At 34.2% G+C, this 72,089-nt stretch overlaps 2 protein-coding genes and 1 pseudogene across 2 annotated transcripts; 1 reads left to right on the forward strand and 2 right to left on the reverse strand.

Moving 5' to 3' along the window:
• Window positions 1-18,228: 18,228 nt before the first annotated feature.
• Window positions 18,229-20,156, reverse strand: LOC142620370 (uncharacterized). Its single transcript, XM_075793746.1, has 3 exons — window positions 19,789-20,156; window positions 18,539-18,643; window positions 18,229-18,400 (listed from the first exon to the last, which is right to left on the reverse strand). Exons 1-3 carry the CDS (start codon window positions 20,154-20,156, stop codon window positions 18,229-18,231), a joined length of 645 nt encoding a protein of 214 aa, XP_075649861.1.
• An 11,164-nt stretch (window positions 20,157-31,320) lies between these two features.
• On the forward strand, window positions 31,321-33,870 carry LOC142621332 (myrcene synthase, chloroplastic-like; annotated as a pseudogene).
• Window positions 33,871-63,783: 29,913 nt separating this feature from the next.
• LOC142620371 (myrcene synthase, chloroplastic-like) lies at window positions 63,784-64,322 on the reverse strand. The gene is made up of 2 exons (XM_075793747.1): window positions 64,226-64,322; window positions 63,784-64,043 (listed from the first exon to the last, which is right to left on the reverse strand). The coding sequence occupies exons 1-2, from the start codon at window positions 64,320-64,322 to the stop codon at window positions 63,784-63,786; spliced, it is 357 nt and encodes a 118-aa protein (XP_075649862.1).
• Between the last annotated feature and the right edge of the window lie 7,767 nt (window positions 64,323-72,089).

Here is a 72,089-nt window from a genome sequence, read left to right on the forward strand (position 1 = left end):
TCCAAAAGTCAGCTTTTAGCTTTTTTCTATATACTTTCAATAAAAAATTTTCAATTTCAACAAAATAAGTGGTTCCCAAATGGACTCTAATTATACTTTCTTTGAGCTTTACCTATTAATTAATAATTATATATATATATATATATATATATATATTATTCAGCTATATAAGTTATACTATTTGTAGGAAATGTCATTGTAGACCACACATGTACAGTCTACAGATGAGCACAAGAGAGGTCTTAATATTATAAATATTCTTCTATTATTTTCAATATTGCGACCAAAATAATGCCCGTGCCAATAAAATAAATGATTTTAGGTTTTATAAAAAATTAGCAATTTTTTATCATTTGAATTTTATATATATATATAACTGAAACCTTTAACTTTTTATTGACCTCTCTAGAACTTGCTACATCATTATCATTTTTTTCAAACAAAATTATATTTGTTTAGTCCAAACTCAACAAGGAGTAAAACTCTATCTTTCTAACAAGTCCAACTTATATTTGTTAATAATTTATCTCCAAATTTGTGAGGTTAATCATGAACACTATAAAAGCCGTGCAAACCCCAATATTTTTTTTTAAAGCCGAGTAGAGGTATGAGCTCTTCTTCTGTTATTTTCTTCTCCTCTTCTTTGTTAAAATAAAAAATTTATTTTATGGTTTTCATGTATTTTTGAAAAAAGTAATTTTCATACAGGAACCACCAAACTCTCTTTAGCTATTTTTTACAAGATAAAAAACCTTGCAACAATTGAAATTTAAGGTTGCTGCTACTGCATATGTCTTTGCTTCACCTTACGATATGAAAGTATGTTAATTTCTTGGGCCAAAAGCATATATACAATATATTAAGACGAGGTATGAATTTCATTATTTCAATGTGGCCTCTTGCTCTAACTTTTTTTAGGTTGGGCCACATGCAAATAAGGTTCATTTAAAGTTTAGACCCGTTAAAATTTAAAACTTATTGCTCTATGGGTTCGTGTACTTTTTTCTTTTTCTTATATTTCTCTTTTGAATAGTCATATATTTTTTGAATTGTTTCAATAAATTATTCTTTAATTATATAACCTTTTAGCATTTAGGAATTTTTAACATCTAAATTTGTGTAATCACATATATAAATATATATATTATCTATAATTTGTAGGCTTTGAATCTTTTGATTTCTTTCAATACTTATGACCATGGATAATTCTTTTGAATGTAACCCATCTTTCTCTTATATTACTCTATTTTTTAGTCATATATATTTTGTTTTATTTCAATAATTTTTAAGCAGTAAATTATTTAATTCTTTAAAATTTTTTGGTCTTTCAGAAGTTTTAATATTTGATTTTTTAAGTTATTTTTTTGCAGTATATTGCACATTCAAGCAATGACTTCTTCATCAAATTGTAACAAAAATTGAAGTTATACAAGAGCAATCAAGCAATGGTGTAATTTCTTAATCAATTTAAGATTTCATAAAATTATTTTACTCTACCTCACAAATAAGTAAGTTCTTGTACATAGCATGAGTTAGAGACTAGTGATTATATATATTGAAAAGAGTCATTTGTAATTTGATTACTTTAAATAAATATTCTTATATAAACACAATAAATATTCTTAAAAAAAATATTCTTATCAATTGTATGCCATTTTGCATACTTTCCATGTAATGTATATACAAGAATTTGCATATTAAGAAAAATAGCAAGTAACACATGTATACGTATAGACATATTTAAAATTAAACACAATTTTTATCATAAAAATATAAATAATTAGTCAAATTATTTTTTTTAAAAAGTAAACGTAATTAGTCACATATTAAAATTCTTATCCAAATTTAATACTACTTATGATCCTTTTTTTTCTAATTTTTTTTTAAAATTTTTAATAAGATAGAATGTATGGTAATCTTTATTGTGTAGTGATTTTTATTAAATATATGTGATTAATTTTATTTTTAATTTTATAGTTCATTAATAGTAGATTCTTAATATTTTGCACTTTTTAACTCACTTGACACAAATATTAAAAAACTTAAGAAGGCACATAGCACAAACTTAAATGGATAATAATGATGTGGTCCCCACACAAATTTCGAAACATGGTGCAAAATTGGATTCTAATTTCAAATCTAATTGAACTTTCTCTGAGGTTTGCCTATTAATATATATATATATATATATGGATTATATTAGCTTCTGATTATATATATTGAAAAGAGTCGTCTGTAATTTGATTAGTTTAAATAATTATTCTTATATAAACACAATAAATATTCTTATCAATTGTATGCCATATTGCATACTTTCCATTTAACGTATATACAACAATTTGCATATTAAAAAAATATATCATGTAGCACATGTATACTTATGAATATATTTAAAATTAAACACAATTTTATCATAAAAATATAAATAATTTGTCAATTCTTTTTTAAAGTAAACGTAATTAGTCACATATTAAAATTCTTACCCTAATTTAATACTACTTATGATCATTTTTTTTCTAATTTTTAATAAGATAAAATGTGTGGTAATCATTTTTGTGTGGTGATTTTTATTAAATCCATGTGATTAATTTTTTTATTTTAAATTTTATAGTTCATTAATAGTAGATTCTTAGTATTTTACACTCACTAACTCACTTTGCACAAATATTTAAAAATTTAAGTAGATACATAACACATGTATAGGTATGGATATATTTAAAATTAAACACAATTTTCATCATAAAAATATAAATAATTAGTCAATTTTTTTTATAAAAGTAAACGTAATTAGTCAATTTTCATGCCAATCGGATGTAATTTACCATTTGATCTATAAACTCATCTTCTACGCAGTATTTTAAACTACAAAAACTTAAATTTAAACATTTGATTGATGACGTGGATATTAGTTTTTGATCACCTTGAAATTTTGTAAGCATGAAAAATATATGTACATAATGTAATCTAACGGTAGATTTGTCAAAACTTACATCGAATTAAGAAATATAGGGATGGGTTTAAGTTACACATTATGTAACCCTAAAAAATGTTACACCACCCAATAATTTATTATTGAATTCATATTTTGAAAATTCAACCATTGGATTACATGTTCTATAAGTTCTTAACATGCATGCCAACTTTCATGCCAATCGGATGTAATTTACCATTTGATTTGTAAACTTATCTTTTATGCGTTATATTAAACTACAAAAACTTGAATTTAGACAATTGATTAATGACATCCCTATTAATCTTTAATCATCATGAAATTTTGTAAGCATGAAACATTATATGAAGATAATGTAATCTAATGGTAAATTTATCAAAATTCACATCGAATTAAGAAATATAGGGTTGGGTTCAAGTTACACCAAACGTAACTCTAAAAAACGTTCCACCATCCAATAATATATTATTAATTTCATATTTTGAAAATTCATCCGTTGGATTACATTTTCTATATGGTCATAACATGTTAGCCAATTTTCATGCCAATCGGATGTAACTTACAATTTGATCTATAAACTCATCTTCTATGCATTATTTTTAACTACAAAAATTTGAATCTGGACAATTGATTGATGACATGGTTATTAATCTTTGATCACCTTAAATTTTTCTAATCTTGAAAAATATATAAAGATAATATAATGTAACAGTAGATTTGTCAAAATTCACATTGAATTAAGAAATATAGGGTTGGGTTCAAGTTATACCTGATATAACTCTAAAAAATGTTACACCACCCAATAACTTATTATTGAATTACTATTTTGAAAATCCAACCGTTGGAGTACATGTTATATATGTTCTTAGCATGCATGCCAATTTACATGCCAATCAGATATAATTTACCATTTAATCTTTAAACTCATATTTTATGCGTTATTTTAAATTACAAAAACTTGAATTTAGACAATTCTTTGATGACATGCCTATTAATCTTTAATCACCTTAAAATTTTGTAATCATGAAAAATATATGAAGATAATATAATCTAACGGTAGATTTGTCAAAATTCATATTGAAATAAGAAATATAGGGTTGGGTTCAAGTTACACCTTATGTAACTCAAAAAAATGTTACACCACCCAGCAACTTATTATTTAATTCATATTTTGAAAATCCAATCGTTGAATTACATGTTCTATTTATTCTTAACATGCATGCCAATTTTTATGCCAATTAAGTGTAATTTATCATTTGTTCTATAAACTCGTCTTTTATGCATTATTTTAGAGTACACCTTGAAATTCACATTAATCTTTGATCTTTGATCACCTTGAAATTTTGTAACCGTGAAAAATATATGAAGATAATGTAATCTAACAGTAAATTTGTGAAAATTCAGATTGAATTAAGAAATATAGGGTTGGGTTCAAGTTACACCTGGCATAACTCTAAAAAATGTTACACAATCTAATAACATATTTTGAATTCATATTTTTGAAAATCCAATCATTGGATTACATGTTCTATAGGGTCTTAACATGCATGCCAATTTTCATGTCAATCAGATGTAATTTACCATTTGATCTATAAACTCATATTTTACGCATTATTTTAAACTACTAAAACTTGAATCTAGATAATTGATTGATGACATGACTTTTAATCTTTGATTACCTTAAAATGTTGTAAGCATGAAAAATTTATGAAGATAATGTAATCTAATAATAGATTTGTCAAAATTCATATTGAATTAAAAAATATAGAGTTGGATTCAAGTTATACCTGATGTAACTATAAAAAATGTTACACCACCTAGTAACTTATTATTGAATTTTTATTTTGAAAATCCAATCGTTGGATTACATGCTCTATATTTTCTTAAAATGCATGCCAATTTTCATACCAATCGGATGTAATTTACCATTTGATCTATAAACTCATATTTTATGCATTATTTTAAACTACTAAAACTTGAATCTAGATAATTGATTGATGACATGGCTATTAATCTTTGATCTCCTTGAAAATTTGTAAGCTGAAACATATATGAAGATAATGTAATCTCACGATAGATTTGTCAAATTCACATCGAATTAAGAAACATAAGGATAGGTTCACGTTATACCTGACATAATTCTAAAAAATATTACATAACCCAATAACTTATTATTGAACTCATATTTTGAAAATCCAACCCTTGGATTACATACTTTATATTTTCATAACATACATGCCAATTGGATGTAATTTACCATCTGGTCTATAAACTCATCTTTTATGCATTATTTTAAACTATTAAATTTTGAATTTAAACAATTGATTGATGACATGGCAATTAGTATTTGATCACTTTGAAATTTTATAAGCATGAAAAATATATGTAGATAATGTAATCTAATGATATATTTGTCAAAATTCACATCGAATTAAGAAATACAAAGTTGGGTTCAAGTTACACATGATGTAATTTTGAAAAATGTTATATCACCCAATAACTTATTATTGAATTCATATTTTGAAAATCCATCCATTGGATTGCATGTTCTATATGTTCTTAACATGCATGCGAATTTTCATGCCAATCGGATGTATTTTTCCAATTGATCTATAAACTCATCTTTTATGCATTATTTTAATGAGAACAAAATTTTTATTCACTTTTGAGAGAGAGAGAGAGAGTATGAAAGGCTGAAATTCTTGAATTTTAGGCTACCATTTTGAAGTTGAAAGTGCAATCATTTTTTTTTTTGGTACAATTGGTTAGAAAATAAAGACAAACATCTCTTATATTGGATATATATAAAAGGTTTTTTTTTTTTTTAGACTTTAAATAAAAGGTTCATCTAAATAATACAAAGTTCTATATGTTTATATTTTTTTTTTCTTTTGAATTTTAGATTAACTTTTATCTCTAAAAAAATTAATATTTTTATGATTTTTTCCAAAGGTCAATCGTGGCCCTCGCAAATAATTTAGTATTAGTTTTTTTAACAGCATATTTTAACCCACACAAAAAATAAACTTTTTGCAAGGGATTTTTATTGTCCCTTGGAAATAATTTGGTCGGAACAGCGTATGATTATAAAAATATTGAAAAGAGTCGTTTATAATTTGGTTAGTTTAAATAATTATTCCTATATAAAAACAATAAATATTCTTAAATAAACATTCTTATCAATTGTATGCCATTTTGCATACTTTCCGTGTAATGTATATACTAGAATTTGCATATTAAAAAAAAATAGCATGTAACACATGTATAAGTATAGAAATATTTAAAATTAAACACAATTTTTATCATAAAAATATAAATAATTTGTCAAATTTTTTTAAAGCAAACGTAATTAGTCACATATTAAAAATTCTTACCCAAATTTAATACTACTTATGATCATTGTTTTTCTAATTTTTAATAAGATAGAATAATATATGGTAATTTTTGTTGTGTGGTGATTTTTATGAAATATACGTGATTACTTTTTTTTTTTTTTTACAATTCACTAATAGTAGATTCTTAATATTTTGCACTCATTAACTCACATGGTACAAATATTAAAAAACTTAAGTAGACACATGGCACAAACTTAAGTGGATAATTATGATGTGGTCCCTACATAAATTTCGACACATCGCACAAAATTGGATTCTAATTTCAAATTTAATTGAACTTTCTCTGAGTTTTGCTAATTAGTGTGTGTGTGTGTGTGTGTGTTTGGATTATATTAGCTTATGATTACATATAAGTGGACAAGGGGGCCAATGGCCCTCCTTATTTTTTTGACCATTTTCTATTAAGCAACAGAGCCGGAGGCTAAAGTTGCCACACACAACCAATAGCAAGGTTGCCCTCCTAACTTCAAGTCCCGGCTCCGTCCCTAGTGGCACCCCATTAAATATCTCAACCTACCGCCACTTCTTTCTGTGCTATCCCTCTATTTCGGCATTTGCATTTCAGTTTCTTCAGATACCAATTTCAAACTTTTGAATGTTTCATACTAGTATACCACCACTTCAAGGGTGAAGGTAGATGTAGATCTAAATGGGTATTCGACGATCTCTCTTCCTCTCTCTCTCTCTGTCTCTCATTTTTTTGTTTTATTTTTTATTTGATAGTCCTTTGTCGGTGGGGTTGTGATGTATATTTTAGAGGTGAGGCGGCTCAATCTTTCCAAAAACAACTATGTTTTGACATCCTAACTAAACCATTCTAAAACCGGTTAAACCATCCTTGTTTCCGATTATTCCGGTTGAACCTACGGCTTCCGGTTTTTAATTCTTTTTGTGTAATTTCTGATTTTGTAAGATAACCGGACTAGACTGTAGTCTGGTTCCTGTTGATACTGTATTTGTTTGCCCTCAATTTGCGCGCCAAACCCCAAAAAATCCAAAAATACTATTTTTTTTCTCTCCATGGGGCCGCGAGAACATCTAGAATGACGTGATGCAACCCGTTCGGGCATCGGAGCACTCAAAGTACCTCTTTTAGCCAACATGACCAAAACACCCCTAGTCAACCCTAGATAAGATGCACATGCTCAGAGACGTTTTCAGAACTTTTTTTTTTTAAGTGTTGGAAATGTTTAGTCATCCCCTCCATCTCTTCCTTGGAACCATTCTTCATCAACGTTAGCATCTGGATCATGGTTATGATAGTAACGATCATCATGACCAATAAGAGGATTGGGCATTTCCCAATGCTAACTTCCGACAGCCATAACTTTTGATCCGACCGTTGGATTTTCAAGATCCATACCTTTTCAGAAACAAGAAGCTAAGATTTTTTCAGGGGTGTCAAGATCAACCCAATCAGAGGCCTTTTGAAGGTGGCAGCCCTTGAAGGGCCGCCGGTAGCCCTACAAGGGCTACTGCCTTAAAAATCGTGCCAAGGCTATAAAAGGCCCCAGGCACCCTTCAAACCCAAAAAAAGAGACTTCAGAGCTGCCTGCTCTCTACCTGGACGAATTCTGAGCTTTTCTCCTCTCTTCCAAACACTAAAAACACACAAAAAATACATCAAAGCCTCTTGATTCTTCTCTTCACCAAAAATACAAGGTATTGTTCATACTCTCCATCTTCCTCTCCTTGGTTCCATACCTTGGATTTGAGGTTTAAGGGGTACGGATGTAGCTTTTTAGCTACTATCCATACCCCTTTTTCTTTAAAGCTTCATCTAGCTTTTATCTTGCTCTTTTTGCCTTAATAATATGATTTATTACTTTTCTTAGCATGTTTCCTGCTTTATCTTGCTCCTAGCATGTTCTTAGTTTAGATACATGTTCTTCCATGCTTGTTTACATGTTGGGTTTTTTTTTTTTTTTTTTTTTTTTTTGTCTTGATCTACATGTTTTATGCTTTATGTCATGCTTTAGATGCTTAGATCTTCTCTTTCCCATGTGTTGATGTTTGGGCCTACATGCTCAGATGCTTGATATTATGTCTCTGGCCATGCCTTGCCTAGATCTACATGTTTGTATGCATGTTCTAGGTTCCTATGCCTATGTCTATGTTTTCACATTCCTATGTGCTTGGATTTATGTTCTCTACATGCTTCATGCCATCATCTATGTGCTTGCATGCTTCACGCCATGTTTATGTGCTTAGGCCTAGACTTTGTTTGTCATGCAATGTGCTATTGTAGCCCTTTTGTTCCTTTTATCACATCTTCTTGTGTTTTGGCCTAATGGTTAGGACGCAATCTAGACCCTATGATCTTTGTCATTCACCAAGGTCTACATCAAAGGGTTTGGATCATCCTATTTACATGTCTATGCTTGCTTGCTTCTATGCTTTATGTTATGTGTTAGCCTCTCTAGTTCTAGGCTTTGCCATGTTTGACGCCCTCCACAGGCTTGACCTTGTGTGGTTACATCCGATGCCCATGAGGCATTGTTCGGATGTAACCATTTGGGAGGCATCTCTGGATGCCGAGGTTGCTCTATGTGTATCCTTCCTTTTTTTGCTCCGTGTGATTTTATGCTTACCATGCTTGTTTGTGCCACCTGTTGGCTTTTTATGCATCTTTACATGCTTCCTTACATGTCCATGCATGAGTCTTGCTTGCTAGTATGTCATCCACGCTTCAAGACAATGAAGTTATGGACATTCAATTCAAACCTACATTTATCCCTTGCGGATGCCACCTTTTGTTTGCTTTCTTACTTGTTTGCCTTCTCGCTTGTTTGCTTGCTTTGTTGTTTCTTTACTTGCTATGTCTATCACACTTATTTGCTTTATGCCTCTTTCATATGCTCTTTGCATCTTTTCCTTCCATTGCTTGTCTGTTGATTCCTTGTCTTTGCCTTTGCATGTACACACATGAAGTGAGAACGCATGGAGCTAGGGCACGATCTCCCGTGCACAAGCAAAAAGGGCAAAGACGCAAGCATGTAGATACAAGCCAAGTGGCAATGTTTAGTAGTTTTAGGGGTTTAGCCTCTCCCATTTGGTTAGGTAATCTTTAAATCCCCTTTCCTCCCTCCCTCATTTCTCTCTTAGATAGGTTGTATTAGGTATATCATGCCATGTACCATTCGTCCACCCTTGTTTTTTTCCTGCATCTATATTTTGGGCCATGCCCTAGGGATGTAGGCAATTACTTATTTGCTCTGTGTGCTTGCATTGTACATAATGTATGTATATATATACCTACTCGCCCCTTCTAGTGTGATTGTCACAGTCCATGTCACCTAAGGCAAAGCGATGCCTAATTTTTGCTGCGAAAGTAAGATGACATGTCGCTGAATTTTCGCCGTGGAAATCTGATTCTTTGCCCGAATGCCTTAGGAAAGCATAGATTGGGACCACACCCATTCAAAAGCCAAACCTCAAAGCCCCCCATGCATGCGAAGCCCCGAAAGCAAATGCCAAAATCATGTTTTTACTGCCAATCTCCAAAAATTAAGGTTTTATCAAAACAAAGGATTGCCCTTGGACAGACGTTGTGGGGTGCCTAACACCTTTTCCGCACATAACCAAACTTCCAGACTCAAAAATCAAGTTTTTTTGCCATCCACATTAAATTAAGAAAAATGCCCTTTTTCTTAGCCTAAGATTGGTAATAACATCAACTAGAAACTGGTGACCAATCACACCTTTGATTGGTGGCGACTTCACTTACCTTTGATAATCCCTTAAAATTTGGCCAAGATTCCTGCCACACTGCCAAAGGTAGACAAATACCTTCCTCCATCGAGAAAGAGAGCACCTCAAGCTCTATGTGAACCACACCAAGCACACCAACCAATCGAGAAGGGCCTCCAACAGGCCCTACGCACGTGGGAGCGTCGCCACGATAGGTGGTCAAATGAAGTCCCGATGACGGCGATTTTTCGCTCCGATCGAGGCCGAGCGTCGACAGTTCCCAGTTGAACCAGCAGGTCTGGTCTGGTTTTTAAAACCATACTATAATGTAATAGGTACCTATACTAAATTGGATCTAATCAAGAACACCTTCTAGAGTGATCATTGTTTATTAAAAGGGTGATCTGTCACAATTATCCTATTGTTCTTAAACATGAGGGGTTTGCGTATATTTTATACTACTATTTAAGGGGTTTCCCTTGTTTGGGATCTTCATTTCTTGATTCAAAAATACCCCTACACCCCTATGTTTAAGTAGAGACAAAACTAAAGGACAATTTGGTAAAAATACAACTCTAACTTTCATTAAAACATTGCCTAAAAAATACAGCAACTCTCCTGTTGATTTTAAATTGATTTATCCATTTTATCAAAAAAAATTTACTTTATCCACTTATAAATTGAAATGAATGAGAAAACGTGTAAACCTTAAATTTGAATGAATGAAAAATTATGACACTAAAAAATAAAAATAAAAGCTTTTATTATGCATGTAACTTTGAAGATGTCAACATGTTTGCTCATTTAAAGGTTATATATGGACATGATAGGTTTTATGTATAATAAGTAAAATGTGTAAATGTTCAACAATGAATTTACCAATCTCTAAGATAGAGTTTATTCAGTTAATTTCATATTGGAGTGGGACTCAAGACAAAATCGATTGTTGACATTTTTCTAAGTTTTTTTCATATATATAATATTTATAAAGAGTTCTCGCTCAAAAATAATTTTGGAGTCCAATAAAGTTAGGGCTTACATAAGCTAGGGATGTGACATTGATATGTGTTGAAATGACAAATATATAAAATGTTAAGTACTAATATATTAATATAACTTGAGCCACCTTGCCTGTGGGGTTGTGATGTATGGACAAATTTGTAATAAAGAAACATGGTAGATCACACGATTCATTTTTTATCTAAGATTATCTTCTTATTGAGCCACCACTATTGGGACTATCGTATTTTCTTTGCCGACCTTGATATTATTGGTGGAGAGTTATAATCAACGTTTTTCCTATGTTTGGTCCACTTGTATGGCTATCCAAATTTATTTGTGATTTTTTTTTTTTGTTTTGTATCTTTATCGTTTGTGAGAGCTTAATTATTTTTGTTGGTTTATTAGATATCTAGATTTTAAAAATAAATTGTGCAAAATTTGTATATAAATTAAATAGATTGAATAAACATGGAACAAAGAAAGGGATTATATTGAGCTACATAGTGTATTAATAAAAATAATTAATTAATTTTAGAAAAATGAATCATGGAACAAAGTTTTTATAGAGGGACTATACTTTCAGTTTAAAAGTAAAAGGGATTATATTGAATTTAATTTATTTGCATGTGTCTCATTAGTCATTACTCTTTGCTCATTAAAGGCACTAAAAGGTCAAATAATGGCTTCCTTTTTTCCATAAAAATATCAAAACATGGTTGTCTTACAGGTCAGTTCTATTGTCATTGGCTCAATAATTAGATTTAGACTCATCTATGATCTACCATTGCTATTTTAATAGCTCCAATACTATCGCCTCTAAAATGTAAGCAGTCAAGTACTAATACAACTTCTTCTTAAAATTTTCAAAAAAAAACTACCATGAATAAGACATGGAAACCCAAAAAATAAAAAAATATTCATGCGTGCGATGAGGCTAGTATATAATATATTAATATTTAGTTAATATATAATTATTTAGTTATTTAATTGATAAATATAAATTTATGCCCATATTCGTGTTTTTATATTAATGAAATGAGATGATATTCTTTTAAAAAAAATGTCATGACCAATGTTTAATTACTGCCTTGCATGCCAACAATGTGGCACCACAAGGAACACACACAATGAATGGGAAAAAAAAAACAAAAAACAAAAAGACTATAACCAATAGAAAACTGAAATGTGGCACCCCATTGAAACTTTCAACATTTGCATTCCAGTTTCTTCATACACCAATTTCAAACTTTCGAGTGTTTCATACCAGTCTACCACCACTTTCTAGTTTCCTTTTATTTCAGCATTTCTCTCTTAGTTAGGGATTCATTTCCTCAAGGGTGAAGATAGATGTAGATCTAAAAGGGTATTCGACTCTCTCTCTCTCATTGTTTTGATTTATTTTTTATTTGATAGTCCTTTGTCGGTGGGGTTGTGATGTATATTTTAGAGGCGAGGTGGCTCAATCTTGCCAAAAACGACTGTGTTTTGACATCCTAACTGAACTGTTTTAAAACCGGTTAAAACATCCTAGTTTCCAATTTGTTCGATTGAACCAGCAATTTCCAGTTTTTTATCCTTTTTGTGTAATTTTTGGTTTTGTAAGATAACAAACCGAATTGTAGTCTGGTTCCCAATTGAACCGGCCGGTCTAATCCATTTTTAAAACCATATTGAAATGTGATAGGTACCTATATTAAACTATATCTTATCAAGAACACCTTCTAGAGTGATCGTTGTCAATTAAAAGGGAGTTCTGTCACAATTTTCCTATTGTTCTTGAACATGAGAGGTTTACACATATTTATTTATTATGCATGTAGCTTTGAAGACGTCAACTTTTTTTTGTTGTTGATGTGTTTGAAGATGTCAACTTGTTTGCTCATTTAAAGGTTATATATGGACATCATAGGTTTATGTATAATAAGTAAAATGTTTAAATGTTCAACAATGAATTTACCAATCTCAAAGAGAGAGAGTTTATTCAATTAATTTCATATTTGAGTGGGACTTAAGACAGAATTGATTGTTAAAATTTTTCTAAGTTGTTTCAATATATATAATATTTATAAAGAGTTCTCGCTCAAAAATAATTTTGGACTCCGATAAAGTTAAGGCTTACATAAGCTAGGGACGTGACATTGATATGCGTTGAAATGACAAATATATAAAATGTAAGTACTAATATATTAATATAACTTGAGCCACCTCGCTTGTGGGGTTGTGATGTATGGACAAATTTGTAATAAAGAAACATCGTAGACCACAAGATTCATTTTTTATCTAAGATTTATCTTCTTATTGAACCCCCCAGAAAAAAAATCCCAAAGCCACCACTGATGGGACTATCGTATTTTCTTTGGTGGTGTTGATATTATTGGTGGAGAGTTATAATCAATGCTTCTCCTTTGTTTGGTCCACTTGTATGGCTATCCAAATTTATCTGTGATTTTGTTTTTTTTTCTTTTGTATCTTTATCGTTTGTGAGTGCTTAATTATTTTTGTTGGTTTATTAGATATCTAGATTTTAAAAATAAATTGTGTAAAAGTTGTATATAAGTGAAATAGATTGAATAAAAAAAAATAATTTTAGCATACTTCTAAGCACTTTGTAGCTCTTTAGAATTTAAATCCCTATAGTGTATTACAAAAATAAAATTAATTAATTTTAGCAAAATGAATCATGGAACAAAGTTTTTATAGAGGGACTATACTTTCAGTTTAAAAATAAAAGGGATTATAATGAATTTAATTTATTTGCATGTGTCTCATTAGTTATTACCCTTTGCTCATTAAAGGCACTAAAAGGTCAAATAATGGCTTCCTTTTTTTCCATAAAAATATCAAAACATGGTTGTCTTACAGGTCAGTTCTATTGTCAATGGCTCAATAATTAGATTTAGACTCATCTATGATCTACCATTGCTATTTTAATAGCTCCAATACTATCGCCTCTAAAATGTAAATAGTCAAGTACTAATACAACTTCTTCTTAAAATAAAAAATATAATAAAACTACCATGAATAAGACATGTAAGTCCAAAAAATAAAAAAATATTCATTCGTGCGATGAGGCTAGTATATAATATATTAATATTTAGTTAATATATATGATGATGCAAAGAAAATCAGTAGATTGGATGCTTCAGGCTTCAAAGGTTTAGCGACTGTTTTGAAGGCTTGAAAAAGAAAGAGCAAATGATCAAAGGTGACCAGGGTAGATCGGTCAAGAACCCTCTGATGCCCAAGTTAGTTTCTCTTTTTAAATTCTGGAGTTCCAACTTTTCAGGAATTGTAAAAAACGTACCTTTATCTGGTCTGAATGGGTGTTTATATAGTGCGCCCCAGAAGCGGTTATTAGATTTGTAACTTCCCCTGTATTTTAGGAGGCCAGAAGGTTCAAGAATAACTTCCACAACTGTAGTAGGAGTTATACCTTTTTGCATAACTGTCATTGGAAGTTAAGTATTTAATAAGGAGTTGTTGCAATGAACCTGGATCTCCCTCATGCTTTGGAGCAATAGCATGTGGTTCCATCTCCAACTCTTGTAGGCCTTGGGAATCTCCTAAGTGTTAGGGGGGTTGTCTAGGAACCTTCCTGATGGACGACCCTCATTCCCATGGACGGCCATCCTGCTATGGACGACCTTCTTATATGGGATATCTTTTTTGCTCTGGACGCCTCTTATGAACGAATTGGAGTTAGTTCAATTTTTTTAGTTCACCATCAGTTGCCCCCGTTGTCCAAGGGTCGTTTAGAGCATTGGAGGATCTACTGTTGTTCTTTGGACGCATGTCTTCGTATTAGTAGTCAAATGTCGTACCATGTGTCACAATTTGAATGGTTAAATTTTATTGTCTCGGATTGTGCCACGTGTCATAGCTTCATTGGCAACTTGTCACATCGATTTAAGTTTTCAAGGGAAATGCCACATGGTGCTTCCTGGTTGGTCACGTCATTTCAAATTCCAATTTTCAACGCCTATAAATAGTGGAATTCCTCTCATACCTTTTACATTTCTCAAATTTTCTTCTTTGACATTCCTCATCCATTGCCTTCTCTAGAAGTGTTCCAGCATCCTTAGTATTCCTTCTTCTAGAGCCAGGAAATCTCCTCATCCCCCTTCTATGGTTTTCCTTCAAATTTCGGTATGTCTGAGGTTGTTGTTTCCTCATCTAGCAATAGTGTAGAGAAAGCTTTAGACGAGTATCATGACTCTAGTTATAATGGTTCTAGTAGCGATAGCAGTAGTAGCAATAGTGGGGATACTGAGGAATACACGTCTGGGGTCCCTGGGATTCCCTTAGAGGTCTTTCAAGAACACCTTAGGACGAGGGCAGCCTTCGGTTCTCTGGCTGGCACCTCAACAAGTGTTCCTCCGTCCGATCCTATAGATGAGGTAGAGACTATATACAGTTGTACTGTAGGTATTCTTTCCAAGGCAAATGAGAAAAGATTAGCTGCCCTTAGGAGCTGGTACCAAATCCCTGACAAGCTCAACCCTAAGTTAGTCATCGATGGGGAATGGTGCTGTCAACCTCATTTTGGGATAGGCATTTACAAGGCTTACCTTCTAGGGGGTCTTAGGTTACCTTTGAATGCCTTTGCTAGAGAGTTAGGGAACCTTTATCCTGGGCTAGATACCCTGTCGAGGTTGGCAGGGATCCTTTTGCCCCTGTACTAAAGAGTTAGGGAACCTTTATCCTGAAGGTATGCTTATTATGATTATTTTACTATCACTATTATATATCTTATTTTTTTCCTGTAATCATTTGACAATTTTTCATTCTCCTTTCTTTTCTCTCTTCTTGTTATAGGTATTAGACGACCAACCTTGAACAAGCTCTACCTTGACCTTTTTCACTCTTTGGTAAGCCTTCAGTGTCTTGCTATCTGGGGGCTTGGTTCTGAGCCATCCAAAGAAGCCCTAGATCACGCACTCACTGTCCGCAGGCGTAAGTTTTCTATCCCACCTCCCTTTTTTTTAAAGAGTTTATACTTTTATTACCTCTTGGATGACTAAGTCTTTTCCTTCAGGGATGGCAACCATGAAAGAAAAAAAAGGTAAAAAAGTGGTGGACGAGGCAACCAAGGACATTGAAAATTAGCCTCGTCCAGCCGTTGGCGATAAAATGAATTTATCAAAAGCTATTGACTTGGAGAATCTTCCAAGCCGTTGTAAGGAAAAGAGGGCAAAACATAGGGCTTCCAAGACTGGGATTGTCACTCCTGGTCTCCCTATTCCCCCTCCCTCTCAGCAGCCGTCTATTTAGATCCAGGACATAGACTCGTCTGAGCTTGCTCACATCCCCTCATCCAAGACTACCATGCCTACCTCGTCTCATCCTCCTCTGAAGGTCCTTATGAACGTTGTTGAAAATGAGGATTTGGCTTGGGAAAGATTTGAGAAGGTCGTGACTGGTGAGGATGTGGCCGCGTGCTATGACATGTCCTTAAGGGAATTTGAGCACTTAGGTGTTCACAATCTTTTCAAGGTAAGTAAAGGAACTTTTCAAGGTCAGAAGGTCCTTATGAACGTTGTTGTCACAGTATATACATATGTTTTGTTTTTTTTTTTTTTTGACAAAAATTTCTGATCACTTGTGCAAGCTATGGCGAAGTTCATCGCCATGTCCAGGTAGGCCATAGAGCTAAACAAGATGAGGATCTTGCTAGAAAAAAGGATCAAGGAAGTCGAGGGCAATTGCAAAGGCTGGGCTGAAGTAGCAGCTAAGGCTAAGGATGAAGCAAAGGAGCTGCGAAATCTCATGGAAGAGCTTAAGACTGATATTATCGAAAAGGACACTCGTCTTGATCACCTTCAGAAAAAGAATGATGAGATGAGCAGTTCTCTTGAGAAAGCCAAAAAAGGTGCAGTGGATGAGTTCAGAGCTTCCAAGCAATTGACTGATTTACTAGACGCCAACTATGCAGCTGGGTTTGAAGATTTTTGTATGAACACTAAGGAAAAGTTTCCTAAAGTCGACTTTAGCTCTATCAAACTTCAACTTGGTGGTGCTGCTAGCTCTTTCCTCTAGACGAGTTCTGAAGACATTAATATCGAGGATGACGCTACCACCCACCCAACCCAGGACAAGTCAAAGACCAGAGAGGATCCATCAGGAAAAGTATACAAATTTGAATTGTTTACTTTCTTCCTTTTCTTCTTTTTTATGAGGCCCATTGTTTAGGACTATTTAAAATTTATTTAAGTACATTTCACTCGTCCATAATAATTTGGACAAGTTTCCAAACAACTGCCTTCTTAAGCTTTTACTTTATAAGGGTTTTTGGACGGTGGTCGTCTACCCTTTTTAAACTTTGATGAATGAATGTTTATTTTTATTCATTATTGATTGTTGTTGTATGGACGAGTTTATCCCTTGCTTACACTATTCATGTTACACTGGTTTTGAAGTGGTCTATCCACTCGTTTCTTTTATGTTTAACATGTTTGCCATTCTTTAATTTTTCAAGTACAACTCGTCCTATGAATGACTAGTAGCTAGTTCTTTTCCTCGTCCATAGGCTGGACAGTTTACCTCCGTCTTTGGATAATATGCCTTTGGTATTCAACTCGTCCAAAATGTTGGATTGCCTTGGTTAGGTATGTCTATCCATGAATTTAAATATCTAAAAATATTTTCATATGAATGCATTCTTTCGTCCATTTCCTGGGCGTCAATGCTTATGGTTTAATTCCATCCCTTGGACAAGTATATATTTTCTCGTCCATTAACTAGACGAGCATGCCTCAGCATATTTTTTCTTCGTTTTATCCTCATTTCAAGGAATGCTTTTAGACGTTACATCCCCGCGTCCAAAGATTTTTGTTCATCCTAGGCATTAGCTTTCTTATAGGTGAAATTATGGAGATTAGATTCATGCATCAAATACATTGGAAATCCAAACCATATTAATGATATAAACATCATCCACAAATATGGCACATGCTTAGAAGCTAGTGCCTTAGTAAATTAAAGTACTTATACAAGTACATGACTTCGTTCTTCACAAATTTGTCTGTAGACGGTGCAAAAGTTGGGAACTAGTGCACTCATTTTTTCTTAAAAACATGACAGTAGGAGTAAAAACATGTAATAATAGTAGACCACATAGCTACAACTTTGTCCATGGTAATTTTCGTCCAAGCTCACCCTTCACTGATAGTACTTTCTCAAATGCTCAACGTTTCAAGGGTGTTCTAGCTTCCGTGCATCTAAAGCTTCCAAGTAGTATGACCCCTGCCTCTTGCAATTGATAACCCTATAGGGTCCTTCCCAATTAGACCCTAGTTTTCCATGAGCCGGATTCCTGGTTGCCAAGGTTACCCTTTTAAGGATGAGGTCCTCAATGCTGAAACACCTAGGTTTTACCATGGCATCATATTACCTAGCCATAAGATTTTTGTATCTTGCTGTCCTTTGTTCTGCATCCATCCTTACCTCATTAATAAGATCAAGGTTAAGATGAAGTTGTTCTTAATTTTCCTTCTCCTGGTACTTCATCACTCGATGATTAGCCATATGAACTTCTGCAGGTATGACTGCTTCAATTTTGTAGGCTAGCTTGAAAAGGGTTTCTCTTGTTGGGGTCTTCATCGTCGTCCTGTAAGCCCAAAGAACACCTAGCAACTCATTTGGCCACACCCCCTTTGCCCCTTTGAGCCGAGTCTTGATGATTTTTAGTAAGGATCGGTTTGCTACTTCTGCTTGTCTGTTCACCTGTGGGTGAGAGAGTGAGGAATAGTGATTCTTGATTCCAAACTACTTACAAAAGTCTCTAAAAGGTGCATTGTCAAACTATCATCCATTATCAGATACTAGCACCCTAGGTACCCTGAACCTACATACAATGTTCTTCCAAACAAAGTTTTTGACATTTTGCTGAGTAATTTTTGTTGGAGAATTGGCCTCCACCCACTTGGTAAAGTATTCAATCCCTATAACCAAAAATTTCATCTGTCTAGTTCCTAGTGGGAAAGGACCTAAGATATCCAACCCCCATTGCGTAAAGGGTCATGGGACCATCATTGGGGTCTGGTACTCCGAGGGTTGTCTAGGAATGTTGTTGAAGCGTTGACATTGGTCACACACCTTGACATAAGCCTTAGTATCTGCTTGAATAGTTGGCTAGTAATAGCCTGCACGGATGACCTTATGGACTAGCGACCTTACTCCCGAGTGATTCCCACATGCTCCTTCATGGACTTCCCTCAATACATAGTTCGACTCGTCTGGGGCTAGGCACCTTAGGTAGGGCTGAGAAAAGCCTCGTTTGGGGTCTGCCCCCATTGCGTAAAGGGCCATGGGACCATCATTGGGGTCTGGTACTCCGAGGGTTGTCTAGGAACGTTGCTGAAGCATTGACATTGGTCACACACCTTGACATAAGCCTCAGCATTTGCTTGAATAGTTGGCTAGTAATAGCCTGCACAGATGACCTTATGGACTAGCGACCTTACTCCCGAGTGATTCCCACATGCTCCTTCATGGACTTCCCTCAATATATAGTTCGACTCGTTCGGGGCTAGGCACTTTAGGTAGGGCTGAGAAAAGCCTCGTTTGTAGAGTACTTCATCTATGAGGACGTACTTGGCAGCCCTGACCCTCAACTTCCTAGCCTCGTCCTTGTCTTCTGGAAGCCTTTCATCCTTGAGATAGACTATTATTGGACTCATCCAATTTTCTCCCCCTCCTATTTGTTGTATTTCTGGAAGGTCTATGCTCGACATGTATTGGATTTTGTCACACTTGTCCATAATTCCTCTTGCTGAAGCTGCTTTCACCAAAGCATCTGCTTTCATGTTTTCCTCCCTCGGGACTTGAACAAAACTAGCTTCTTTAAACTTTTCGATGAGCCACTTCACTTTGTTGAGATACTTCTTCATTTGCTCCTCCTTAGCTTCACACATTCCATTCACTTGATTAATAACCAATTGAAAGTCTCCTTTAACTACTGTTGATTCCACTCCTAAAGACTTAGCCAACTCTAGTCCTTTGAGGAGAGCTTCACATTCAGCTTTGTTATTGGTGGTTTGGTATTGTAGACGGGTTGCATATTCCATTTTATCTCCCTCAGGGGACTTTAGTATGACTCCAATCTCTCCTGCGTATAGCATGGATGATCCATCTACATTGATAAGCCACCTTTGAGCCCCTACCTCTTTGTCTAGCTCGTCTTGACTAGGAGTGAACTCCGCAATGAAATCTATTAGTGCTTGTGCTTTACCGTGCTCCTTAGTTGGTACTTGACATCAAGCTCACTAAGCTCCACGAACCATTGGACTAGTCATCCTGCAGCTTCCAACTTGTTCATTTCCTTCTTTAGGGGATGATCTGTTAGGACATTGATGATATGAGCCTGAAAATAATGCCTTAGCTTCCTAGAAGCTGTGACCAAAGCAAAGGTTAGCTTCTCCATCATTGGATATCGTCCTTCCATTCCTTTCAGCACACGGCTAGTATAATAAACCGGCTTCTGAATCCGCCCTTCCTCCCTAATTAGTGCCGAGCTCATTGCATGTGGGGACACCGCCAAGTACAAATATAATTCTTCACTAGGTATAGACGGGCTCAGCAAAGGTGCTATGGTGAGGTAAGCCTTGAGGTCTTGGAAGGCCTTTTTAACACTCGTTCATCCACTCAAATGCCTTTCTGAGAACCTTAAAGAATGGTAAACACTTGTTAGTAGCTTTCGAGACAAACCTGTTAAGGGCGACAACTCGTTTGGTGAGAGATTGGACTTCTTTGATATTCTTCGGTGGCTCCATATTCAGTATCGCTTGGATTTTGTCTGGATTTGCCTCAATTCCTTTATGTAAAACCAAGAACCCCAAAAACTCCCTTGACAAAACTCCAAATGCACATTTGCTTGGATTCAACTTCATGTTATACTGCATAAGTGTATTAAAGGTTTCTTGAAGGTCGTCCAGATGCTTCTCCTCGTCCAAACTCTTTACCAACATGTCATCTACGTAAACCTCCATATTTCGTCTGATTTGTGGATGAAACAAATGGTTAACAAGTCTTTGGTAAGTTGCCCCCGTGTTCTTTAACCCAAAAGGCATTACCTTGTAGCAAAATAACCCTTAGCTAGTAATGAAGGAAGTCTTCTCTTGATCCACCTTGTCCATCTTTATCTTATTGTAGCTCGAAAAGGCATCCATGAAACTTAGTAGTTTATGAACTGCTATCAAATCCACCAGCTAGTCAATGCATGGCAGCGGATAACTATCCTTGGCGCAAGCCTTGTTTAAATCAGTGAAATCTGCGCACATCCTCCACTTGCCATTAGCCTTCTTGACCATAACCATATTAGCCAACCAGTATGGATAATAAACTTCCAGGATAAATTTCGCTGTGATAAACTTCTAGACTTCTTTTTTGATGACATTGTCTCGTTCTGGAGCAAAAACTCTTTTCTTTTGACGTACAGGCTTGGAGGAAGGATACACGTTTAGACGATGAGTAATGACACTTAGGTCAATACTTGGCATGTCCTTGTGACTTCATGTGAAAACATCAAGGCTTTTCTTCAAAAACTAGACCACGGTTTGCTTTGTCTTCTTTTCCATACTCGCCCCAATTCTAGTAAACTTCTCGGGGTTGTTCTCGTCCAAAAGAATATCTTTTAGTACTTCAGTGGGCTCTGCAGTAATCCTTCTTTCATCTATGTTCATCGTTTGTGCGTGCTCGTCCATAGCCAACATGGCTAGCATTCTCTGGTGGCTAATTGATCTCCTTGTACTTGACCTACTCCATACTCAGTCGGGAACTAGAAAGAAAAATGGTAGGTAGAAGTTACTCGCTTTCCAACTATTTAAAGTTGGCCTTCCAATGATGGCATTGTATGATGATGAGCAATCAACCACAAGGAAGTTTACCTTTCTGGTTATTTGTTATGGGTATGCCCCGATTACCACAGGTAACGTGATGGTGCCCACAGGTTGCACTTTCATCCCTCCGAATCCTACCTAGGGCGAATTCAGTAGACAGAGCTAATCTCATCCCAGCCTCATTTTTTGGAAGGCGGGGTAATACAAGATGTCTGCTGAGCTGCCATTGTCTACCAACACCCTTCTAGTCGTATAATTAGCAATGAGCAAGGTAATAATGATCGCGTCGTCATGTGAGTGGTGAACTCTTTCAACATCTTGTCTGTGAACGTAATGGCTTGCTCGTTAGCTCCCTTCATCGTTGGAGATCATCCAGATAGTTGGACGTTTTGCACCACCTTCAGGTAAGTCTTCCTTGACTTGAATGATTGAGTTGTTGAGGTTCACCCCTATAATAATTCTTATTTCACCAAGTGGGGGTCGTGACGACTCCTCCACCTTTGCCTTCAACTTCTCGTCCTTGTGGTCTCGTCCAAGAAAGTTTCTCAACTTTCCTTACTTAATGAGATTCTCTATCTGCTGCTTCAAATCTAAACACTTGTCCATGTCATGCCCATGGTCTCTGTGGAAGCGACAATACTTGTTCCTATTGCACTTGTTGGGGTCTCCTTTCATTTTCTCTAGCCACTTCAAGAACGGGTTATTCTTGATTTGCAAAATCACTTGCTCAAGTGGCGTATTCAAGGGAGTGTATTGCTGATTCCTCACTGAAGAACTTGCCTTCTTGCTATCCCTGTCTTTTTTCTCTCTAGCCCAAGCCTTCTTTAGACGAGGAACCTGCTCAGGATATCGCGGGAGATCTGTTTCCATACGCTCTACTCTCTTCCTCTTCTTAGCTATGATCGCATCCTCTGTATTTATGAAATTTTGGGCTAAATGGACAAGTTCAGCCATGGTTTATGGCTATTGCTCGTAAAGCTTATGAATGAACAAATCAGAGTTGACTCCATTGTGGAAGGTGGCCAACAGCAACTTGTCATCCATCTTATCCACCACTAAGGCTTCTCTGTTGAACCCAGTAATGAAGGACCGCAAACTCTTGTTTTCCCCTTGTTCTATTATTAACAAACTGGAAGAGGAATGCTTGTGGTGTTTTCCTTCGATAAAATTGTTGACAAACAACTTACTCAACTCTTCAAATGAGCCCACAGTGTTTGGGGGTATCTTGCTGAACCACACTCGCACTGGCCTCTTGAGGGTGGTAGGGAATACCCTGCATATAATCTCGTTTGGAACCTCCTGAAGGTGCATAGTAGTCTTGAAGGTGGCGATATGATCACACGGGTCACGTGTTCCATCATATGAATCCAAGGAAGGCATCTTGAACTTTGGGGGTAAGGGATGACTATTGATGGAAGTCGTGAAAAAAGAGTCCGTTCGGTGAACTAGGTCATCTACGGGGTTCGCCCTTCTCATGTTCTCCCTCATTTCATCCATAACTTTCCTCATTTGGTCTATCTCCCTCTCCAAGTGCGGTACCCTTCTTAAAGTAGTACCCCTTGACTGGTTCTCAAGCTCAACATTTTCTCCTCTACCTTCTTGACTCTGGGCTTGCCCTTCCGTGTGTCTTTCATGGTGTTGCCTCCTTAGACTAATCTCCCTAGTCAATTCTTGGTTCTTATGGGTTAATTTCGCCATGGCTGCAACCATAGGCTGTATGTGTTGAATGGAAGGTGGTTGCATGACAAGTGCTAACTGACGATCACGGAAGGGACTACTAGAAGCATCCCTACTCTCTTGGTGGCTTGGGCTGGTAACCCTTGATCTTGTCCAAACCACACAGCCTTCTATCGGGGAAAGGCGAATTGTCAAAACGCAAGTAATTGAAATGAGTCTTCTCTTTCCCACAGACAGCGCCAACTGATGTTGCGAAGAAAATCAGTAGACTGGATGTTTCAGGCTTCAAAGGTTTAGTGACTATTTTGAAGGCTTGAAAAAGAAAGAACAATTGATCAAAGGTGACCTGGGTGGACCAGTCAAGAACCCTCCGATGCCAAAGTTAGTTTCTCTCTTTAAATTCTGGAGTTCCAACTTTTTAGGAATTGTAAAAAATGTACCTTTATCTAGTCTAAATGGGTGTTTATATAGTGCGCCCCAAAAACGGTTATTAGATTTGTAACTTTTCCTGTATTTTAGGAGGTCAAAGGGTTCAAAAATAACTTCTACAACCATCCTAGTAGTTATACCTTTTTGCATAACTGTCATTGGAGTTAAGCATTTAATAAGGAGTTGTAGCAATGAACCTGGATCTCCCTCATGCTTTGGTGCAATAGCATAATGTTCCATCTCCAACTCTTATAGGTCTTGGGAATCTCCTAAGTGTTAGGGGGGGTCGTCCAAGAGCCTTCCTGTTGGATGACCCTTATTCCCATGGACGGTCGTCCTGCTATGGACGACCTTCTTATGTGGGATATCTTTTCTGCTCTAGGCACCTCTTATGATCGAATTGGAGTTGTTTCAATTTTTTTTAGTTCACCATCAATATAATTATTTAGTTATTTAATTGATAACTATAAATTTATGACCATGTTCGTGTTTTTATATTAATGAAATGAGATGATATTCTTTTTTAAAAAAATATCATGACCAATGTTTAATTATTGCCTTGCATGCCAACAATGTGGCACCACAAGGAACACACACAATGAATGGAAAAAAATAAAAAATAAAAGGGATAATTACACTTTACCCACCTGTGGTTTGCTTCTAATTTGATGTGCCTGCCCATGGTTTAAATTTTCACACTTTGCCCACTCGTGGTTTATTCAGTTTGTACTCTGTAACCCACCTCTAATTTTTCTGTTGCTCTAACAACTTTCATCAAAAAATCAAACAAGAAAGCAAATCAAACTAATTGAAGCATAACAATTTGAACTTTATCAGTTTAACTACTCTAAAACCAATTGAAGCAGTAAATAAATCAAATTAGCCTCAGATTCAAATCAAGAAAAAAAAACCCACTGATCCTGAAACTTCACAACAATCCAAAAAAAATCACATCAACAATCTATAACTAAAAAAAAAAAAAAAAAAATCTAAACTTTGAAAAGGAGAGGGAGGGAGGGATGGAGGGAGAGAGAGATCTAAGCAAGAAAGTCGATTTGACCCATGCACTGACGACGGAGAGACGCAGCTCCACCCCATACTCCGTCAAAGGTCTGACGTCCACCCACACTCCGACGCAGCTCCACCCCACACTTCGACGCTAAACCTATGAGTTTTCTCCCTTTTATTCCCTTCTCTCACCTCCGCCCACTTCGAGCTTTGCATGTAGCCGATCCACCAAGGAAAAAATCTCCCTCACGCCGGCGAAGCCATACCCACCTCCAACATCTTCAATCCGTCGCCGATGAAGCCAATCTTTGGGTTTGGGTTTTGATTTGTGGAAAATGGGCATGACTGTTTTGGGTCTAGGTTTTGAGGAGAGTGACATGTAGGTTGCGATTTGGGTTGTGGCGGTGGTCGATCTGAGATTTTGGGTTGTCACGGTGGACATCAGCGTGGGGTCGTGGTGCTGTGGGTGGACCTGGGTTCGTGGGGCCGTGGGTAGCAGCTCGCCGTGGGTCTTGGGATTCATTTGTGCCGGGTTGAATGCATTAGTTCTTAAGTTTCAAATATATGTCTGGGTTGAATTCATTTATTCTTAAGTTTCAAATATATGCCTGGGTTGAATTCATTTGTTCTTAAGTTTCATTTGTTCTTAAGTTTCATTTGTTCTTGAATTCATTTGTAAAAATTTGGATCTAAATCTGAATAGTTGTTTGCTTGTGGTTGAGATGATAGGTTCAAATACAAGTTGAAGTTCTAAGAAATTGCATAATTTTTTTTACCAATAGCACATTTTGATTTTGTTTTCTTTTGAATTTTTATGTTTTTTATGTTTTGGGAGGAGAGAGACATAAGCATAGTTCAAAAATACATATTTACCCTTCTTTTTAACAAAGGTGGGTTATGGAGCATAAACGGAATAAACCACGGGTGGGCAAAGTGTCAAAATTTAAACCACAGGTAGGCACATCAAATTAGAGGCAAACCATAGGTGGGTAAAGTGTAATTATCCCAAAATAAAAAGACTATAACCAATAGAAAACTGAAATGTGGCAAACCATTGAAACTTTCAACATTTGCATTTCAGCTTCTTCATACACCAATTTCAAACTTTCGAGTGTTTAATACCAGTCTACCACCACTTTCCAGTTGCCTTTTATTTCAGCATTTCTCTCTTAGTTAGGGATTCATTTCCTCAAGGGTGATAGATGTAGATCTAAAACGGTATTCAACTCTCTCTCTCTCTCTCTCTCTCTCTCTCTCTCTCTCATTGTTTTGATTTATTTTTTATTTGATAGTCCTTTGTCGGTGGGGTTGTGATGTATATTTTAGAGGTGAGGTGGCTCAATCTTGCCAAAACCGACTGTGTTTTGACATCCTAACTGAACTGTTTTAAAACCAGTTAAACCATCCTGGTTTCCAGTTTTACCGATTGAGCCTGTGATTTCCAATTTTTTATGCTTTTTGTGTAATTTTCGGTTTTGTAAGATAACCAGACCGAATTGTAGTCCAGTTCTCAATTGAACCGGCCAGTCCAGTCCATTTTTAAAACCATACTGTAATATAATAGGTACCTATATTAAATTGTATCTGATCAAGAACACCTTCTAGAGTGATCGTTGTCAATTAAAAGGGTTTTCTGTCACAATTTTCCTATTGTTCTTGAACATGAGAGGTTTACACATATTTATTTATTATGCATGTAACTTTGAAGATGTCAAATTTTTTTTTGATATGTTTGAAGATGTCAACTTGTTTGCTCATTTAAAGGTTATATATGGACATGATAGGTTTGATGTATAATGAGTAAAATGTGTAAATGTTCAACAATGAATTTACCAATTTCTAAGAGAGAGTTTATTCAATTAATTTCATATTTGAGTGGGACTCAAGACAAAATTGATTGTTGATATTTTTCAAAGTTTTTTTTCATATATATAATATTTAGGAAGAGTTCTAGCTCAAAAATTATTTTGGAGTCCAATAAATTTAAGGCTTACATAAGCTAGAGACGTGACATTGATATGTGTTGAAATGAAAAATATATAAAATGTAAGTAAATGGGCCTCATGTATAATTCTACAATCTTCAAGGGTCAACTGCATTGTGTTGATGGACATTATTGCAATCTGTAGAAGTCCAAAATATTTTATTGATATGATAGAGAAATTTAAATAATATTTGGAGAGTTTCAAGTCAACTCAATAGCCTTTCAAAGTTATTTATTGATACTACAACTAAAGATTAAAATTTGTAAGGATGCCACATAGATTTTCTCTCTACAACTTATCAAGGTCTTTGTAAATAGTTAAAAAAAGGTCTTTGTCAGTATGGGACTCATGGGTGGTGCAAGCTATAGCCCAAGGGGTTCAAATGAACCCCCTAACTTGGCCAATATATAATATAATGTAATATAAAAATTTTATTTGTTTTGACCCTCTAAAATTAAAATTTGAACACTTTGATCCTATTTTTTTTCCTAAGCACAATTAAAATAAGCTTAAATATAATCCTTTTAACCCATATCTTGGCATTTTTTAAACAAAAAAAAAAAAAAGGCAAATAACAAGCCAATTTAATCTAAAACCTTGAAAATAACAATTAGTTGTTGAATCTGAAGTGCATTATTTGTTTTGTTTTAAAGATAATTTGTTATTTATTGAGTGAGGACCGGGCGTGTGGGATAGGCCAGGAGTGACTGAGTGAAGACAAAAGCAAATATTAACACAACAAAAAATTTATTAGTATCTATTTGGGAATAATTTATCTAACTTTTTGCTAAAAGTGTAAAATAAGTAAAAACTCACATGAGACCCGCAAATTGTAGGAAAAAAGATGAAGTATTAAGTTGGTTTATAATCAAGACCCAAACACACTTAATGCAATTACAAAGAACAATAGTTGTCAAAGCTGAGTTGAAGTGTTAAATACAATAATTGTAAAGAGTTAAAACAAAGTAATAGAAAAAAGAATTTTGAGCAATAATAATTAAAGTTCACTTAGTGATAATAATCAATATGCTTATTGTATTTGAAAACAATTGATGATTTCCAAGATTTCATCTTAACAATAATAATTAGTATGTTCATTGTATTATGAAACTATATGTCAAATGAACTAATAGTTTATATTTTATTTTCTTGCTAATACTATAGACAAATTTGTAATAAAGAAACATTGTAGACTACAAGATTCATTTTTCATCAAAGATTTATCTTCTTATTGACCCCCCTAGAAAAAAATCCTAGAGCCATCATTGATGGGACTATCGTATTTTCTTTGGTTAGGTGGGCCAGCCTTGATTGCATTATTGGTGGAGAGTTATAATCGATGTTTCTCCTTTGTTTGGTCCACTTGTATGGCTATCCAAATTTATCTGTGATTTTGTTTTGTTCTTTTGTATCTTTATCGTTTGTGAGAGCTTAATTGTTTTTGTTGCTTTATTAGATATGTAGATTTTAAAAATAAATTGTGTAAAAGTTGTATATAAGTTAAATATATTGAATAAACAAATTAATTTTTGCATACTTCTAACCCCAGGCTACTACTACAAGGGTTAGGCCCTTTTGTAGTGGTACTCTGATTATGTAATGTATTAAAAGCCTGTTTAAAAAACTCTCTATATTACTTTTGTATTTGTGTGTTCTAATAAATATTATTGTTTCCTCCAAAAAAAAAAAAAGTGTACTTCTAAGCACTTTGTAGCTCAATTGATAGAAAATTTTCAGTATTTTTAATGAAAATGTTTAAAATTTAAATCCCCTTATTGTATTATAAAAAAATAATTAATTTTAGCATAATGAATCATGGAATAAAGTTTTTATAGGGGGACTATAATTTCGATTTAAAAATAAAAGGGACTATATTTAATTTAATTTATTTGCATGTGTCTCGTTAATCATTACCCTTTGCTCATTAAAGGCACTAAAAGGTCAAATAATGGCTTCCTTTTTTTCCCTAAAAATATCAAAACATGGTTGTCTTACAGGTAAGTTCTATTGTCAATGTCAATGGCTCACTAATTAGATTTAGACTCATCTATGATCTACCATTGCTATTTTAATAGCTCCAATTCTATCGCCTCTAAAATGTAAGTAGTCAAGTACTAATACAACTTCACTTCTTCTTAAAATAAAAATAAAATAAAACTACCATGAATAAGACATGTAAACCCAAAAAGAAAAAAAAATATTCATGCGTGTGATGAAGCTAGTGTGTGTGTGTATATATATATATATATATATATATTTAGTTAATATATAATTATTTAGTTATTTAATTCATAACTATAAATTTATGCCCATGTTCGTGTTTTTATAATAATGAAATGAGATGATACTGTTTTTTTTTTTTTTTAGAAAAAAATGTTATAATCACTCATGAGTCATGAGTCATGACTAATGTTTAATCACTGCCTTGCATGCCAACAATGTGGCACCACAAGGAACACACACAATGAATGGAAAAAATACCATCAAGTCATAAGATTCTTTAACTCATTTCTACGTACGAGTACTATTCACCTCTTACACTTTTTATGCCTATAGCATCACTTATTTTCTTTCAAGAATGCTAAAATATACTTATACTTTAAAAATTGAAAAAAAAAAAGTGAGATTTTAAAAAATTGTACATAAAAACTAAATGAAAAAGCTGATGACAAAGTTGTACATAAAAACTAAATGAAAAATTTTATTATGCCCTTCCTACATTCTAATCTACACTCTATTTGTGTTTCAACCCATGATTGATGCATAAGTTAACGTACCATGCTCAAATTCATGTGATAAATATAAAAGTACAGAAATCCAATTAGTGGTTAGCCATAAAAAACAATTACCACTCTATAATTTTTAGATTTTTTTTTTTTTTTTACAATTTTTTGACCTTTTTGTTTATTTAATGAGAGTTGTAAAACCTTTGAGAGAAATTGGGACAAGTGGGAGGCCTAAGGCCTTTAATTGATGGCTAGCAACAGTAACAACAACATATTTCTTACTTTTAATCTTAAACATATTTCAGTCTATTGCACTATGCAATAATAAATTAATGGCTGAGACTGGAAATTTAAGAAAAAAAAAATCTTAAACAATATATTATTATTATATATATATATATATATTTCAATCTATAACATATGCTTCATAATATTGCTTTTTATCATTGTAAAAAAAGATTATTATTTTTTTTATATAGACAAAATTTGAATCCTATCTATTTCGTCTCTCTTATTGGGTGATAAGTTGGGTTAAATAAAGCACTAGCACCAGGTGTGTCAAATGCTGAATTTTTATCATTTGGCACATTAAACACCAAAAACTATACTACATGAGGTAACATAGATCCAAACAAAATTTTGGTAAGTGAAAAAAACATGGAATTTTAGAAAAAAATTCCATATTGAATTTTAGAAAAAAATTCCATATTGAATTTCTGCCATATGTTTCTATGATATGACCTTTTAAAATGGAGATCAAATTTAGGGTCTATTTGGGATCCGCTTATTTTGCTGAAACTGAAAACTTTGCTGAAAGTACTGTAGATAAAGGTAAAAATTAGTTGAAATAGTATAGTGAGACCCACAAATAGTAACAAAAACTGCAGTGGGACCCATAAATAGTACCAAAAACTGCAGTGGGACCATGAATAGTAGTAAAGATAAACTAAATAGTAAAACAAGTTAGCAAAAATAATCTTTGCCAGACAGACACTTAATATGGATAAAGTGTGTTCATTCTTCTGACACATAGACCAATCTTCCTTAGGAGCAGAGCACTGTGTGTTTTGCTGTTAGAGATGGTAGCAGCATCACTCCCTCCAAGTGGGTGCCACTCCTCATATGAGAGTTCAGATGGGGGGTCAAGGTTTTGGGCGAGGTTGGCTAATGGGGGCCAAGGCTTTGGGAGAGAGGGGGCCTAACTATTAAAAACATAAAATATACCTAGTAAAAAAAAATTTGGGCCAGGGGGGGCTCGGGCCCCCTACTAGGCCATTGCTGGTTCAAAGGAGGGAGTAATGCTCCTAGAATTCTTCAAATCACGGATATTTCATTGAGACTTGTAATTAGGACAATGTACAAAATCAAGTTATGTAATACAAATATCGTTTTACAAATTACTTTCTTTCTCATCTCTCTATTTATTCTCTCTCCTTCTTTCTTTTCTCTTAGTCTTTTCAAATAATAATCCATTCAATCACAAAAACCACAACAACTCTACCTCAATGGATAATATACATGTAACCTACTTGCTTCTCTCCCTACTTGCAATTTCACATGAGCACCTCCCCCATCTAAAAGCTCAGTCTCATTTAGTATAACATCGAACTAGCTAGCAGTGGCATGGCAGACAACAATACTTCAAATAATTTCATTATTGTTCGGCGATCAGCAAATAATTAACCTTCCATTTGGGACTATGATTACATCTAGTCACTGAGAAACAAATATGTGGTATCATTTTGTTATTGTTTTCAATTGCTATATTGTTTTACTAGTGCTTCTGACTATATATTACTTGGAAACTGACTAGCCCCTAATAATAAAATTGTAATGTAGGGAGAAACTTGCACTGCACAAAGTAATGTGTTGAAGGAACATGTGAGGATGATGCTTCACAAAGTGGTCGACCCTTTAGAGCGACTCGAGCTGATAGATATCTTGCAAAGACTTGGATTATCTCATCACTTCGAGGGAGAGATAAAGAGAATATTGGAAGGTCTATACAACAATGATCAAAGTGGTGATACGTGGAGGAAGGAGAATTTATATTCCACAACTCTTAAATTTAGACTCCTAAGACAACATGGATATAACATCTCTCAAGGTAATTTAGAAACAAGAAGAAAAAAAAAAAAAAAAATTTGGCTATTTAAACGGAATAAATTCATCTCCAATTCACCTAAAATGGAAAGAGTACATATAGGTAAAGAGTTATTTCTTGAATTTGACCGTGTACATACCACCATAATATAGTTAATAATTATTGCGGTGGTCATTGCAGGAGTTTTCAATGTTTTCAGGATGAGAGAGGGAAATTCAAGGCATGCCTTTGTGAGGAAACCAAGGGTATACTATCCTTGTATGAAGCATCATTCCTTTTGACAGAAAGTGAGAATATGTTGGAGGAATTGAGAAATTTCGCAACCAAGCACCTCCAAGAATATGTCAAGCAGAATAAAGATAAAACTCTTTTTGCTATGGTGACTTATGCCTTGGAGCTTCCACTACATTGGAGAATAATAAAGTTTGAAACAAGGTGGTTTATTGATATATACAGGAGTAGAGAAGACATGAACCCTATCTTACTTAAGCTTGCAGAAATGGATTTCAACATGGTGCAAGCAGTCCACCAAGATGATCTAAAACTAGTGTCAAGGTTAAAAAAGCATATTATTTCTCACATTAAGTTGAGCTTCATCTGACATATAATCAATACGTTAATTACTTAGTTATTGACAACCCTTGAAGGACTATATAGATTCTCTATTGAACTATTGAAGTGTACAATGATGAAAATTAAAATTAAAATCAAATCTCATGGCAACATAAAACAAATAATCAAGTTTATTATAGCCTAAATTTTAATTTTAGAAAATTGATATTTTCTTGTTTTGTCCATAAAAAGGTGGTGGAAGAACACTAAGCTTGGAGAAAATTTGATATTTGCAAGGGATAGACTAATGGAGCTTTTCTTCTGCTCAATGGGTATGATAGATCAACCTCAGTTTGGGTGTTGTAGGATAAATTTAACAAAGTTGGGTGCACTGTTAACGATAGTAGATGATCTTTATGACGTATATGGAACTTTGGATGAACTCAAGCTTTTCACAGATGCCATCGAGAGGTTTGTATAAATCACATTAGTGCATTACTCCTCATCCCCTTTGACATAAAAACTAAAAAATTACTCTTTCATTTTTTGTGTGACTCCAGATGGGAGATCAATGCAATGGATCAGCTTCCAGATTGTATGAAGATATGTTTCCTCATTCTCTACAACTTTGTTAATGAAATCGCTTTTGATCCCCTTAAGGAACAAGGATTCCACAACATTCGATACTTGAAAAAAGTGGTATTGGCATGATAGAGCTTTTAAATCTATCATTGTTTATTGTTAACATTTTCTCTTAAATAGATGATGATTTTAATTCCTCTAATTCATGGTCTATTATAATTGTCTCAGTGGGCAGATTTATGTAGATCTTATTTGTTGGAGGCAAAGTGGTACTACAGCGGATATATACCAAACCTTGATGAATACCTTGAGAATGCATGGATTTCAATATCAACACCAGTTATACTAATCAATGCTTACTTTATGGTCACCAATCCAATAACGAAGGAAGCCTTGGATTGTTTGGAAGAGTACCCCAAAATATTCTATTGGTCATCAATGATTCTACGACTTACAGATGATCTTGGAACATCTACAATATGCTAATCACACTATCCTAATAGTTTCATTAAAAATGCTTTCAACTACTTCAAACAAGCATAGCCTAACAATGTTTTCTTCTTCTTTTCTTTTTTTCTTTGGAAATTTAGAATGAATTAAAAAGAGGTGATTTTCCAAAATCAATCCAATGTTACATGAATGAAACTCGTGCTAGTGAAAAAGACGCTCGTGAGTATGTGAAGTCTTTGATTAGTACAGCAAGGAAGAAGGTGAATGAAGAGAGAGTTGCGAGTTCTCCATTCTGTCAAACATTTATTGAAATTGCAATGAACCTTGCAAGTATGGGTCATTTCATGTACCAATGTGGAGATGGGTTCGGTGTTGCAAACCAAAAAACTAAAGATAGTGTATTATCGTTACTTATTCAGCCCATTCCTCACTTCAGGATGTCTTCTGGCAATTCAAATACTACACCAAACTTGTACATCAATTAAGTGAAGACTTTAAACCATGATTTATGAGTATGGATTTTGATTTTGGGGGAGTTATCTTATTTGATAAGTGGGTTATGGTGCTGTACAACAGATGGCCGATTAAGGTTTTTTCTATGGACCCCCAAAATAAAATAGGAGTTTGGTTTCCTAATATGTTGTGGTTAATAAATCCTTTATTTTAGTTTATATGGGTTTTTTGAGTGTTTAGTTGGTTTATTATCTTCGTGGATATTGTGAAATTAAGTAGTTAAATCATTATGTTATCTTTTTGAAAACGTTGGTCTTAAAATATGAAGGCAAAAATATGAAGTGTTGGAATATCTTTGACAGGGTTAATTAATGAGAAGTGCTACGTTTACAATACTTTCATAACAAATCTTAAGTGGCAGGTTGTTACTAGTTGTTATGGATGAACAAAAAAGTAATTTAAGTTATGAATCCAAATTAAACGAATAACAACTTATCACTTATGATTTGTTATGAAAATGTTATGAACGTAACATTTCTCATAATGAGTTAAGTGGATTTACTTATAGAAACTCCAATTTGTACTCGCTAATGCTCTGACCCTATTGATAAAATGTTATCCCATTTTCGGAAAAATCACACATGGTGAACCTAATATAACCATGACTCAGATTTAACTAAAAAGGCAAAACTAATAGGTTTCAAAGAAAGATGAATGTGCATGCATAAAACATGTATTCCATCCAAAAGGTATGCATGATTTCCAAACCAAGCCCCCTTCCACAAAGGTCTTAGAGTCCGTTGGTACATGTGTTTAAAAACTAAAAATTATTGTTTGAAAGTATTTGTAAAAATATATGTGAATGAAAAAGTGTGTGAAAATATGTGTATTGTTATTAAAAATTGTTGTTTGAAAGCACAAACCAAACACTGCCTAGCCTTTACATTTTTATTGCACGCTAGTTCTACGTTTTGCTTTTCAAGGCTTCAATATGTGCCTCTTAAAAATTTGCTGTCATTGCTTTTTGATAATCAACATGAGCTAAATCTTTTTTTTCCCCTCGATGTGGTGTTGATTCATAGGAATAGGCAATAACAATGATACTATTGATCAAATCAAGTACGACTGAGATTTCTGTCAACAAATAGCAGGGTCTATCAGTGTCGGCTTTATCTATTACCCATGGTGTTCGTACACATTATATTCTATAACTTAAACCTATTTTGTCTACCTTAAAATATATATATATATATATTAAATGCCTAACGTGAAAATCTCTAGAATTTGGATTCAACAAAAACTATCTTGGCCCACCTAAACACGATCCTTAACCTCTTAAAAAAGTAAAACCAAACAAAAACCCAAATAACAACAAAAATATTAGCCCAAATACAACAAAAATATCCCAAACAACAAGATTAAACCTCTTATCTTTTACATCAGGAAAAAAAAAAAAAGAGAGATTAGAATGAACAACAAAATAAAGCCCATTCAAAAACAAGAAAATAAAAACCTCCTAATTATTCAAATTTGTAACTCGTTCAACCTGTTTCATAAAAATAATCCATAATTTCATCTCCTCTAAAACAAAATACCATCAAAAGATATATTGTAACCGTGAATTCTCTCTAGTAGCTCTACCTTTTCTTTGCAATCACAACAACTCTATTATCTTTAGAAGTCAAATAAAGCCATCAATTATCAACAGTAGTCAACGATCATGCTCTTTAATAAACTCTTTGCAAAAAATTGCTCAACTTAATTTACAAATCTATACTTATGGGAATAAACCAAAAGCATTTCATTACAACCCAATTGACTCAATATTATATATGCTTAACGCCTTCAGCAATGAGGAAATTTTTTAAAAAAATTACAAGTTCTAAGATGTCACTTATGTTCTAAAATTGAACTACTTATCTATTATGGCTTTAGAGTAGAGTTTTTTGTGTGTCTGTGTTAGAGCCCATCCTTGTGTGTGCGTGTGTTTGTTTCTCAAAAACAAATGAGCTATTATCTTGCACCTGCGTATTTAAAATCACATAAAGAGCTTAAATTCGTTCACAAGTTATTAATTTAATGCAGCACTACCAATTTAATACCTGAAAAGCCAAGTAATCCTCTCACTTTTTTTTCTTGATAAGCAGATGAAAAGCGAAGTAATCTTCGATCTCATGTTATTTTATAAATACAGCACCTGGGATATTGAGACAAGATTTTTGTAATTCCTCGCCGCAAGGATCTATCCTTTCCTTAACGCTATCATGAAGCAGAATACACTGGGCCAACCGTGCCCATTTAGAAATCCAGAACTCCAATGAAATAGAGCCATTAGCTCGGTAAAAATTGAGGTATTCAATTGACCGAAAATAATCACCCAAGACTAAGAATTAGCAGTTGGTTCGGATTTTTTTTTCCTGATGATCCAACTAATTCTTCAAAAGCTTCCATGTCAATGGTCATATCATCATCTATATCAGCCTCTACATCTGTCATTTCTTCATCTCCATCTCCTACCATAGGATCGACCACATTTTTGTACCGAATTGGGGTGAGCCTCAAGTTCTTCGCTGGCTTTCTCTGGTTCATCTGGCTTTTGCACAGTTGATTGTGCATATTGATCAATAGATTTGGTTAACATAGACGTCACCAACAAATTCTACAGGCAGGACAAGATAAATTGTCAGAACAGTAAGCATCAAAAATAGTAGGAAAGAATAAATACAATTTTTAAAATTTTAATATATTGATACATTAAGCCATTTCAATTTTCAAACTTTTACCACCATTCTACAACTATTTGGAAAGCGGTGTATGCCATGACCATGTCAAACATCTCTATATTTGACGAGTGCCCATGCAAAACCAAAAAAATTATGGAATGGAATTTTCTTACAACACGTTCACGCTCAAATAGACACGTTATGAAGCTAGTGATTATGTCAAGAAAGGAAAACATTAAAAAAGGTATTACTAATTTTACTACAAAAAATTTACAAATTAAAATGGTAATAAATATGGTTGGTGCCATATCAATAGTATAATAAATAATTCTTCAATTACTTTATGTATTATGTTTAAATGTTGACACATCAGTTTGTAAAACTTATGTAATAAAAATAAAATCAGTAGTATCTCTAGTATCACTTGTAAAGAAAACCCATAAACATAGACTGATCAATCAAAGTCTGGTGATTAGAGGAGTCTGACCCCTAGACACAAAGACAAGCACACCCCAAAAACTGAGGCCACATAGTGTAGCATCAACATTCACAAAACCATATTAGAAAGCAGCAACAGAATAAGGCAGACCAGCAGGACTCTTAATGCTTATATGGGGTCATTACCCAGTGCTGATCCCGATCCCACTAGGGTCCTGGAAGGGGTAGTTTGACTACAGTCCCTACTCCAACATTTATTTACATGCAGTGTCTGCTATCAAGACTTGGACCTGCGCACTTGCCCTTGAAAACCTGAGACTTTTACAATTGCACCATACAGCCTAAGACTTAAAAACCAACACAAATTGCGCTTGACAGGGGAATAAATCATAAAAGATTTCAACATCGACAAACTGAGACAGTACAAAAATTAGTATACCTTTTCAAGAGCTAAACCAAGCTTTGAAAGATTAGGATAAATAGTTCGTGATTCCAATAGGATCTGCTCAATAGAAATAAATAAGATAAAGCATGAGAAATTTATTAGAGTAAATTAAATATGTAACAGCAATGAGACAAAATTAATGTGCAGATCTTCCTAATTAAGAAGTCATATATTACTTGGAGATGTGCAAGTATCCCATCTGTCACCCCCAACGAAATCCACCATTTTTGACCTTCAACAGAGCCAAGAAGAGCTGCATCACAGATAAACATAAAAGGGTCATTATCCAATGCCATTTCCACTTTAGAGGACTCTTAGGATGGGTGACTTGGATACAGTCTACTCTTCAGCATTGTTTTGCATGAAGTGAGTCAAGTGACCATTCTTAAGACTTGAACCCCCCACACTTAAATAATTAATAGAACTAAAAGATATAATAGTTACATTTGGAACTAAAAATCGTATAATGTGAAAATTTTGACGGGTAGAGGAACAATAAATTAATTAAACATAAGAACAACATCAACAACTGCAGCACTAGTTAATGGCCATCTCATGTTTTGTTTAGCAAGCACTGTTGAGAGTGTTATCATGATTCATGAGCCTACTGAAAAAGAGGCCTGATAGCCTTCCTAATAAAATATCAATTTAAATCTTCAATTTCTTTTTCTTTCTTTTTTTCTTTTGATAAGTCCATATTTTTTTGAATAAATGCAGATCAAAATCCTCAATTAAAATATCCACATCAAGCATTGTACATACAATACAACCAAGAAATCTATTTCTTCCTTGCAAATAATGGATTAGTTTTGAGGAGCTAGTCCAAAACCAAATCTTCTTTGTCAAAAATCCATAAAAGAAATCTTAACATATTTACCAACATCAATTGTGACGCAGTTTGGCTTCACCCAGCAAGTTCAGTTCCAGGTAAACTAAGATTCTGGAAACCAGGTCTCTTACAGATTCTACCAAAATCTAATGACAATTTTTGGTTTCAAAATGCAGAACAAGTTCACACCTCTCTCTCTCTCTCTCTCTCTCTCTCTCTCTATGAGAGCACACCAACACCCACCCCAAAAAAAATAAAAAGACTCAATTTCATGAGGCTTAGGTCAGAGGCAGGCACCTTCCAATCTGAAGACAGAGGAAATAGAAAGCATTACCCTAAAAACTATTCACAGAAAGCTAGTGTACTGCATCAAGCCAAGTTTAATTAGGATTGAACTGAAGTTAAATGCATCTTCCACCAACCAATCCAAGCACAAGCTGCATAGTATTTGGTTTTGCTGCTTAGCCCATTTTTAATTGAGCCAAGCCTGAAATTATTTTATCAGAATCCATCAAATGTCCTAAATAAAGCAAAGACTCCAAGTTTCCAGCAAGTCACTGCTTTATTCCACTTTCATTATGAATGGATGATTATTGTATGTTTCCTACAAAATCTTGTTTTAATGTCAATTGAATATGTTTAGTACTACATTTTAATCCAAACCATTATTTTGAGCTATAATTAGTTCAACTAGTAAAGTCTCTATTTGCCAAATAAAGGACCTAGGTTCAAATCCCACCTATATGGCTAAATCAAAAACAAATCCATTAATATCTTGATGTGATGATAAAAGGCAACCATCATGTAGTGGAAGCCATAGGTTCAAATTCTCTCGTATCTATAAAAACCAAACCATTATCAATCATAAGGGCACTTTCAATCAACTTATTTTGGTTTTGCACTAGATAATGGGGCATCATATATAATAGCCAAAGAGGCAGCCTACAGTAACTTAACTTCGTTTTCTCTCTCCAATTCTTCCCTTAAGTTTTTTTATTTTATTTTATTTTTTAATAAGTAATGCACACACCTTAATCTTCTCTGAACTTATCACCAGTTCAAAGCCCTTTTTTATAAGCTATTTTTGGTTCAAACTTCAAAGCCACTAGTTCTAACACCGTAAAACTTAATAGACAATTAGACATAGAGTCAATGATTATTTTAAGGATATTTCCATCAGATGATGACTTTTGTTATCAAATACTTATCCTTGGTTTTGGAAGAGTGATTGTTTGGGTTCATTTTAGGGGATCGTTTGTATTAATTTGGCTTTGTTTTAGGGAAAAGGGTAAATCTGTCTTATTTGCTCCATCCTTATATATTGTCATCATTCTAGAATGAAACACCTCAATATTTAGGACCAATAAGTTCCATCCAACACATATAACAAACGCTGTTTTTTTAATTGACAAGTTACACACGCACTCACATAGTCATGAACCCTTGACTTCACCATTCAACCCATTATTAAGCACAAGATGACATGATTAGGAAGATACCTTCATCCACCCTTTTCACAAGTTCCAGGTAGGTTTCTCTTAAAGAAGCATTTTGCTCCTCTCTAGTCATTTTTGCCTCAGGATGCTCCAACAAGACCTTCATTAGATGTTGAAAGCTCGGATTGTGTGAAAATCCAAGAGCTTGTTTAGACCCCCAAATAAAAAATTATCAAAGTTCAAATGAAGTTAACAAGATTAGTAGCAAGAGTAGAGAAGAAGCTAGCAAGATCAGTAATCATAGCAGTGATCACAGAGCAGACAAATCAATAACAGAGCATAGACAAAACGACAGTGTGAAGTAATTCCTATATGTCATATAGCTCAGTGTAGTTAGGTGCTTACTTAAGTGACAACACATGAGAATGTCTGTTAGTCCTGTAGCTAAGCACGTGTGATAGGCTGTTAGGAAGTTAGGAAGTTATTTTCGTGTTCACACTTGTATACAATTGTATAAATGTAATCCTTGTAATCATACTTGCTAATTAATGAGAATATACAATTTCACTTCTCTGATTTCGTGATAAAAATTAAGGTTAGATTGCTTTTACTCTAACTTATCTAAGTGTGGAACAAGAGTAAATGAAGCGCAATCATTGATAACTACTCTAGTGCATAAACATGAACAACAAACAATAAATATAAAGCACTAGAGTAAGGGAAGAGAGATGCAACCACAAAATAACACCGAGACGTGTTATTGAAAAGGAAACCGAAGAAATTGGCGAAAAATCTCTCCGCAACCCTCCAAGTTGAAATCGATCTACTAGAGAATAAAGTTGGAGTACGTGAATAACAAAAGACCCTTCAAGCCTAGTCTATCCAATGCACTTGAGCCCTCCAAGCTCCTGCTACCAATGGACTTCTCGGAGTCATATCTTCTCTAGCTTTCCGAATCTCGCAATACACCCGATTGCATCCGCTAAGCCTCACTAGCTTCTTTTGGCAAATCCCCCAAGCTTCCTAAGCTCCAAAATACTTTCTACACTTTGAAAATGTGTGAGTTATGTTTGGGTACAAATCTCCTCTCAAGGTATAACAATGGAAGAGAGAAGTAGAAGAAGCTACAATGATTTCTCACTAAGGATGGGTAGTTCTCTCTCTCTAAAGGATGGGTGTGTTGTGTTATAAAAAATCTATCTAGGGTTTTTCTCTCTGAACAGCCTTTTATACATTTGTGGGTAATGAGAATATATATAGTATGGGTGAAGGGTAAGAAAGTTACACTTAAAATCCTCCAGGCAGAGAGTTTCGCAGGTTTCTCGCGGGAAGGCCTTACCCGCGAGACACTCGTGAAATCCTCCAGGCTGGCATGACTTTTCAACTTCCAGCATGTGCTTCTCACGTAACTCTTTTGCGGGATAGCGTCTCGCAAGGCACTCACAAAATCCACTTGTTCGTCCAATATATGCTTGATTCTTCGCCAACTTAATACTAAACTCAATACAATAAAATCCCACAAAATACAAGGAACAAAATTAAAGCAAGTGCAACACTTTTTGCCATGAAATAAAGCCAACATAAAACATAGTTGTAAATCACAACTTTACAAATGTCACACACATAGTCAGATAACCGTCTTTCTTGGAAGCAAGTCAGAGATAAAATTAATGATGCACATATTTTAGAAAATTAAAAACCATAAACGATTATTGTGAAGTAACAAGAGATGCATATGCCAGCATACCTCCCCATACCTGCTTCAGCTGAAAGGATAGCATGCTCTTCAATTTGTCCCAATCATGCCTAAGGTGCAAAATAAAACATGCGAAGATTATGAAGATGAAACAGGCACATCTACTTCCACATTTCCTATAACTGAAACATACTATATTAGATATAAGAAGCGCAACCTATAACATATACAATGAAATAGCTACATGGTAACATAAACAGGTGATGAATTTTCTGCAAAGCTACTCATAACCTTGACCATCATATTTATGTCAACTGCAAATAAATGTTGGCAACCATACAAGCCAATTGGATTAAAAATTATAACTTAACTACATTAATCCTTCATTGTTTTTTGATAAGTTAAATTAATACATCGTTGTTAGCAAGAAAAAATCTAGTTGCTGAATAAATTATGTTAAAATCAACTGGTATGGCATCACAAAATCCGTCTCATACAACAAAGAAAGAAGCCAGGAAAAAATAGTAAAAATAATTAAATGACAATAACTAGACTAGTAGCAATGTCAATTAAGTGATAGTCAGTGACACATCTGAGAAATGGGAAAAATTCCTTAGGAGAAATTTAAAAGTGAAAATTAAAAAAAAAAAAAAAAAAAAAAATCCCGGCAATGGCAACAGCAGCAACACCGCTCACAACCTAAGTATGGACACAGGAGAAGTTGACCTAGCAATTCTTGAAAAACTAGGATACATGGCAGGGATATGGCTATTAATTGACATATTTTTGTAGATTATTTTAAACATATTTAGGCATATATTTTATATTTATTTTAGATTTTATAAAGTATGTAAAAGCCATAAAAAAGTTTTAAAACATATTAAGAATTAATTTAAACACAAAAATAGATGACAAAGAAGTACAATGAATCTTTATTGAAAGGGCTGATGATGAGATTGTGGATTGCAGGGCCAATCTTGGTGGTGAAGAAGGCATTAGCACCACTAGTGATCGTGATCGTGATCTGTGACAGGCTTGCACGGCCATTAATTTGGTTGTGTTAGTGATTGTGGACATGGACATGGAGGTAGAAATAATGATCATAACAAAATGACAATGGTTCTGGCAGCATCACAAGGATTCCGAGAATGGTGATATTGCTATGGCGGTGATAACAGCAGTGGTAATTGACAAGAGTACAAAACCTTGAGAAGGACCAAAAGCTAAGAAACACCGACACGTCGAGGACACTTCTACATGTGAGTTCTTATTGTGTTATGTTTTTCAAGATTTTGATAGTTGTTATTTATTTTTGAAAACTTGTAAATAAACATAAACATAAACTATGCTTATAATAAATAAAATATACATAAAAAATATATTATTGAATTAATTAATTAATTACGGCTGCCCACCATGCTGTGTCCTAATTTTTACATGTTGTCGTCTCTTGTGTTGTGTCATGTTGTGTCAGTGTCCATGTCATATTCATATCACATTTCAACAATTTTCTACAAAAGAAGTTCCAATTTAAGTAATCATAAGAACTTAAAAACTACGAAAAAGCACGTGATACCTTAGCATCAAATTAATAGCTATTGCATTTTTTATTGTAAATAGAATCCTTATAATCTTATGCTCCTCTTTCCTCTATTAGTAATTTTGATCGATAATTTGGTTTTTAAAAAAAAAAAATAAAAAACAGAGAAATGCATCTTCAACAAGGAATTGAAAATTTGATACCAAAAGTTGCCGGTGGATGCAATGACTTCAAGTATGCCTTTGACTTCATTTGCTTCTTCTTCGGCAATCTCAGCTTTCAACTCTATGTCTCTACAATCTCAATTTGTTTAGCCATTTTTAACACTAATAAAGAATGAAACCCTAAGTTTAGAAAAACAGGTATAAACTATGTGTGTTTATATACATACTCGTGGTTGATGGGATCAGGAACCGTGTTTTCGTGGGGATGGTGATTAGCATCAGCATCAACATCAGCAATGGCAACAACAATAGGAGTAGCATCATTGGAAGGAGGAGGAGTGATTGAGTGCTCCTCCAATCTCCATCATTAAAACCGTGATATGATGAGATGAGAGGGGATGGTGGCGATTGAGGGGCACACGCCGCTGACGATTCACGGAATCACGGCAGCAACACCAAACCCAATCCGCGGACTCACTGCTTACTTTTAAAACTTAAGGCAACAAATAACATTCACTTGAAACTTAAAATACCAATTGTGCTTATAAGGTAAACTTCAGGAACTAATATTACAGTTCCGCCTTTTTTTTTTTATCACTAAACTGTTTTTTTCCATCTCCACATTTCTCTCTCTCATATTAGTAGTCAAGTAATAATATAATTTCTTCTTAAAAAAAAAATAAAATAAAACTGCCATGATTAAAATATGTAAACCCAAAAAATAAAAAATATATGTGCGTGTGATGAGGCTAGTATATAATACATTAATATTTAGTTAATATATAATTATTTAGTTATTTAATTCATAACTATAAATTTATGCCCATGTTCATGTTTTTATATTAATGAAATGAGATGATACTGTTAAAAAAAAATGTCATAATCACTCATGAATCATGACTCATGAGTCATGACAAATGTTTAGGGGCTGTTTGGATTTTGGTGTTCCCATCACCTATCACTCTGTTTTCATCACTCATCACTCAAAAATGGTGAGACCCACGAAGAGAAAGGCTGTTTGGATTTATTTTCAAGTTTTGTTTCCATCACTCAATTTTCTGATTTTTGAGTAATGAGTTAGCAAAATTGAAAACAAGTTTTAGGTGTTTTTGAGTTATGAAAACTGAGTTATGATGGCATTTTTGTAAATGTACACACATTAAGGGACCCACAGTCAGAGCACTTCTCAGGTCCAGCCACAACTTTGGACAAAACAAACTGATTTTATTTATGTTTTGGAATAGGTCCAGCCGCAACTTTAGACTTTTAAGTTTTAAAAATGGGTCCCACATTTTTAAGTTTTTGAAGTTGAAAAACAAAATTGAGTTAGGTGTCAAACCGGGTTTTGGAGATATTTAGGGATTATTGAGTGATAGGAAATGAGTTATAGAGATGAATGATGATATTTAAGTTATGAGTGATGAGTGACAATTTTTTTTCACCTAAATAGCCCTTTAATTACTGCATTGCATGACAACAACGTGGAACCATAAGGAACACACACAATGAATGGAAGAAAAAAAAAATTTTAAAAGACTATTACCAATAGAAAACTGAAACGTGGCACCCCATTAAAACTTTCAGCATTTGCATTTCCATTTCTTCATATAGCAATTTCAAACTTTCGAATGTTTCATACCAGTATACCACCACTTTTCAGTTTCCTTTTATTTATGCATTTCTCTCTCTCTCTCTCTCTCTCCCTCATTGTTTTGTTTTATTTTTTATTTGATACTCCTTTGTCGGTAGGGTTGTGATGTATATTTTAGAGGCGAGGTGACTCAATCTTACTAAAAACGACTGTGTTTTGACATCCCAATTGAACCGTTCTAAAACTGGTTAAACCGTACTAGTTTCCAGTTTTTCTGACTAAACTAGCGATTTTCGATTTTTTATACTTTTTGTGTAATTTCCGGTTTTGTAAGATAACCGAACCGGATTATAGTCTAGTTCTTAGTTGAACCAGCAGTCCGGTCTAGTTTTTAAAACCATATTGTAATATAATAGGTACCTATACTAAACTGGATCTTATCAAGAACAACTTCTAGAGTGAGCATTGTCAATTAAAAGGGTGTTCTATCACAAGTTTTCTATTGTTCTTAAACATGAGGGGTTTGCGCATATTCTATACTACTATTTAAATAGTTTTCCCTATTTGGGATCCTCAATTTAAATGCCAAAGATACCCTCAAATTCATCTTTTTTTAAGGCTTAAATCATGAGGTTAGACATGTAAAATTAGTAATTTAAAAACTCCTAATTTTTAGCTAAATTTAAATAAATAAAAAATAGATTTTTCTCCTGTCTCCAAATTTCTCTCTCATGTTAGTTGTCAAGTACTAATACAACTTCTTCTTTTTGAAAAAATATAAAAAAATAAAAATAAAACTCCTTTTTTTTAATCCACAAATCTACCATGATTTTTTATCACTAAACTGTTTTTTTTTTCCACCTTCACATGTCTCTCTCACAGTAGTAGTCAAGTACCAATACAATCTCTTCTTGAAATAAAAAATAAAATACAAAACTACCATGAGTAAAACATGTAAACCAAAAAATAAAAAATAAAAAGCCACATTGCACACGTGAAGCGCATATGATGAGGGCCATGAGGCTAGTTATTTATTATGCATGTAACTTTTTTTTTTTTTAGAATACTTAGTATTTTCGACACACACACACGGGAAGATGAGAAAAGGTCTTAAAGAAACTAACAGTGGTATCTATTCAAAAGGGCTTAAGTCGTAAATACATACCATGTAACTTTGAAGATGTCAACTTGTTTGCTCATTTAAAGCTTATATATGGACATGAAAGGTTTTATGTATAATGAGTAAAATGCGTAAATGTTCAACAATGAGCTAATTCAGTTAATTTCATATTGAAGTGGGACTCAAGACAAAATTGATGCTGACATTTTTCAAAGTTATTTTCATATATATAATATTTATAAAGAGTTCCCGCTCAAAAATTATTTTGGAGTCCAATAAAATTAAGGCTTACATAAGCTAGGGACTTGATATTGATATGTGTTGAAATGACAAATATATATTTATATATAATTCTACAATCTTCAGAGGTCAATTGCATTGTGTTGATGGACATTATTGCAATTTATAGAAGTCCAAAATATCTTATTGATATGATTGAGAAAATTAAATAATATTTGAAGAGTTTCAAGTCAAGTCAATAGTCTTTCAAAGTTATTAATTGATACAACAACTAAAGATTAAGATCCTAAGGATCCCACATAGATTTTCTCCCTAGTACTTATCTAGGTCTTTGTAAATAAGACATCACATTAGTGGTTAGCCATCAGAAACAACTGAGCAAGTGCATGGTACTCTACAAAATTCTAAAAGAAAAAGAGACAGTTAAGGCTTGCATAAGTTAGGGACGTGACATTGATGTGTGTTGAAATGAAAAATATATAAAATGTAAGTAAACAGGCCTTATATATAATTCTACAATCTTCAGAGGTCAATTGCATGGTGTTGATGGACATTATTGCAATTTATAGAAGTCCAAAATATCTTATTGATATGATTGAGAAAATTGAATAATATTTGAAGAGTTTCAAATCAACTCAATAGTCTTTCAAAGTTATTAATTGATACTACAACTAAAGATTAAGATCCTAAGGATCCCACATAGATCGTCTCCCTAGTACTTATATAGGTCTTTGTAAATAAGACATCACATTAGTGGTTAGCCATCAGAAACGACTGAGCGAGTGCATGGTACTCTACAAAACTCTAAAGAAAAAGAGACACTTAAGGCTTGCATATGTTAGGGACGTGACATTGATGTGTGTTGAAATGACAAATATATAAAATGTAAGTAAATGGGCCTTATATATAATTCTACAATCTTCAGAGGTCAATTGCATTGTGTTGATGGGCATTATTGCAATTTATAGAAGTCCAAAATAATCTTATTGATATGATTGAGAAAATTAAATAATATTTGAAGAGTTTCAAGTCAAGTCAATAGTCTTTCAAAGTTCTTAATTGATACTACAACTAAAGATTAAGATCCTAAGGATCCCACATAGATCCTCTCCCTAGTACTTATCTAGGTCTTTGTAAATAAGACATCACATTAGTGGTTAGCCATCAGAAATGACTAAGGGAGTGCGTGGTACTCTACAAAACTCTAAAAGAAAAAGAGACACTTGTTTTGCTAAGATAGGTATACACAATTCTTAATCTATTCATAATCATGATTGTGTGGTATAACAATCATTGAATGAAAATAAAATAAAAAATAAAATTATTTGATATTGCTTCTGCAAAACATTGGTGATATCATGCTTACATGAATATGTGTGTCGTAATATATGAGATATATGATCTGCTACCATGTTAAGTCCTCTATTTTTACTTCGGTGTTAATTTGTGTTTTAGTACAATCTTGATTCAGAGGCACTGCGATTATTTTTATATGAGTTTGTTCTAAATATTCATATCATATGTGATTGGATATGCCTGCTATCAATCCTTTTTATTATTGTGGGCTAGATTTGTTTCGGTGTTTCTTTTTTGCTTGATTTCATAGTGGGGTGCCGATGGATTTTTACTCTTTCGTTTGATTTCTACATGACATGATTTTTAGAGTGATGATTCTGTGTTGATACAAAATTTTTAAAAAAAAATTGTTTGTTTTGTTAAATCTAATGGACAATTGATGCTGTGAGTAAAATTGACAAAACAAAAATCAATTGACCTTATGAAGTTTAAATTTTAAACTACAATCAGTAACCGATTAGATATTTAGAACTATGAATTTATGATTGCTAAGAAGTGTTTTACCTAGTTGTAAACTTTTAATTTAAGTGTTAAAGATATATTAAACATATTAGCCCAATGTAATAGATCTAAGCCCACACCTAATTGTACTAGTAGTCTAGGGTTTAGCCATCTATATATACACATATTATGGTTCATTGTAACATAGGTTATTATACTACAGTCTTATATAATAAAGATATAGCCCTTAAGAATTTCTTCCGTGGACGCAGGCCGATAAAGTTGAACCATGTAACCCTTATGTTCTTGGTATCCCTATTCTATGCTTCCCCTTCTACATCCACTCTAGCATATACAACATGATATAGCACATCACGTTGTTAATATATTTAACATGGTATCAGAACCAAACTTCATTCTTGGCATCAAAATATCTCTACACAGCAAAGAAGTTTCCCGCGTGCACACCACCATCTAAAGTCACACATACTTGTCTGTTAGATCTAGACTCCACGGCATCTCGCAGCCACCGTGGCTCTGTGCTGTGTCAAAATCCACAACAACCAAGCAAACTCGTGACTTGCTTGTTAGATTTGTGCACATCAAGCCTTCGCCTAATGAAACCAACAACATAGACGTGCTCCATGGCATACTGCGAGAAAAACCCAAAATTCCAACCTTCATTGGTAGTTGCACGCACCTCCACGCGCAGACACAAGCTCTGGGCTCCTTCCACGCGCCATTGAAGATTCTCGACTCCTAGAAAGGATTATGTTCACACGCGCCACCATGAAGGCCTTATCATCAATCGATCTACAAAACCTAAGAATTTGGCAGTCATCCAACGAAACATGCACTCTCACGCACCACTCAGAGTTCCCACTATGCGTCGTTGCCATCACTCGCCATACATGTGTCGAGAAACTCGCTGACATTAAGACTGACATCATTAGATGATGTCATCTATCTATGTCAGCACCACACAACCCCTAGCCACGTCAGCATCCAGTCAACACCACGTTATAGGATGACATAAGCATATTTACAATCCGATCCGTGACCCGACCCAGACCATATAGACCGTTGACTTTGACCATCATTAACTTTGACTTTTTCATTGACCATTGACCAAAAGTCAAAATTTCCAAAAGGGCCTATTTTTCTCAGTTTTTCGCATAGATTCCGACTTTGGACTTTGTTTCTTCATTTGAAACTCTAAAATCGGTCAATTGGGACATTCTTCATTGTGGTTTGCTCAAAGACATTCTTCAAGGCATCTTCTTATATTTATCCAATCTCAAGTCTTCATCGAGCTTCCGTCTTAAGTTTGAAGAGGGTGTTAGAGATATATTAAACATATTAGCCTAATGTAATTAGCCCAAACTCACTCCTACTTGTACTGATAGTCTAGGGTTTAGTCGCCTATATATACACACATTACGGTTCATTGTAACATAGGTTATTATACTACACTCTTATTTAATAAATATGTAGCCCTTAAGGGTTTCCTCCATGGACGTAGGACAACAAGCCTGAATCATGTAACCCTCGTGTTCTTGGTGTTCCTATTCTATGCTTCTCCTTCCACATCCACTCTAGCATATACAACATGACATAACGTATCGCGTTACTAATATATTTAACATTTAGTATACTAACACTGATGATAATTTCTCTTTCAACATTAAAGTTTTATTTGATGTATCACCATTATCATTAATATATTGTGACCCTAAGGAATAAAAGTTTAGGGTTATAACATCTATGAAATCTAATTTTACTTATGAATTCAATCTCACTTAATATTTAAGTACATGTGCATCATATTTTTGGATGTTTAGATTTTTACATCTAATGTGAATTAAAGAGAATTTTAGTTAGTCCGAATTGTACTAGATACAAAATTTACCTATAAAAAAATGTTTAAAAGCCCCACTACAATTTAAGTGCTAAATAGAATTTGTAGGGGCAAGATGGCCAAAATACGCTTTTGGGCCATGGGCCTGATTTAGGGGTATATACCTGTCCGAGCAGGGCTTTAAAGTCCACAAATAAACTATTATTGGGGTGGTTGATAGGGATTATCCAAGGAGGGGCATCTCCTGGGCCAAGTCAGGTGAAGATCGTATGACGTGTCAGGATGTTTGGAAGGAAATTCTGGAAGGTCCGTTGTGTGGAGATATATTCTACAAAAAACTATAGAAAGGAATAACGAATGAGAAATAGCTTGAAAAAAGCTACTACCACTGCATTAAAGACTCTGCCCCTACCTCTCTGGCCGCATTAATGGGGAAATGACTTTTGAATAGTAGTGATCAGCCTTATAGCTATTATTTGAAGACTTCAAGAAGGTGGTGGATGGGACAAGTATCTAATTGGGTGATCTGTGTTACACGTGGAAGATGAAAGGAAGAAGAAAAATGATATAAAAGAATGAAAAAGGCATTAGAGGAAGGGGGAGCGAGAAAAAAGAAAAGGAAAAAGCATTGTACGCATCATCTTTAATTTTAATCTATTGTTTGAAGAAGGAAAAGCAATATAAGACATCCTCAGCTTACGTCTAAGGAGGATTTTCGGTTATTTTTATCCATTGATTGTGTAGATAGTGGCAATCTAGACCACCATCTATTGTCTAATATCTATAAAACCTAGGTTTCAAGCTCACGTTCTACAAATTTTATTGTACAAGGCTTTTTGGGCCTGAACCCATCATGCAGTTGGGTCAGGATACAAATTGTGCACTTACAAAATAATTTTATAAAAGTCATTCCTATGGCCCTCCATAGTCAGTAAATAAAAGTTTTATTGAATTTAAAAATAAAAAATATTGAAGCCAAAAGGATAAAATTGATTTTAGTGTAGTAGATCTTCTTATTTACTTCATGGTAAGATATGTGTGTGTATGACTAATGGGAGTGTTTGCTAACATAGCAGCATAATCTTACAACTACATGCATCACACTTAGATAGTGGTTTGCACTTAAGTGGGCAAACATGACCTCTAAAATAGCGTAAAACATGTTTGGTGAGGCCAAAAGGAAGTTGGGATCAATTAAATAAAATTAGCAACATGAGATGAAAATCATGATGAATAGTATCTATTTGCCTTTACAAGTTGTGCACAATAAATTTCAAAATAAATTATTGGAGCATGCAAGTAAGGTTCCCAATGGCCACATTGAACTGGTTATGAGTATAATTGTTATATTCTATTTTGGGATCTATGACATTTTGTTCTAGTGGGAGGTACCATTAGTTATTCAAAACCATAAATTTGATGGATAGTGTATGTGAAAATGAATTTTTCAAATTCATTCTAATCAATTTTAATCCTTTGTCTAAGAGTCTATATGACAATTGGTTGACTAGATCGAAGTATATGATTTGGAAAAGAAATTTAATCATTGTTCTCACTACCAATAAGATAGGTCATGTCCTTAATGCTGAGCCACTAGAGCTTGTTGTCATTGAGGAGCATAAAATTGCATTTGATAAGTGACATGAGGCATATGAAATGGCTAAGTGCCACATATTGACCTTTATAACCAATGTGTTGCAAAAACAATGTCAAAATCTAGTTAGAGGCTTAGAGCACAACATATGATGTTGCACTTTAAAGAGATGCTTGGTGGACAATGAAAGATGGGTGGTCACCATGGCATTTATGAAGTGCATAGAGATTAGCCTAGTCAAGCTTGTTATTTTTTGACTTAGTGGCATAATGCACCAAGGAGGTAGCGTAGTACATATCCTCACCACTAAAGAAGGGTCAAGTTTTTAGGTCAAAATTGTAAAAAGTAAAGAGTATCCAGAACAACCAAGTTTTGAAACAAAAACTAAATTCCTTTGTATTTCTGGCACATATAAGCATTCTTTCAAAACTAAAGTTATATTAGAAGATAATTCCTAATGGAAGGTTCAAATGGCAGTGGCTGCAACAATATCACTTGTCCCCGTCTTCAAGATCACTACCAATTCATTCATGCTTTGGGTCTCCTTGAACCCTTGCAATATATGGTAGATGTGTAAAGTTTCACTAGAATCCACACGCCAAGCATTAAAAGGACCATCCATTAAATATTTTTGAATAATTATCACAATAGGCATACCTTATGAAGGTTTGCCATTCTTTAAAAAAGCCGAAGAGTGGCGACAGTTTCTCTTCTAATGACCAGGTTCACCACAATAGAAACAATTTCCTTTTGCTTTTTGTTTCTCACTGCCCTTATTTGCTTTGTCACCTTAGGCTATATTGGATGATTGGGCCTCTTTTCTCTTAAAGCTCTTACCCTTAGGCTTGTACTTAATAGAATAATAATTAGATTTCTTTACCAACATGACATTAGACTTCATTCTTTATGAGATGCTCAATTGCTTGCAACATCTTAAACAACTCAAACAGTGTAACATCCATCTTATTCATGTTATGGTTCATAATAAGCTAATTAAAAGAATTAGGTAAACATGCTAGAATCGCATCAATTTCGGTCTCACCGTCCATTTCTGCACCAATCATATCCAATTTATTGATGAAAGAAATCATATTCGAGACATGTTCCTGATCTAGAGTTCTTTCCATCGTTCGGTAAACATTAGATATTTCATAGTAGTTTGTCGTGCACTTCTACTTTCTTCTCCATACATTTCTTTAGGGTGCAAAATCATATCTTGTGCTCTAACTAGGCCTTGGCAATGTTTTTGCTACACATTGGTCATAATTAAAGGTTGTAAAGTTGTGATTTACAACTGTGTTTTATGTTGGCTTTATTCCATGACAAAAAGTGTTGTAATTGCATAAATTTGTTTACTTGTATTTTTGTGGGATTTTATTGTATTGAGTTTAGTATTAAGTTGGTGAAAACTCAAGCTTAATTGAAGATCAGTGCATTTCGCGACCAACTCGCGAGAAGTTCGCGAGAAGCTAACCTGCAAAAGAGCCATGTGAGGAGCACATGACTGGAAGCTAAAGAGTTGTGTCAGGCCATTGTTTTTGCGAGTGTCTCGCGGGTAAGGCCTTCCTACGAGGTAGTCACAAAACTCTCTGCCTAGAGGATTTTTAAGTGTGACTTTCTTACCCTCCACCCATACTATATATATCCTCATTACCCACAAAAGTATGAGGAGGTCATTTAAAGAGAAAAACCCTAGATAGGTTTTCTACAACACATACACCCATCTTTTAGAGAGAGAGCTACCCATCCTTAGTGAGAAATCATTGTAGCCTCTTCTCCTTCCCTCTCCCATTGTCATACCTTGAAAGGAAATTTGTACTCAAACACAACCCACACCTTTTCAGAGTGTAGAGAGTGTTTTGGACATTGGGAAGCTTTGGGGATTTGCCAAAAGAAGCCGTGAGGCTTGGCTGATGCAATCGGGCGTCTTGCGAGATCCGAAAAGCTAGAGAAGACATGACTCCAAGAAGTCCGTTGGTAGCAGGAGCTTGGAGGGCTCAAGTACATTGGGTAGACTAGGCTTGGAGGGTCTTTTGTTATCCGTGTACTCCAACTTTATTCTCTAATAGATCGATTTACCGCTTGGAGGGTGGCGGAGAGGTTTTTTACCGAGTTCTTTGGTTTCCTCTTCTATAACACATCACCGAGTTATCTTGTATTTGCATCTCTCTTCCCTTACTCTTGTGCTTTACTTTTATTGTATGTTGTTCATGTTTATGTACTAGAGTAATATTGGTTGATTGCACTTCATTTACTCTTGTTTCCACACTTAGATAAGTTAGAGTAAAATCAATTGAGCCGTAATTTTTAATTTGGGGTCTAAACAAGCTCTAGTGTTTTTAACACAAATCTGAGCTTTCAAAGGTCGATACATAAAATTGGTCACTTATCAAATGCGTTTGTATGCTCCTCAATGGCAACATTTAACGCAAGTTCTGGTGGCTCAGTATTAAGGACATAAACTATCTTATTAGCAATGAGAACAATGATTATATTTCTTTCTAGTCTACATAGTTCGGTCCAGTCAACCAATTCTCATCCCATATCTTAGCCAAGGGATTAAAATTGGTCACAAGTTGTACTATGAGAATCTCTCAAAGTTTAAGGGTTTATGGATTAAGATTGAATTTGATTTGATCTCAAACATATGCTTCATAATATTGCTTTGTATCATTGTAACAAGAGACTAATTATTATTTTTTTATAGACAGAACTTGAATCTTGTCTATTTCGTCTCTATTATTGGATGATAAGTTTAGTTAAATAGAGCACTAGCATCAGGTGTGCCAAATGCTGAATTTTTAGCATTTGGCGCATCAAACACCAAAGACTATACTACATGAGTTAACATAGATCCAAAAAAAATTTTGGTAACTGAAACATGGAATTTTATAAAAAAATTCCATATTAAATTTCTGCCATATGTTTCTATTATATGAACTTGTAAAATGGAGATAGATCAACTGTAATATGGATAAAGTGTATTCATCTTTCGACACACATAGACCAATCTTCCACAGGAGTAGAGCACTGTGTGTTCTACAGTTAGAGTTGGTAACAACATCACTCCCTCCTGGTGGGTGCCACTCCTCATATAATAGGTCAGAGGAGGGAGCAATGCTCCTAGAATTCGTCAAATCACGAAACGAGGTTAAATCAATTATTGAAAGATACGTCATATTTTCATTGGGACTTGTAATTAGGACAATATAAAGAATCAAGTTATGTCATACAGATTTCATTTTACAAATTACTTTCTTTCCCTTGTATTTCTATTTCTTTTCTCTGCTTCTTCCTTTTCTCTTAGTCTTTTCAAATAATAACCCATTCAATCACAAAAACCACTGTTACTCTACCTTAATGGATAATATATATATATATATATATATATATATATATATATATATATATATATATATATATATATATGTAGCCTACTTGCTTCTCTCCCTACTTGCGATTTCGTAGGAGCACCTCCCCCATCTAAAGCGCAGTCTCATTTAGTATAACATCCAACTAGCATGGCAAACAATAATTATGTTGGGTTCTAAGACTTTAGGTTTAAATGTATTAGAACTTCATTCTGTAATGTTGGCAAACCATGATCAAAACGTTTTGTCTTGTTTTAGACTTGTTCAAAGTATGTTTAAGTTGTAAAGTTGGAATCGAGTGTTCTGCAGAATTTACTATGTAAATCTGCCTGGCTCGATCGATCGAAGATTAGACTCGATCGATCGAAGCTTGTGCAAACAGAATTTTCCAACTCAGCCTAAGCCTGTTTCATGTGTAGGGTTTTATGTTTTGCCCTAGGTATAAAAAGGAAAACCCTAGCCACGTTTTAAGGATGCTCTTTATGCTATGTGTGTGAATCTTTTGTGAGATCTAGAGGTGTTTGCTTTCACATACACTTAGGGTTATCAAGGTCTAGATTGATGTCAAAAGCTTGGTAATCAATTCAATTGCAGATTCAAGAGCTCAAAGATATACAAGCGGGAGTGCTTTTGCTTGCTGGGAATCCAAGAAAGAAGTAGTCCGTGGACTCGGAGCTATCACGTGGTCGTGGTAGTAAGTTTCCTACTCGAGGTAGCAATAGGACGTTAGTGGTCTAAGTCGCTATTATGTAAACTTCAATTCTTTCATAGTGGATTCAGTTTACCTTGAGGACAGCGAGGTTAAATCCTCCCCAGGTTTTTTACCGGTTTGGTTTTCCTAGGTCATCATATCATTTTGTTATTTATTTTTCTGCTACTTTGCATGATATGATATATATGTGTTAACCTAGATCTGCATAATTTACCTAAGTTAATCACTTGGCTAAATAACTAGATTAATCTGGTTGTGTTTAAGGGGTCTAAAAATGTACAAGTGGTATCAGAGTAGGTTAGCTCTTGTGTTTAGATCTTTTGATCTAAGAGTTGATCCTTGACCCCTGTTGTCATGGAACACGGTCACTCTTTTGTGATCCTACCTCACTTTGATGGGAATAATTATGCTTATTGGAAATTAAGGATGAAAGCATTCTTGAAATCTATTGATGAGAAAGTTTGGAACTCCATTGAATACAGATTGGGAGAAACCTACTACTCCAGTGAGTGAGTGGCAAACTTCTCAGAAAGAAGCAGCCGCTTTTAATAGCAATGCTATGAATGCTATTTTTAATTTTTTTTTATAGAGAAATTCAAGAGAATCTCCAATGTTGAGGTTGCTCACACTGCATGGAATATTCTCCAAACTATGCATGAAGGCACGAAGACAGTTAAATCAATAGGCTGCAGTAGTTAACAACTAGACTTGAAAGCATTAGGATGTCCTGATGATGAAACTTTTGATGAATTCTATGCTAAATTTAATGATATTGTTAATTCTGCTTATAATTTGGGTGAAATCTATGATCAACTTAAAATTGTTAGAAAGATTCTTAGATCTTTAATTGAAGATTTTAGACCCAAAGTAACTACCATCACTAAAAGCAAGGATGTGGACTCCATCCCTGTTGATGAACTTGTAGGATCTCTTCAGTCCTATGAGTTAGACTTACCTAAGACTAGCAAATCCAAATCAGTGGCTCTTAAGTTCGTTGATGATGTTGATGTAAGTGGATTTGATGATGAGCTCTCTGCTACAAAGACTGCCTATCTTGCCAAGAACTTTAGAAACTTTCTTAGAAATAACAACAGAAGGCAAGAGGCAAAAACATTGCTAAACCTATAAATTTTAGGAGGAATGAACGCACTAAGGTGAACAATAATGAGAAACCTAAAGAGAAAGTTGGTCAACCTTCTAATAATTCTATGGGTCAACAATGTTTTGGTTGTCAAGGGTATGGTCATGTGAAATTTAAATGTCCAACATTCTTGAGGTCTAAGGGCAAGGCTATGGCTGTAACCCTTAGTGATGATGAAGTTTTTGACAATGAGTCTGGTAGTGATGAGGATGGAAACTTCATTGCTTTCATTGCTACTGCTGTGGTTGATGAAAGTGTTGCTGTTGAGGAGAGCCCTTCTGATGGGAAACTCTCTGAAGATGCAGATTTACAAGAAGTCTACAATAAGCTTTGCAAAGTTGCTGCAAAGAATGCTATGAGTGTTGATCTAGGCTTAAAGAAAATTGCATCTCTTGAACTTGATAAGAAAAATTTGCTTGCAAAACTGTTTCATGCTAATGAATTATTGAATAATATGAAGACTAAGAAGTGTCAAAGTAACTTCCATCACTGAAAGCAAGGATGTGGATTCCATTCCTGTTGATGAACTTGTAGGATCTCTTCAGTCCTATGAGTTAGACTTACTTAAGACTAGCAAATCCAAATCAGTGGCTCTTAAGTCTATTGATGATGTTGATGTGAGTGGATTTGATGATGAGCTCTCTGCCATAGAGATTGCCTATCTTGCCAAGAATTTTAGAAACTTTCTTAGGAATAACAACAGAAGGGCAAGAGGCAAAAACAATGTTGAACCTAGAAATTTTAGGAGGAATGAACCCACTAAGGTGAACAATAATGAGAAACTTAAAGAGAAAGTTGGTCAACCTTCTAATAATTCTATGGGTCAATAATATTTTGGTTGTCAAAGGTATGGTCATGTGAAATCTGAATGTCCAACATTCTTGAGGTTTAAGGGCAAGGCTATGGCTGTAACCCTTAGTGATGATGAAATTTCTGACAATGATTCTGGTAGTGATGAGGATAGAAGCTTCATTGCTTTCATTGCTACTGTTGTGGTTGATGAAAGTGTTGCTGTTGAGGAGAACCCTTCTGATGGGGAACTCTCTGAAGATCCAGATTTACAAGAAGCTTACAATAAGCTTTGCAAAGTTGCTGCAAAGGATGCTATAAGTGTTGATTTAGGCTTAAAGAAAATTGCATCTCTTGAACTTGATAAGAAAAATTTGCTTGTAAAACTGTTTGATGCTAATGAATTGTTGAATAATGTGAAGACTGAGAAAATTCTTTTGCTTTATAAAGTTAAGAATTTGGAACATGAATTATCTGTTGCTAGAAAACAAACTAATAGGCCTGTTAGTTCCAAACTTGATCATATGTTGAGTGTTCAAAAGTCTCCTTCAGACAAAACAAGCTTAGGTTTTGTAGAAAGCATCTATGTTTCTGAAACACACTCCACAAACTTTGTTCCTTCTTTTGAGCCCCCTATGAGTGAGGTTGTCAAACCTGTAGAAGTTGCACCTCCTAGGAAGATTAGGGTTGATCTTCAAGAATCTAAACCTAAGACTTCTAATCCTCCTAAGGGCAAGTTGTATGATAGACCTGCATGGGTTTGTCATTTTTGTGGAAAGTTTGGGCACATTCGTCCAAATTGTTTCAAGTTTCAAGTTTCAAGTTGCTAAGCGAGCAAATAAACCCAAAGTACCTGTGCCTCAAGCACAAGATCCTATGGTACTTATTGGTGAGTTGGTAAAGGCTTTAACCCTTTATTCCAATCCTGGAGTTGCTCAGAATTATAATGTGAATAATAACTCCAATGCTAGAGTTGCATCTAAAAGGCTTTGGATGCAAAAGACTCGATCTAATTGAGTCTTTCTAACATGGTCCATGTGCTTCATCGCTCTTCTCTTTGTGGCCATTCTCCTTTGTTGTTTTTTTTTCTTTGTCTTGCTAGGATTTGCATTGTATAACATTCATGCATTTCATTAGGTTGTTTTTGTTATTTCTTTTCAAAAAAAAGAAAAAGGGGGGGGGGGAGGAAAAGGGAAGCAAAGTGTGTTTTGCATTATTTTTCTTGGATTTGAAATTAAGGTTGGCCAATTTATCTTTACATAACATGTGTTATGTACCTTGTTTAGCTTGGATGAGCTTATTTTATTGCACTTTACTAGTTTGAGTCTTGTAGTGCATATTGTGTAGGAAGATGTTTATAGTTTTTTATCACTTTATCTTGATCTTAAAGTCACATGCCTTTGATTTTCAGACTTGATCTTAATGAGAAAGACATAAATAACCATCTTACTACTGTTTACTAGCCAATCATGAACACCTTAGTGCATATCACAAGATTTTGTGCTTGAGAAAGTGTAACACATCCACAAAAAGAACATATGGTGTAGCATCGGTTTAAATGATAAAATTGGTGTGTATATTATTGGACTATAATTAAATCAAATAAAATTGGTGTGTACCTTATGAGGCAAAACAAGAAACTCACATGATTACAAGCTTTTATTCTAGGAGATGTGAGAGTTATATGATGCAACTCTTTAGGTGATAGTCTCTTTCAAAATTATGTAATGAATTTTGTAGAAATTGTGCTTAATTACTATTCACATATCACCTCACATGTATCTCAAGTTTTTATTAGTTGCACATACTACACAAGTTACTCTTTGCTAAACTTTGTACATGTTATTGTGTGTGATTTTGGTTTGGTCAACCAAGTTTGAAAAATTCCTTGAGTTTTATGCAAAACATATTTGAAGTTTGAGAATTTAAGGTGATAAACTGGGTTCAAAACAAGTGTTTTTGAAAAGCATTTCATCTCATACTTATGCATTTTATTCATTATTTAATATGCTTTGAGGAGTTTCTGCATAAAAATGCTTTGTTCTAAAACAATTGGTTTTTCCAAACTTTCGATCGATCGAACCTGTTTCTTGACCGATCGAACCTGTTTCTCGACCGATCGAAATTGCAATTAAAATTTTGGTTTGGTCCTGTGTGTTTCAATCGGTGCTCGATTGATGTTCGATCAATCGAAGGCATTTTCGATTGATCGAATCTATTTTTCGATTAATCGAATATCGTATAGAGAGTTTTTTAAAAACTGAGTTTTTCACGTGTTCTTTCACTATTTCAAAATTTTCAAAACTCTTTCTCTTTCTATTCGACCGCTCTAAAGGACAAAGCAAGATTTTTGTCATTTTCCCTCAAATTTCTTCAAAGGTTTTTGTCATCTAAGGCCAGTAAGACCTTTATACCCCTCCTTTTTTTCTTTTATTTTCATGTTTACATGCATTTCACCATGCATTAAAGGGATATTTCAAACCTAAGGGTTTTTGGGTTTTTTAATGATTCAAGCATTTTCTTTGGAAATTGATCAATGGGTTTTTGTTGTGGGATGATTTACAACTGTTCTTGGTGAATTAATTTGATCAATTTGATGGATTTTGAAAACTGGAAAATTCTAGGGCTTGAATGTACTCGAATTGGGGATTTTGTTCAAATGGTTTAATTGGATGAAATTGGCTTACTAGATTGATTAATTTGACCATTATAATGTGTTATCTATTTTGCTTAATGATCAATTGGCCAATTTCTTGCAAATTGTACAAGTGGTTTTTCAAAATTTTGGGGCTTTTGATATAAACTCTATGCTCAAGTGAATTTTGTGATTTTAAAGTTAAATTGAACTTATTCTCACTGCATTAGATCATACATCATCTGATTATTCTGATCATGCATCATATAGATTGTCATTTTTCTATACTGTTTTATGCTAACTTGCAGTCTGCCCTTGATTTTTGTTTTTTTTTTTTTTTTTTTTTTGGGTTCTGTCTGTGTATCTTGTCCTATCCTTAGCACCATGCCTAGGAAAACTAAAGCCAATAGGAAAGCCTCCTCTTCTTCTACACCTTCCCTTGAGAGTGATAGGTTTTTAAGTAAGGAAAACCAAGAAACTTATGAGACTTTGAACCTTTGTAGAAACGTCTGGGCTGAGAGAAAGGTTATTCTAGATGAGCTTGATCCTGAGATTAGGAGAAACTTTGAGCGTAAGGGTTGGTTACCATTGTTGGATATATCTCATCCCCCTCCAACTACTTTGATCAGAGAGTTCTACTCGAACCTCTCTGTCTACTCCTATGATTCCAACACTCTTGTGAGAAGTTGGATACAAGGCGACCAGTACACCATTACTCCTTCAGTAGTGGTTGCTACTCTTGGGGTGCCACTAGTCCAGCATCCTGTTTATCCTTATGATGAGTCTCCACCCCTTGATGACATCATGCCATATATCATTGATACTTCTATCCAGTGGGGTTCTAATCCTCGGATCACGCCTGCTGAGTTGACTGAGATTCATTATCTTTCCTTTCGGATTGCTTGTCATTCTTTGTGGCCTATCTCTCATTTGCACACCATTCCTATCGAGAGATGTGCATTTTTGTGTGCATTTTTGTATGCCCTTATTACCGATGCATCTATGAGTTTTCCTCATCTTTTCATTTGTTCCTTGATTGAGGTTCATCGGAGTAGTTCTATTTCTCATGCTCTTTTCTTTCCTGTTTTTTTACATCGAATTCTTTTGCATTTGGGTTTAGAAAAATTTTCCGCATTTGAGCCTGTTCATATAGTTGCTCATATAGGTGCTACCTTTCTTAGATAGAGGGCTACTCAGATGAGAGCAAACTCTAAACGTCCTAGGGTTGAGACTTCTGGTGTAGCTCCTCCTCCTCCTCCTCCCTCCTCTACAGGTGATACTTTTCCTGAGGCGTCTGTCGATCCTGCTGCTGCTACTATTGTTCCTCCACCTTCTACTTATGATGATTCAGACATTCGTCGTATGTTGGAGACTGTCATGACTGTTCAAGCAGCTCATGGTCAGTTTTTGGTGGACATGCTTGATGAGCTTCGTGCTTTGCGAGCGGATTTGGAGAGTATTAGACCGCCACCTTCTTTTGATAATGAATGAGTGCCCTTTGGCAATTCGTCACAAAAAGGGGGAATACATATGTTGTAGAGAGGAGTTTTTGTTGTTAGGGGGAGATTTTGATGCTTTGGAGCTATGGTATTTTTAGATTGTATCTAGGTGCTTCATTTTATATTTACTTTACATTTTTTTTTTTGGCCCATGATAGGGGGAGATACTTTGATTATATATGTATCTTGTTTCACTTTATTTATTTATTTATATTTATGAGGTTATTCATGATATATGTCTTTAGTTTGTGTTTTGTGAAATCAAGAAGTTATATTTGATTACTTGTATTTTTCACACATGCATTTATATGTTTGTTCAAGTGTTACAGGAATATACACGTTGATTCAGTTGTGCTATCGTCTACACTTGCAACTGATAGATAGTAGTTAGGTTGAATTTGTTTTTGTTGGGCAATGTTTTGTAATGGGCTGTTTTTGTAACTTTGAGCATTTTTGTTTAAGTTCATGTTTTGTCACGGATTGCCAAAGGGGGAGTTTGTTGGGTTCTAAGACTTTAGGTTTAAATGTATAAGAACTTCATTTTGTAATGTTGGCAAACCGTGATCAAAATGTTTTGTCTTGTTTTAGACTTGCTCAAAGTATGTTTAAGTTGTAAAGTTGAAATCGAGTGTTCTACAAGATTTACTGTGTAAATATACCTGGCTCGATCAATCGAAAATTAGACTTGATCGATAGAAGCTCATGCAAATAATTTTTCTGCAGAATTTTCCAACTCAACCCAAGCCCGTTTTACGTGTAGGGTTTTATGTTTTGCCTTAGGTATAAAATGGAAAACCCTAGCCATGTTTTAAGGATACTGTTTATGCTGCGTGTGTGAATCTTTTGTGAGATCTAGAGGTGTTTGCCTTCATATACACTTAGGGTTATCAAGATCTAGATTAATGTCAAGAGCTTGGTGATCAATTTAGTTGCAGGTTCAAGAGCTTAAAGATATACAAGCGGGAGTGCTTGTGTTTGCTGGGAATTCAAGAAAGAAGTAGTCCGTGGACTCGGAGCTGTCATATGGTCATGGTAATAAGTTTCCTACTCAAGGTAGCAATAGGATGTTAGTGGTCTAAGTCGTTATTGTGTAAATTTCGATTCTTTCATAGTGAATTCAATTTTACCTTGAGGATAGCTAGGTTAAATCCTTCCTAGGTTTTTTACCGGTTTGGTTTTCCTGGGTTATCATATTGTTGTGTTCTTTATTTTCTGCACTTTCCAATGATATGATTTATATGTGTTAACCTATATCTGTATAATTTACCTAAATTAATCACTTGGCTAAATAACTAGGTTAATCTGGTTGTGTTTAAGGGGTCTAAAAACGTACAAATTCCATTATCGTTCGGCGATCAGCAAATTACCAACCTTCCATTTGGGACTATGATTACATCTAGTCACTGAGAAACAAATATGTGGTATCATTTTGTTATTGTTTTCAATTGCTATATCGTTTTATTAGTGCTTCTGACTATATATTATTTGGAAAATGACTGGCCCCTAGTGATAAAATTGTGATGTAGGGAGAAACTTGCACTGGACAAAGTAATATGTTGAAGGAACATGTGAGGATGATGCTTCACAAAGTGGCGGATCCTTTAGAGCAACTCGAGCTAATAGATATCTTGCAAAGACTTGGATTATCTCATCACTTCGAGGGAGAGATGAAGAGAATATTGGAAGGTCTATACTGATCAAAGTGGTGATATGAGGAGGAAGGAGAATTTATATGCCACAACTCTTAAATTTAGACTCCTAAGACAACATGAATACAACATCTCTCAAGGTATTTTAGGAACGCGAACAAAAAAAATAAAAACAAAAAACGGAATAAATTCATATCCAATTCACCTAAAATGGAAAGTGTACATTTAGGTAAAGAGTTTATTTCTTGGATTTGACAGGGTACATACTACCATAATATAGTTAATAATTACTGTGTTGGTCATTGCAGGAGTTTTCAATATTTTCAAGGATAAGAGAGGGAAATTCAAGGCATGCCTTTGTGAGGAAACCAAGGGTATACTATCGTTGTATGAAGCATCATTCCTTTTGACAGAAAGTGAGAATATGTTGGAGGAGTTGAGCTATAGTGACTTATGCCTTGGAGCTTCCACTGCATTGGAGAATAATAAAGTTTGGAAAAAGGCAGTTTATTGATATATATATATATATATATATATATATATATATATATATATATATATATATATGTAGAGAAGACATGAATCCTATCTTACTTAACCTTGTAGAAATGGATTTCAACATAGTGTAAGCAATCCACCAAGAAGATCTAAAATAAGTGTCAAGGTTAAAACAGCTTATTACCTTGTTTCAATCTTTATTATTCTCCAATGTAGTGGAAGCTCCAAGGCATAAGTCACCATAGCAAAAAGAGTCTTATCTTTATTCTGCTTGACATATTCTTGGAGGTGCTTGGTTGCGAAATTTCTCAATTCCTCCAACATATTCTCACTTTCTGTCAAAAGGAATGAAGCTTCATACAAGGATAGTATACCCTTGGTTTCCTCACAAAGGCATGCCTTGAATTTCCCTCTCTCATCCTTGAAAACATTGAAAACTCCTGCAATGACCACCGCAATAATTATTAACTATATTATGGTAGTATGTACACGGTCAAATTCAAGAAACACCTCTTTACCTATATGTACTCTTTCCATTTTAGGTGAATTGGAGATGAATTTATTCCGTTTAAATAGCCAGATGTTTTTTTTTTGTTTTTTTTTCTTCGTGTTTCTAAATTACCTTGAGAGATGTTATATCCATGTTGTCTTAGGAATCTAAATTTAAGAGTTTGTGGCATATAAATTGTCCTTCCTCCACGTATCACCACTTTGATCATTGTTGTATAGACCTTCCAATATTCTCTTTATCACTCCCTCGAAGTGATGAGATAATCCAAGTCTTTGCAAGATATCTATCAGCTCGAGTCGCTCTAAAGGGTCGACCACTTTGTGAAGCATCATCCTCACATGTTCCTTCAACACATTACTTTGTGCAATGCAAGTTTCTCCCTACATCGCAATTTTATCATTAGGGGCCAGTCAGTTTCCAAGTAATATATAGTCAGAAGCACTAGTAAAACGATATAGCAATTGAAAACAATAACAAAATGATACCACATATTTGTTTCTCAAGGACTGGATGTAATCATAGTCCCAAATGGAAGGTTAATTATTTGCTAATCGCCGAACAATAATGGAATTATTTGAAGTATTGTTGTCTGCCATGCCACTACTAGCTAGTTGGATGTTATACTAAATGAGACTGAGCTTTTAGATGGGGGAGGTGCTCATGTGAAATTGCAAGTAGGTTACATATATATATTATCCATTGAGGCAGAGTTATTGTGGTTTTTGTGATTGAATGGATTAATATTTGAAAAGACTAAGAGAAAAGAAAGAATGAGAGAGAATAAATAGAGAGATGAGAAAGAAAGTAATTTGTAAAACGATATTTGTATTACATAACTTGATTTTGTACATTGTCCTAATTACAAGTCTCAATGAAATATCTGTGATTTGAAGAATTCCAGGAGCATCACTCCTTCCTTTGAACCAGGGATGCTAGTAGAGGGCCCGAGCCCCCCCTGGCCCAAAATTTTTTTTACTAGGTATATTTTATGTTTTTAATAGTTAGGCCCCCTCTCTACCAAAACCTTGGGCCCCATTAGCCAACCTCGCCTAAAACCTTGACCCCCCATCTGAACTCTCATATGAGGAGTGGTACCCACTTGGAGGGAGTGATGCTGCTACCATCTCTAACAGCAAAACACACAGTGCTCTGCTCCTAGGGAAGATTGGTCTGTGTGTCAGAAGAATGAACACACTTCATCCATATTAAGTGTCCGTTTGGCAAAGATTATTTTTGCTAACTTGTTTTACTATTTAGTTTATTTTTGCTACTATTCATGGTCCCACTGCAGTTTTTGGTACTATTTATGGGTCCCACTGTACTATTTCAACTAACTTTTACCTTTATCTACAGTACTTTCAGCAAATTTTTCAGTTTCAGCAAAATAAGAGATCCCAAATAGACCCTAAATTTGATCTCCATTTTAAAAGGTCATATCATAGAAACATATGGCAGAAATTCAATATGGAATTTTTTTTCTAAAATTCCATGTTTTTTTCACTTACCAAAATTTTGTTTGGATCTATGTTAACTCATGTAGCATAGTTTTTGGTGTTTAATGTGCCAAATGATAAAAATTCAGCATTTGACACACCTGATGCTAGTGCTTTATTTAACTCAACTTATCACCCAATAAAAGAGACGAAATAGATAGGATTCAAATTTTGTCTATATAAAAAATAATAATAATCTTTTGTTACAATGATAAAAAGTAATATTATGAAGCATATGTTATAGATTGAAAAAAAAATATATATATATATATAATAGTAATATATTGTTTAAGATTTTTTTTTTCTTAAATTTCCAGTCTCAGCCATTAATTTATTATTGCATAGTGCAATAGACTGAAATATGTTTAAGATTAAAAGTAAGAAATATGTTGTTGTTACTGTTGCTAGCCATCAATTAAAGGCCTTAGGCCTCCCACTTGTCCCAATTTCTTTCAAAGGTTTTACAACTCTCATTAAATAAACAAAAAGGTCCAAAAAAAAATCTAAAAATTATAGAGTGGTAATTGTTTCTGATGGCTAACCACTAACTAGATTTCAGTACTTTTATGTTTATCACATGAATTTGAGCATGGTACGTTAACTTATGCATCAATCATGGGTTGAAACACAAATAGAGTGTAGATTAGAATGTAGGAAGGGCATAATAAAAATTTTCATTTAGTTTTTATGTACAACTTTGTCATCAGCTTTTTCATTTAGTTTTTATGTACAATTTTTTAAAATCTCGCTTTTTTTTCAATTTTTAAAGTATAAGTATATTTTAGCATTCTTGAAAGAAAATAAGTGATGCTATACGCATAAAAAGTGTAAGAGGTGAATAGTACTCGTATGTAGAAATGAGTTAAAGAATCTTATGACTTGATGGTATTTTTTCCATTCATTGTGTGTGTTCCTTGTGGTGCCACGTTGTTGGCATGCAAGGTAGTAATTAAACATTAGTCATGACTCATGACTCATGAGTGACTATAACATTTTTTTCCGAAAAAAAAAACAGTATCATCTCATTTCATTATTATAAAAACACAAACATGGGCATAAATTTATAGTTATGAATTAAATAACTAAATAATTATATATTAACTAAATATATATAAATATAAATACACACACACTAGCTACTCACACGCATGAATATTTTTTTTTCTTTTTTGGGTTTACATGTCTTATTCATGGTAGTTTTATTTTATTTTTATTTTAAGAAGAAGTGAAGTTGTATTAGTACTTGACTACTTACATTTTAAAGGTGATAGAATTGGAGCTATTAAAATAGCAATGGTAGATCATAGATGAGTCTAAATCTAATTAGTGAGCCATTGACATTGACAATAGAACTTACCTGTAAGACAACCATGTTTTGATATTTTTATGGAAAAAAAGGAAGCCATTATTTGACCTTTTAGTGCCTTTAATGAGCAAAGGGTAATGATTAACGAGACACATGCAAATAAATTAAATTAAATATAGTCCCTTTTATTTTTAAATCAAAAGTATAGTCCCTCTATAAAAACTTTATTCCATGATTCATTATGCTAAATTTTTTTTTTTTTTTATAATACAATAAGGGGATTTAAATTTTAAACATTTTCATTAAAAATACTGAAAATTTTCTATCAATTGAGCTACAAAGCGCTTAGAAGTACGCTATTTTTTTTTTTTGGAGGAAACAATAATATTTATTAGAACACACAAATTCAAAAGTAATATAGAGAGTTTTTTAAACAGACTTTTAATACATTACATAACCAGAGTACCAATACAAAAGGGCCTAACCCTTGTAGTAGTAGCCTGGGGTTAGAAGTATGCAAAATTCAATTTGTTTATTCAATCTATTTAACTTATATACAACTTTTACACAATTTATTTTTAAAATCTAGATATCTAATAAAGCAACAAAAATAATTAAGCTCTCACAAATGATAAAGATACAAAAGAATAAAACAAAATCACAAATAAATTTGGATAGCCATACAAGTGGACCAAACAAAGGAGAAACATTGATTATAACTCTCCACCAATAATGCAATCAAGGTTGGCCCACCTAACCAAAGAAAATACGATAGTCCCATCAGTGATGGCTCTAGGATTTTTTTCTAGGGGGGTCAATAAGAAGATGACTCTTTGATGAAAAATGAATGAATCTTGTAGTCTACAATGTTTCTTTATTACAAATTTGTCCAGAGTATTAGCAAGAAAATAAAATATAAACTATTAGTTCATTTGACATATAGTTTCATAATACAATGAACATACTAATTATTATTGCTAAGATGAAATCTTGGAAATCATCCATTGTTTTCAAATACAATAAGCATATTGATTATTACCACTAAGTGAACTTTAATTATTATTGCTCAAAATTCTTTTTTCTATTAGTTTGTTTTAACTCTTTACAATTATTGTATTTAACAATTCAACTCAACTTTGACAACTATTGTTCTTTGTAATTGTATTAAGTGTGTTTAGGTCTTGATTAAAAGCCAACTTAATACTTCATCTTTTTTCCTACAATTTGCGGGTCTCGTGTGAGTTTTTACTTATTTTACACTTTTAGCAAAAAGTTAGATAAATTATTCCCAAATAGATACTAATAAATTTTTTGTTGTGTTAACATTTGCTTTTGTCTTCACTCAATCACTCCTGGCCTATCCCACACGCCCGGTCCTCACTCAATAAATAACAAATTATCTTTTAAAAAAAAAACAAATAATGCACTTCAGATTCAACAACTAATTGTTATTTTCAAGGTTTTAGATTAAATTGGCTTGTTATTTGCCTTTTTTTTTTTTTTTTTTGAAAAATGCCAAGATATGGGTTAAAAGGATTATATTTAAGGTTATTTTAATTGTGCTTAGGAAAAAAAAAATAGGATCAAAGTTTTCAAATTTTAATTTTAGAGGGTCAAAACAAATAAAAATTTTATATTATATTATATTATATATTGGCCAAGTTAAGGGGTTCATTTGAACCCCTTGGGCTATGGCTTGTGCCACCCATGAGTCCCATACTGACAAAAACCTTTTTTTAACTATTTACAAAGACCTTGATAAGTTGTAGAGAGAGAATCTATGTGGCATCCTTACAAATTTTAATCTTAAGTTGTAGTATCAATAAATAACTTTGAAAGGCTATTGAGTTGACTTGAAACTCTTCAAATATTATTTAAATTTCTCGATCATATCAATAAAATATTTTGGACTTCTACAGATTGCAATAATGTCCATCAACACAATGCAATTGACCCTTGAAGATTGTAGAATTATACATGAGGCCCATTTACTTACATTTTATATATTTGTCATTTCAACACATATCAATGTCACGTCTCTAGCTTATGTAAGCCTTAAATTTATTGGACTCCAAAATAATTTTTGAGCCAGAACTCTTTCTAAATATTATATATATGAAAAAAACTTTGAAAAATATCAACAATCAATTTTGTCTTGAGTCCCACTCAAATATGAAATTAATTGAATAAACTCTCTCTCTTAGAAATTGGTAAATTCATTGTTGAACATTTACACATTTTACTCATTATACATCAAACCTATCATGTCCATATATAACCTTTAAATGAGCAAACAAGTTGACATCTTCAAACATATCAAAAAAAAAAATTGACATCTTCAAAGTTACATGCATAATAAATAAATGTGTAAACCTCTCATGTTCAAGAACAATAGGAAAATTGTGACAGAAAACCCTTTTAATTGACAACGATCACTCTAGAAGGTGTTCTTGATCAGATACAGTTTAATATAGGTACCTATTATATTACAGTATGGTTTTAAAAATGGACCGGACCGCCGGTTCAATCGAGAACTAGACTACAATTCGGTCTGGTTATCTTACAAAACCGAAAATTACACAAAAAGCATAAAAAACTGGAAATCACAGGTTCAATCGGTAAAACTAGAAACCCGGATGGTTTAACCGGTTTTAAAAAGGTTTAGTTAGGATGTCAAAACACAGTCGGTTTTGGTAAGATTGAGCCACCTCGCCTCTAAAATATACATCACAACCCCACCGACAAAGGACTATCAAATAAAAAAAAAATCAAAACAATGAGAGAGAGAGAGAGAGAGAGTCAAATACCCTTTTAGATCTACATCTATCACCCTTGAGGAAATGAATCCCTAACTAAGAGAGAAATACTGAAACAAAAGGAAACTGGAAAGTGGTGGTAGACTGGTATTAAACACTCGAAAGTTTGAAATTGGTGTATGAAGAAGCTGAAATGCAAATGTTGAAAGTTTCAATGGTTTGCCACATTTCAGTTTTCTATTAGTTATAGTCTTTTTATTTGGGGATAATTACACTTTACCCACCTGTAGTTTGCCTCTAATTTGATGTGCCTACCTATGGTTTAAATTTTAACACTTTGCCCACCCGTGGTTTATTCCGTTTATACTCCGTAACCCACCTCTGTTAAAAAGAAGGGTAAATATGTATTTTTGAACTATGCTTATGTCTCTCTCCTCCCAAAACATAAAAAACATAAAAATTCAAGAGAAAACAAGATCAAAATGTGCTATTGGTAAAAAAAAATTATGCAATTTCTTAGAACATCAACTTGTATTTGAACCTATCATCTCAACCACAAGAAAACAACTATTCAGATTTAGATCCAAATTTTTACAAATGAATTCAAGAACAAATGAAACTTAAGAACAAATGAATTCAACCCAGGCATATATTTGAAACTTAAGAATAAATGAATTCAACCCAAACATATATTTGAAACTTAAGAACTAATGAATTCAACCCGACACAAATGAATCCCAAGACCTACAGCGAGCTACTACCCACGGCCCCATGAACCCAGGTCCACCCACAACACCATGACCCCACGCTGATGTCCACCGTGACAACCTAAAATCTTAGATCGACCACCACCAGAACCCAAATCGCAACCTACACGTCATGCTCCTCAAAACCCAAACCCAAATCAGTCATGCTCCTTTTCCACAAATCAAAACCCAAACCCATAGATTGGCTTCGTCAGCGACAGATTGGAGATGTTGGAGGTGGGTATGGCTTCACCGGCGTGAGGGAGATTTTTGCCTTGGTGGATCGGGTACATGAAGAGCTCAAAGTGGGCGGAGGTGAGAGAAGGGAAGAAAAGGGAGAAAACTCACCGGTTTGGCGTCGGAGTGTGGGGTGGAGCTGCGTCGGAGTGTGGGTGGACGTCAGAACTTTGACGGAGTATGGGGTGGAGTTGCATCTCTCCGTCATCGGTGCATAGGTCAGATCGACTTTCTTGCTCAAATCTCTCTCTCCCTCCATCCCTCCCTCCCTCTTCTTTTCAAAGTCTAGATTTTTTTTTTCAAAGTTATAGATTGTTGATGATTTTTTTTGGATTGTTGTGAAGTTTTAGGATCAGTGGGTTTTTTTTCTTGATTTGAATCTGAGGCTAATTTCATTTATTTACTGCTTCAATTGGTTTTAGAGTAGTTAAACTGATAAAGTTCAAATTGTTATGCTTCAATTAGTTTGATCTGCTTTCTTGTTTGATTTTTTGATGAAAGTTGTTAGAGCAACAGAAAAATTAGAGGTGGGTTACGAAGCACAAACGAAATAAACCACGGGTGGGCAAAGTGTGAAAATTTAAACCATAGGTAGGCACATCAAATTAGAGGCAAACCACAGGTGGATAAAGTGTAATTATCCCTTTTATTTTTTATTTTTTCCATTCATTGTGTGTGTTCCTTGTGGTGCCACATTGTTGGCATGCAAGGCAATAATTAAACATTGGTCATGACATTTTTTTTTAAAACAATATCATCTTATTTCATTAATATAAAAACACGAACATGGTCATAAATTTATAGTTATCAATTAAATAACTAAATAATTATATTGATGGTGAACTAAAAAAAATTGAAACAACTCCAATTCGATCATAAAAGGTGTCTAGAACAGAATAGATATCCCACATAAGAAGGTCATCCATAACAGGACGACCATCCATGGGAATGAGGGTCATCCAACAGGAAGGCTCCTGGATGACCCCCCCCCCCCCCTAACACTTAGGAGATTCCCAAGACCTATAAGAGTTGGAGATAGAACATTATGCTATTGCACCAAAGCATGAGGGAGATCTAGGTTCATTGCTACAACTCCTTATTAAATGCTTAACTTCCAATGACAGTTATGCAAAAAGGTATAACTCCTACAATGGTTGTAGAAGTTATTCTTGAACCCTTTAACCTCCTAAAATACAGGAGAAGTTACAAATCTAATAACCGTTTCTGGGGCGCACTATATAAACACCCATTCAGACCAGATAAAGGTACGTTTTTTACAATTCTTGAAAAGTTGGAACTCTAGAATTTAAAGAGAGAAACTAACTTTGGCATCAGAGGGTTCTTGACCAGTCCACCCAGGTCACCTTTGATCAATTGTTCTTTCTTTTTCAAGCCTTCAAAACAGTCGCTAAACCTTTGAAGCCCGAACCATCCAAT

The sequence above is a fragment of the Castanea sativa genome, chromosome 12 (assembly GCF_040712315.1).
Source record: "Castanea sativa cultivar Marrone di Chiusa Pesio chromosome 12, ASM4071231v1".
In the NCBI taxonomy this organism is placed as follows: Eukaryota; Viridiplantae; Streptophyta; class Magnoliopsida; order Fagales; family Fagaceae; genus Castanea; species Castanea sativa.

Bases quoted from the DNA above. Each gene is read 5' to 3' on its own strand.
- LOC142620370 (XM_075793746.1), bottom strand. From the start codon at position 20,156: ATGCTATACGCAGGAGAGATTGGAGTCATACTAAAGTCCCCTGAGGGA. The intron at 18,644-19,788 runs GTGTGACAAAAT...TTGGGCTTACAG, and splicing joins GCAAGAGGAATTATGGACAA to GACGACGATGAAGACCCCAA. The intron at 18,401-18,538 runs GTACCAGGAGAA...GGTAAAACCTAG, and splicing joins GCTAATCATCGAGTGATGAA to GTGTTTCAGCATTGAGGACC.
- LOC142620371 (XM_075793747.1), bottom strand. From the start codon at position 64,322: ATGATCAAAGTGGTGATACGTGGAGGAAGGACAATTTATATGCCACAA. The intron at 64,044-64,225 runs GTAATTTAGAAA...TGGTCATTGCAG, and splicing joins TGGATATAACATCTCTCAAG to GAGTTTTCAATGTTTTCAAG.